A 64,963-nucleotide genomic window follows, 5' to 3' on the forward strand; every position below is an offset into this window, starting at 1 on the left:
GAGGACGTGGTGCAGCAGGTGTTCAGGCACCGAATGTACAACAGGCACCGAATGTGCAGCAGGCACCAGAGGTGCAACAGGCACCGAATATGCAGGCGTTCGACTTCACTACTTTCTTGGCTGGGATTGTCGAGATGCAGAACAACTAGGCTCTTTTGCAGAATCAGTGTACTGTACTGGGTCAGTTAGCGCAGCAACACCAACCTCAGGCTGGTGTTGTAGCTAGTATGGGTGGACTTGCCGGTGTCGGTCACATTCCGACAGACAGAGAATTGGTGATAACCTACACGAAGTTGAATCCGACTTCTTTTGATGGTACTGGGGATGCTCTTGACTTCTTGCCTTTTGCTTTCATTCCACAAATTTTCACCATTGCCTTTTGCTTTCATTCCACATTTCTCCATGAGTTATCCACTGGAATGGAATTCAATCATGCAAAATAGTGATGCCAAGTATGTCTAGTTGCTTCATTTTTTTTCCATCATGTCAGGTTTTGAGAAGACTGAGCTCAAGCTATACCAAGTATGTCTAGTTGCTTCATTTTTTTTCCATTTTTTATTCCTTGAAACACTTCAAAATGTTTTTTCAATAGCAATTCAGACAAGTTTTATTAGTTTAGTCTTGTGTGAGTTTATATCTATAGGAAATACATCCAATAATCTGCCTTGGATCCACTTCATTCAATTCAATCAACATATGGCTGAAACTTGGCGTTTCTGGCACGAAACTTCATTTTTAACATAAACCCCTTAAAATAACATTGTTTTGTTGTGTACTTATCCAAGAGTCCCGTATTCGTGTCCATAGTACCTGGATGGGGGACCGGGGTTATTCCATTCGCGACCCCTTCAATGGATCCGAATATAGGTGATCCAAATATTAGCGATATCATTTGAATTTGCTTCATGCAGCTTTTTAACCTATACATGGATATAAGCAACTCTGGTATATAGCTAGACATGCAAAGTCTGTTTTAATGTGAAATATCATTTAAGTTTAGTTGCTGATATAGTCACCACTTTTCATTTTCTGTTCTTTGTATTTTCTACTTTTCTCAATGTAAATTTGAGCAAATTTTCTCCTTGTGATACTTTGTATTTAATGCAGTATAGGGGAGGATCTGAGTTGTTGGTGGAAGCAGGAGACCAGCGACGCGTAATTTGCTTGCCACCAAAAATTCAAGGTAAGGTGGGAAGGCAAAGTTCGTCGATAGAAGCATTGTAATCACAATGCGGTAGAACAAATTTGATATGATTAGCCCTTGAAATAATTAGGCTCTATGTTCTCTGAATCATGACATAGCTATAGCTTTGGTTTAATTGCATAATTATTCATAAACTTTGGTGGGTTTTGCAACAATTTAAAACGCAAACTACCATTTTTTTTGCAATTTGGAACAACAATAAATGTTTTAGATAAAAAAATGCTAATATGGGCACTAGTGTACGCGTCCTTCATAAATTGTTTTGCAACTACCCCTTTAGTTTTTGTGTAGTGAAATCAAAGATATCACTGGATTTTATCTCTGTTAAAGGCAACTTTCTTTTCTTTTAGGCTCAATCTGCAGTGATTGTAGATATCAGATCTTCTATACAATGTTCTATGCAAAGATGAAATATACAGTAGAAAATACAAAGCAAAACTATCATTATCCTTCTGGTTTATTGTCCTCTACCGTTTTTCCATTTACATGGTTCCTTAGTTCTTTAAAAGTCTTCATGCTCTCTGCGTCAAAGCATCCGGCGAACTGGAAATAGGTTCAGGCCAACAGCCATATTATATACTCCCTCCGTCCAAATAGAGTTGTCCACTTTGCCTTTATCACACAGTTTAAGAAAAGCAGTTATTGTTTATGAGTTTTGTAAAATTTTCTTTACTTTTCTTGTCATACCTCTATTTAATATAGGGCTCACTTGCAATTTACTTTCAATTTATTCATCAGTGGATTTTAAATAGAGGTAATATGGACAAATTGAGTGTAAAAGTTAATTGCTTTTTGAAAGTGGACAAGAGTTTTGAGACAAAAAAAATTCTCAAAGTGAACAACTCTATTGGGACGGAGGTAGTACAATTTAAACTAAATCCATAAAGAGTCTCTTACATCTACTATGCCTACGAGTGGAACATGTTTTAATGTAGAAATGATTCAGTAAATGTACTTGATGAACTCGGAAGGCAAAATGCACGTCTTGTAGAAATAAAAACTCTCTATTTGGTTCCTTCTCAGGTCCACTCATTGCATCAAGTTCTTCCGCTACACAATTCATGTACTTCTTTGCTAATTATACAGATGAGAGCTTGATCTGCAAGAGAAAATTGGTTACATAAACAAGATCATAGCACTGAATATACGAAAAAGGTTGGTGTTTTTGTGAATATTTCACTATAACTAAATAGCACATGCGAATAACAAACCAGATACTTACATAACCAAGATCATAATGAAGAAAACAAATATTTCAACATCGACAGAAATAATCTGTAGTAGAAAGAAACATGAAAGGAACATTTTATTTCCATTTTGAAACATACCTTGCCAACAACTCCTGAATCTGATAACCAATTAACTGGAATTCCGAACTCTTTGTATCGTGAAATCGCCATGTCCCTTGTTCGTAAAAGGGCATATCAACTATTTTCCACCCTGTGAAAAGGTCAAAAAATACAATGAGACTGCCAAATCATGCAAATTAAACGGACCAAAGAGATCATGACACATGTTTTGTACTACCATACATAAATTAGGCTAACAAGTTTCCAGTCTCCCCATATTGACATATTGTCTTGTATGAAGGATACATATAAAAAAAGATACTTATTTTTCAAGCAATTTGTACATTTTTTTCAAAGCAGCATCACATGAGAGGTTGGGATCATCAACAAAAGAGGAGACCTGCTTCTCTAATTTCATCAGGTCGTGATATTCAAAAGCTGCCTCTCTCAATGCATCAGCTTTACTTTCAGGCCAATCAAAGTGCTTGAGAACTGCCCGTTCATCAACCTGTTAGTAAAGAACCAATATATGAGCAAAAGGTTAACATTACATTTTTGTTGACCTATTTTATACGGAAATAGAAACGCTCAAATGGAAAATGATAATATTGTAGTTTTGAAGTTTCAAAAGCGCTTTCAAAATTGGAAACAAAATGCTGAAACATAGGAGTCAATAAGTTTCCGTGTAACATAACTGCTGACAAATGATTTGTGCATTCTATACAGTAGGAGGCTAATGGCATACCAAGAATGATAAATCTTCATCTAGCCAATTTACAAAGGCTACCAAATCATCAATGCTGGCGAAGGAAGCTGATCGAACTTTCATTGCCAATGACTAGACAAAGTCTCCTTGAGTTTCTACATCAGCTTTCACCTGCAGGCAGTACACATGATTTTGTATCATTATTTTTTTTACATAAGTAGCTAGATAGGCTTATATTTGAGAAGTGTGTGGAAAAGATAAACGAAAATAAAGATGAAATTTTAACTCACAGCCAAGAGGAACGTTGATCTGTTCTCAATTTCCCCAATCATGTTGCTCCTAGCATCTGATGTATTAGGGGAACGTTGATCGGCTCGACTTGGCTTGGTTTGGTGTGGTTAGTTGGTTGGTTCGGTTCGGGCACTATTATAATTTTTTGATAATCTTTTATTCGCAACTTAAAACATGTCTAGATACAAAGAGTCTTTTCAGATTTGTAACTCCTTCATTAATAGCCACGTTTTTGCCAAATAAATTTCTCTTTTCAGTTTTGGTTTTTCCTTCACAATAAATTGAGGCATTGCTTTCTTCCTCAAAACACAGAAAAACATAATACATACTGAGTTTCTTTGAGCAATACAGAAAGAGTGTTAGAGAGCACAGTCCAATACTACTGTATTTTAGTTGTTTTATCCTGGAGGCGACTGTGGTTGACAGACTGCTTGTACCAAGAGAGGCAGAGCCGCGAAACGTCTTAAAGAAAGCGACCTACTCCGCAACTCTGCCAGTAACATCAAAGTTTGATATTTTATTATTCTGTAATTTTATCAAAGTGTTCTAACAATTTTAAGACGTGTTCAGTTATTTCCATGGATACTATTGATGTTGCTGGTTTGAACTCCACTGCTTTTGACGCTAGCAAACCCTTCCGTTTTGAGGGTTTACACTTCAAGCGTTGGAGGCAGAAAACTGAGTTTTTCCTAACTATGAAAAAGGTTGTTTCTGTTTTAACTATAAATATGCCTATTATTGATGAATCTGCTCTTGATGAGGCAACAGAAAAACAGAATGCTGATTTGCAACTATAGATGACCAATGATTATCTGTGCAAAAACATTATACTTAATGCACCCAATGATGACTTGTATTACTACTACAACAATGACAAAACTGTAAAGGAGATTGGGAAGGCACTGCATAAAAAAATATGACATTGAGGAGGCTGGAACAAAAAAATATGTTGTCAGTCGCTATCTCAAATATCAAATGACGGATGACAAATCTGTCGAGGCGCAGTCCCATGAGTTGCAGAAAATTGCTCATGAAATCATCTCCAAAGGTATGGTTCTTGATGAACAATTTCAAGTTGCTGTTTTAATTGATAAGTTACCTCCTTCGTGGAAGGATTTTAAGAACTCTGTCAGGCACAAAACTAAAGAATTTTTGCTAGAAAGTTTGATTACTCGCCTACGAATTGAGGAAGAGGCAAGGAAACAGGATCGGAGAGATGAGGTGCTTGTTGTTTCAAACAACACTAGAAAGTTCGGTTCGACGAATCTGAAGCCAAATGACAAAAAATTTAAGAATCAGCGCAACTCGAACACGAACCAAAATGTGAACCATAACAAAAATCAGAATGGCAATCCTCCAAGGAACCATATTGTGAGACAGCAACCACCTGTCGGAAATGATTTGCCACAGTTTCTGTGCTTTAGTTGTGGGAAACCCGAGCAAGTGTCGAACAGGCCAAATACTGCTCCGCAGGTTAACCTGACTGAATAGCCATTCACGGCTATGATGACTGAAATGATGGCTGAGATCAACCTTGTTGGTGGATCAAATGGGTGGTGGGTAGACACCGCCGCTAATCACCATGTTTGATATTATCGTGCTATGTTTAAAACATACACTGCTGTTGATTATAAGAAAGTGTTGCTGGGTGATACTCACACCACTACTGTTGGTGGTATTGGTTGTGTCGAACTGAAATTTACCTCAGGGAAGACATTAATCTTGAAGGAGGTGATGCATACTCCTATGATGAAGAAGAATCTGGTGTCTGGCTATCTTCTCAACAAGGCTGGGTTTTTCAAACTATTGGGGGAGATTTGTACACCGTTACTAGAAATGGTATTTTTGTGGGAAAGGGTTATGCTTGTGAGGGTATGTTTAAGTTGAATGTTTAAATTATCAATAAAGTTGCTGATTCTGTTTACTTGGTTTGTGATTTTAATATTTGGCATGCTAGACTCTGTCATGTGAATAAAAGAATAGTTAGCAATATGAGCACCCTAGGATTAATTTCTAAATTAAACCAAACTGAGTTTGGAAATGGTGAATTCTGTAGCCAAGAAAAAATAACTAAAACTTCACATAGATCAGTCGTTAGAGAATCTGAACCTTTAGATTTAATACATTCTGATATATGCGAACTTGATAGCACTTTGACCAAGAGTGGTAAACGTTATTTCATTACTTTTATTGATGATTGTTCTGATTTCACATATGTGTATTTGATGAAAAATAAAAGTGATGCATTTGACATGTTCAAGTTATTTGTTTCAAAAATTGAAAATAAATTAAATAAGAAAATCAAAAGATTTCGAAGTGACAGAGGTACAGAATATGAATCAAGCTTTTTTATAGAATTCTATAACTAGCATGGTATTGTACATGAAAGGACCGCACCATATTCACCTGAAATGAACGGTAAAGCCGAAAGAAAAAATAAAACACTTACCGAACCTGAGTGTCTATTTGATTGAATTCTGGTGCTGCACCTTATTGGTGGGGAGAGATTCTGTTGACTGTTTGCTATGTGCTCAACCGAGTTCCAAAGTCAAACAGTAAGATTTCTCCTTATGAGATAATAAAGAAAAGACAACCAAATTTTTCTTATTTGAGAACTTGGGGTTGTTTAGCCTATGTTCGGATTTCTGATCCGAAAAGAATTATATTAGCAAGTAGAGCCTATGAATGTGTATTCATTGGGTATGAAGTCAATAGTAAAGCCTATAGATTTTTTGACTTGACTGCACGAGTGATTATTGAATCCGTGGATGCAGATTTTTATGAACAGAAATTTCCTTTTAAATTGGGAAATAGTGGGGGCGAACATCCAATAATACTCATGTGGTAAGGAGTAGTAATATTATTGATGATACAAAACCAGAGATCAGAAGAAGTAAAAGAGCAAGAACTTTGAAAGATTATGGTTCTGATTTCCATGTCTACTCCTTAGAGGAGGATCCTGCTAATCTTCGGGAAATTAAGATAAATAAATTTTAGTAGGTCGATTTCGGAAAAGCTGACTCTGAGAAATTTAATATTATATTTCAGTTTTAAAGTTGGAATTAGTATTAAAAGGAAAAATGGCAAGAAAGGTCACAAAGTAAAGTTCAGGGACTAAAGTGGTAATTTGGCCAATTAAGTCTCAAGAATGAAAATCAAAAGTTTTGACGGAAAAATATAAATTTTCGAGTCGTATATGAATTAATTGAAGGATTAATTGACTTAGTTATGGACTAAATTGAACAAAAGAAAAGTTCAAAAGATAATTAGTAACAAATGAAGAAATTAGGGGGAAAAGTAACAATTTAGCCAAATCAAATATATTTAAGGAAATATGAATATGAAAGAATCAGAAGAAGGAGAAGAGAGGAGTCCAGAAACTTCCTTTTACATCGATCGATTTCGTTTCTTCGCCGTTTCTCCGTTCGACGTCCGATTTAAGCAATTTTCGCGTCGATTTCTTCGAAATTGAAATCTCTATAAATCTCAAGCTTTGTTTTAAGGTAAAGTTTCGATAATTATTATTAAATTTCCAAATTAAATGGCTGTTTTAGCGGGATAAACAAATTTGACTTTTTGGATCATTTTTAGCGTTTTAGTAAAAACCTAAATGACAGGTTTTGTGGAGGAGAAGGTCGTATTGGCGTATGGAGCGTCGAATCGCGGCGATGCGCCCGGAAACAACGTTTACGGGGCTGTACGTGGCATAGCCATGCTGTGCGAACGCACAACTAGGCTGTGAACCCGCTCAGCCATAGTGTGCGGACGCACAGCGCACTGTGCGAATGCACAGTGCCCGTGTGCGCCGGCACAGTGGGTCCGGGGGACCGAAGTGGACATTTAACAGATTTTGACCTAAAATCCGACAATTTTGAACATTAAACCTTAGAGATTAATTAAGGACCCAGACAATTTAAAAAGTAAGGTTTTAACTCGACGTTATACACGAATAACGATAACGAGAAATGTTAGGAAAGTTATATGATTCTCGAATACGAGGAGCGATATTCGATAAGTCGTAAGTACGACTAAGAATTATCAAATACACGGATTATATTAAGAATAAAACTAAAACCTAGAATTTAAAAGTATTAAACTTATAAACACGAAATTTACATCTAATTATTAAACGTTTTATCAGACGTACCAGTGAGCAGCGAAGTTAGTAGACGTGGACTAGTGCGGGCATATTATCATATTGATCTCATTATAGAGTGGATAGCGGTCACTGTGAGTTGCACTTTATTTTCGTGCATTATATATTAAAGTTATTTAATATTTATATTTTATATATATGTGTACTATTTATACGCATTGCATTATATAGGTGATTTATTGAAATGTTATATATTTCTATTGAATTTCTATGTACGAGAGACTAGTATGAGATCCGAAGAAACTAGCTACCTATTTGGTATCAATAGGCTGTGTGATCACCAGTATCGATACAGTCTAGTGTGTTTGAATATGAAAAATGATATGATTATGAATATGAATTTTGAAGTTGGATAAGAATTCGATTCGAGCGAGAACTCAGTTAAAGTAACCTGAGCCCCGTATCTAGTGGGTTGGACCCACACTTTGGGATTAAGAGATTGGTCGCGGCCAACGTGGTGAGTGTGAACACTCCCAGGTCGGACCATTTGGATTGATTTGATTTGAATATTCGTGAGTCATCTCATGTTTCAGGACTTTAGTTTCGAACGGATCAAATAATTGTTTATATGTATTTTTACATTAATGCTTATTTGAAATGCGGTGTTATGTTTTTATAATAATACCGTTTGTAAAATGCAAGCTCACTCAGTATTTTCCAAATACTGACCCCTCACTTTTCATGTCTTTCAGGTGCTTAGTGTCTGGACTTAGCTAGAAACCAACTTTTGGGATTTGGAAGTCAGCCTTTCATGTAAGACCATGAATTCCGCAGTGCTGCAATACTTGTCCTGTGTCGTCATAGTCGTAGCCTTGATAGTAGTACATTTTGGTTTATGTTTTACTTGCTGTCTATGTTTATATATTTTATAGGCTGCGTATGTTACGCTTTGATGACGGCACTAGATGCCAGTGATATGTTTGATAAACTAGTGTGTATAGAATCCCGTGAGGCCAGATGGTACGAGGTACAGTAACTAGAGCCCGCGTCGATATCAGAAATTGTAGTGTGAATACTTATATATATATATTTGCTTCTGTTGACGTGTATTTTGTTATATTATTTGCGAATTTTTTTTTGGTAAATTTAGGCTTGCTACGGGTTTTGGAGCTACCACTCCCATTCCCTAGCGCCGGTCTCGGCCCAATAATTTGGGTCGTGACAGTTGTGGTATCAGAGCAGTCGGTCCAGTTACCACTGCTAGTTTGTTTGAGATGTCTGTTCGAGTTTAGATACTCTGTCAATAAGTGAACCTAGGGACTACTGCAGCGATAGAGTCGAACCTTAGGTACATGCATTTTTTTGATATGTATATTGCTAGTATGTTATATAAAACGCGCGAATCAAGATTGTTAAGTGAATTAGTGTTTATTATTTGCGTATACGGACTGCTAGTCAACTAAGTGTTTAGTACATGCGTAAGAAGTTTAAAATGAAAGAATGCTTGCGACTTGCATGTTGATTGATTAAATGAATGCAACATTATATAAGATGATATTGGTATTCTGTGTGGAAATGGGCTCGGATGGTCGCTTATGTTTGAAACTGTTTCTTTTCAGCATGTCTGGGCAAAACGGAGCTCAGTCACATGTTGCAGAAGAACGGGAGGAAGCGGCTCCTATATTTCAAAATGGATTTCATTATGAAGTAGGCGGACCATCTGAAGTCCACCAGAATCGATTCCACACTGACACTAGGAGATCACCTGAGATCTATCAGAATGGTTTCATGTCAGCATCAGAAAGTAAAAGTTCTTCTAGGGTTAGAGGCAGAACACATTCACCAAAAATAGTATATATAGAGGAAAGTGAAGAGGATCCAGAGGAGGATCCAGAGGAAGAATCAGAAGAAGATCCTCAGGAAGAGGACTTCGAAAAAGAAGAGTTATCAGATGAGTCCGACGTTGAGGAGTACCGAAGTGAACATTTCTGGTCCAATGTGCGGAGATACCACAATTTGAGAGAGGATGCAGAGATAGCTAACAGTCAGGCACAAGTGGCTCTGAATCAGGTTAGGAGGCAAATTGCTCCTTTTCTAGAGGAATGCTACCAGTGGGACTGTATTCCTCCGATTTTCTGCGTATGGTCGAGGGAGTCCCAGATCTTAACGAAGATAACAGAAAAATTAACCGTAGATATGTTAGGGGTTTGGGACCCGAGTTTGCAGAGCTGTATGACTACGTAGGTGAACACTTTGGGACGCTCACTACGATGGCTCGTAGAATCGAGAGCGACCGCGAGTGGGATGGTAATCCGGTTCGACCCTACTATTTCAGGCGTGAGTTTTACCCAGACTATGTTAATCGATCCTCTTCTATTTGGACTAACCCTAGATTTGTGCATAGAGGCGGAGGCAACGCCGGTAGAAGAGTTAGGGGACGACATACCGGTATAGTTATTAGGGAACCTAGCGTGCCACATCAGGCTCCCCCAAGTATTAAATGATTAATATGCTTTGTGTATTTGTGTTTATATGTTGCATTATTGTGTATATATGTTGCATTGCATAATAAAATATAACGATTAGGATATGCCTATAGGATAGCACCTCGTGTAGTTAATACCTATAGGGAGAGATATCGACGAACACGCGCCTAATAAAATAGCATATAAACATAACATATGAAAACAATAACATAATGATTAACACATAATACATATATCGCGGACGTAATTCCTATATTACGTTCTAGAAGTCATGAAGGAAGAAGTGGACTACTAAAAAGGAAGTAGGTACCTATACTTGCGAATGATGGGATGCAAGTATAGTAAGAAGAGACGAATGTATAAATGATATGATACTAGTACAATGAAGAAGTGGAGATAGTGATCACATCCATAAGAAACTATGGATTGATATTAGTTATCAGAGACATGAAAAAGGAGTGGTATTAACAGAAGAATGCTCAGAAGGTATTAGAAAGTGATGGCAATATTAAGAAATCATAATGTACCCAACAGACAATTAAGAAAAGCCATTTAATTATCGCAGAGTGTACAATCTGGAGTAACTTACAGTCTTATGAAAAGTACCAAGATTTTTATGATTTTAAAAAGATGCAATTGTTCTCAGACATCGCATATGACATTGTATAATCATGTTAAGAATGCATAACATATGCTTTTCAAAATGTAGATCATGCATCATATCTTTGCAATGATAAATAAAATACGATTTTGAGAAACTCTTTGGTGATGAAAGGTGTCATCAGTCTGAGCTACAATTGTACTAATGATTTCAAACAATTTTTATGCAAAATGTTTGAATTGAAAAGTGAATTGAAGAGCTGGCCAGCCAAAGGATGTTTTGAAATCTTTTTGTTTTGTAAGTGAACTCAGATGTACAACTCTGTGACGAATAATAAAATATTCTTAATAATTAAGAATGAAAATTGTAAAATGAACCCCAGTAAAAGAGTTAAGCCCTATTAACTATTGTTCGTAGTATAGGCTAACGAAGCTAAGATAGGATGCGAATAAGAAGTCAACGCCGGGAAGCATAAGCGATCAAGAAATAATGCGCTAAGCAAGTTGGAAGATACGATATTCATTCTTATATCAAGAAAAGGGAAGTGGCGATCAAGGATCACATCAGAGGAAAGGAAGGTAACGAATACGAAACGACGGAGAAGATGATCTTATAAGATGTGGAGGTTCGAAATTTGGAGGAATCGGGAAATAACTGACATTGTGTGACGGATATCGAGTGGTGTTCTAAGTAGATCTAGTCTTATCACTATTTGTATCGGAAGTTATAAATTGCATAAACAGAAAGGAGAAGAGTTAAATTGAAGAACCCCAATATAAAGATAAAAATAATGCATCAGTAAGTATGAAAATGACGAGAAGCATGAAGGGAAGTTTAATAGGACACATACATACCATAGAAACTTCGTAAAATGATTAGAGAAGTGAAAGGTTTAAAGGCACATTGGAGGGGTCATCGAAATAGATACAGTAACAACAGAACAATCATGAACATATGAAAGATATAATAGATACAACAAGTAAAAGAAAGTACTAGGGAAGTATGAAGTGTATAGGATGATAAAATTGAAATTATTTCCTGATTTTCGAATTGATAATGATGAGTATAACCTTTACGTTACGAGTAGTCTGAGACACTTCAAGAAGAAAATAAAAGACAAAGTAAGAATGAGTTAAGGAACGGTTATAACCAGCATAAAGTCGATACTTGACTAAGGTGAAAGTAAACATTAGCAAGAAGGATGAGGAGTTTTAAACAGAAGATTTCAATTGTTCACGCAACAAAGAGAATTTATAAAGAGGAATGTGGTAAAAGCTTATGAAATTGTCGGTTTTAGAACAACTTAAGTATAAAAGTAAATAAGTCATTAAAGATCTATTGGATTAGCTAAAGGTTAAAGATAAAAGAATAAAGTCAAGCGAATGCTAACAAGCAAGAAGGATTTAAAAGAAAGTCAAAGGTTAAAGAGGTATATGAAACTCTTATGAAATCAACGAAGATGAAAAATTTGAACAAAATGGAAAGACAGCTTTGGCTGATTCGTCAATAGAAGATTCGAGATGATCTTTAAGGACCAACCAAAGAAAAGTAAAGAAGATAAGAATATGAATAGTGATCGTGATGGATGAATTACAATCTGAAAAGGATTAATTGTTAAAGAAACGAATTGTCAGATGATGAAAGAGAAAAGTAAGAAATGAAGAAACTGTTTAAGAAAGGAGAATCACGACAAGGTACAACAACAAAGATCATAACTGCAGATTTATAATTATAAAAGCGAATACTTATAGTGATAGGAGTACAGTAAGTGTGTCGTTAAGGAGGCGGACAACAATATAATGACTACTAAGGATGAAACATTAGATCGAGATAACATTAATCAACGAGTAATGATAGTCAAAAAGAGGAAGTTCAGACTAGACAACGATGACACAAGAACTACAAATTAGAAGGCATACTTAAAGTTACGCTTTATTGAAAAAGCAAAGGACTGAACAAGAATAAAGATGAAAAGATTCTACAAATAGAAGATATGATAGACCAACGATGAGTATAACGTCTCATTCACAAGTAAATAGTCAGAAAAAAAAGTTAACAGGCGAAGTAAAAAGAGAAACTACGACTGATGCGTAGTAATGGACGTCAAGAAAAGCATAAGAACAAATTTTAAGGTTTCAAAAAGATATATGAAAATTCGAGGACGAATTTTTATAAGGGGGAAAGAATGTAATACCCCAAAAGATTTAATTGTCTAATTGGACCACGTGTCCAGTTTTGAGTTGCTAGAGTGGCGATAACGGAAAGATTTTTGAGAAATTAAGATAAATAAATTTTAGTAGGTCGGTTTCGGAAAAGCTGAATGTGAGAAATTTAATATTATATTTCAGTTTTAAAGTTGGAATTGGTATTAAAAGGAAAAATTTCAAGAAAAGTCACAAAGTAAAGTTCAGGAACTAAAGTGGTAATTTGGCCAATTAAGTCTCAAGAATGAAAATCATAAGTTTTGACGGAAAAATATAAATTCTCGGGTCGTATATGAATTAATTGAAGGATTAATTGACTCAGCTATGGACTAAATTGAACAAAAGAAAAGTTTAAAGGATAATTGGTAACAAATGAATAAATTAGGGGTTAAAGTAACAATTTAGCCTAGTCATATATATTTAAGGATATATGAATATGAAAGAATCAGAAGAAGGAGAAGCGAGGAGTCCAGAAACTTCATTTTACATCGATCGATTTCGTTTTTTCGCCGTTTCTCCGTTTGACGTCCGATTCATGCGATTTTCGCGTCGATTTCTTCAAAATTGAAAGCTCTATCAATCTCAAGCTTCGTTTTAAGGTATAGCTTAGAATTATTATTAGATTTCGAAATCAAATGGCTGTATTAGCGGGATAAACAAATTTGACGTTTTTGGATCGTTTTTAACGTTTTAGTAAAATACTAAATGACGGGTTTTGTGGAGGAGAAGGTCGTATTGGCGTATAGGGCGTTGGATAGCGGCGAGGCGCCCGGAAACAATGTTTCCGGGGCTGTACGTTGCACAGCCAGGTTGTGCGCCCGCACATCCATAGTGTGCGGACGCACAGCGCACTGCGCGGACGCACAGTGCCTGTGTGCGCCAACACAGTGGGTCGGGGGGGACTGAAGTGGACTTTTAACCCATTTTGACCTAAAATCCGACAATTTCGAACATTAAACCCTAGAGATTAATTAAGGACCCCGACAATTTAAAAAGTAAGGTTTTAACTCGAGTTATACACGAATAACGATAGCGAGAAATGTTATGAAAGTTATATGATTCTCGAATACGAGGAGCGATATTCAATAAGTCGTAAGTACGACTAAGGATTATCAAATACACGGATAGTATTAAGAATAAAACTAAAACCTAGAATTTAAAAGTATTAAACTTATAAACACGAAATTTACTTCTAATTATTAAACTTTTTATCAGACCTACCAGTGAGTAGAGAAGTTAGTAGACGTGGACTCTAGCGCGAGCATATTATCATATTGATCTCATTATAGAGTGGATAGCGGTCACTGTGAGTTGCACTTTATTTTCGTGTATTATATATTAAAGTTATTGAATATATATATATATATATATATATATATATATATGTGTGTGTGTGTGTGTGTGTGTGTGTACTATTTATACGCATCGCATTATATATGTGATTTATTGAAATGTTATATATTTCTATTGAATTTCTATGTACGAGAGACTAGTATGAGATCCGAAGAAACTAGCTACCTATTGGGTGTCAATAGGCTGTGTGATCACCAGTATCGAGTCGGTCTAGTGTGTTTGCATATGAAAAATGATATGATTATGAATATGAATTTCGAAGTTGGATAAGAATTCGATACGAGTGAGAACTCGGTTAATGTAACATAAGCCCCGTATCTAGTGGGTTGGACCCACACTTTGGGATTAAGAGATTGGTCGCGGCCAACGTGGTTGAGTGTGAACACTCCCGAGTCAGACCATTTGGATTGACTTGATTTGAATATTTGTGAGTCGTGTCATGTTTCAGGACTTTAGTTTCGAACGGATCAAATACTTGTTTATATGTATTTTTAGATTAATGCTTATTTGAAATGCGATGTTATGTTTTTATAATAATAAAGTTAGTAAAATGCAAGCTCACTCAGTATTTTCCCAAATACTGACCTCTCACTTTTGATGTCTTTCTAGTGCTTAGTGTCTGGACTTAGCTAGAAGCCAACTTTTGGGATTTGGAAGTCAGCCTTTCATGTATAGACCTTGACTTCCGCAGTGCTGCAGTAGTGGTCCTATGTCGTTAGAGTCGTAGCCTTGACAGTAGTACATTTTGGTTTATGTTTTACTTGTTGTCTATGTTTATATCTTTTTGTAGGCTGCGTATGTTACGCTTTGGTCACGGCACTAGATGTCGGCGATATGTTTGATACACTAGTGTGTATAGAATCCCGTGAGGCCAGTTTGTACGAGGTACAATATTTAGAGCCCACGTGGATATCAGAAAGTGTAGTGTGAATATATATATATATATATATATATATATATATATATATATATATACATGTTTGCTTCTGTTGACGTGTATTTTGTTATATTATTTGCGAAAAGGTTCTTGGTAAATTTAGGCTTGCTACAGGTTTTGGAACTACCACTCCCATTCCCTAGCGCCAGTCTCGGCTCAATAATTTGGGTCGTGACAATAGTGTACGATAGTGTGAAAGGGATGCTAGTAGACCTAGTATTGAGCATTGGAATGCTATTGAAAGGGTAATGAGAAACCTGAAAAGAACAATTAACCTTGGGTTACATTATCAGAAGCACCCAGCTGTCCTCGAAGGATATAGTGATGCAGATTAGAATACATTGTCTAATGATTCCAAAGCCACCAGTGGCTATATTTTTAGTATAGCTGGTGGAGCTGTTTCTTAGAAATCAAAGAAACAAATGATTCTAGCACAATCCACCATGGAGTCAGAAAGGATAGCACTAGCTGCTGCTAGTGAAGAATCTGGATGGCTAAGAAGCCTGCTAGCTGAGATTCTTTTATCGGAAAGACCGATACAAGCTGTGTTGATCCATTGCGATAGTACTGCGGCTATTCCAAAAATTGAGAACCGTTACTATAACGGTAAAAAACGACAACCACGTCGTAAGCACAGCACTGTTAGAGAATACATCTCAGCAGGGGTTGTAAGAGTGGATCACGTACGCACTGATGAAAATTTAGCAGATCCTTTGACAAAAGGATTAGCTAGAGAGGAAGTCCATAAATTCTCAAAAGGAATGGCACTATTGCCTATAGAATGAGTCATTCATAAGGGAAACCCGACCTAATTGACTGGAGATCCCAACTACAGGTCTACTCTTGATAGCTTCACCTGTGTGAATGTGGAAGTAAGGCCGCTTTCTATGAAATTTTAGGCAAAATTTCTAGAGCATTCACTAAACCGGGATAGACGTGCAAGGCCTTAAAAGCACGGGCTTTTGAAAACACTCTTTGAAAAGGTTGTGAATGGTTTGATGTCCGAGATAGAGTTCAAGACTACGAGTCACTGTTGTTGAATCAGAATCTTTACCACTACACGAAAGTTCAAATCAAAAGATACCTTTGTTTATGTGCAATCTTATATAGAATTGCCCGAGAAACATTTTTTTTAATTTTCAAGTGGGGGATTGTTGTATTTAAGTAAAAATTGGAAAAATAATGAAAGTGCATTTTTCCTACATTGCTTGGGAGAGAACCAACTAATATGTTTATAAGGGCAAGGTTTGCCATTTGGTTTGAAACATTTTTTTTAAATTTTCAAGTGGGGGATTTTTGTATTTAAGTGAAACTGCAAAAATAATGAAAGTGCATTTTTCCCACATTGCTTGAGAGAGAACCAACTAATATGTTTATAAGGGCAAGGTTTGCCATTTGGTTTTGGGCCCCAAGTACCCAGTTTTGTGAACGGGTAAGGAGTTAAATCCTTCCCCATTAACCACGCGTGCACGCCGTCTGTCCGGCTCGCCTTGGTTTGGTTTGGTTGGTTGGTTCGGCTCGGGCACTATTATAATTTTTTTGATAATCTTTTATTTGCAACTTAAAACATGTCCAGTTACAAAGAGACTTTTCAGATTTATAACAATTGTAACTCCTTCATTAATAGCCACGTTTTTGCCAAATAAATTTCCCTTTTCAGTTTTGGTTTTTCCTTCACTATAAATTAAAGCATTGCTTTCTTCCTCAAAACACAGAAAAACATAATACATACTGGGTTTCTTTGAGCAATATAGAAAGAGTGTTAGAGTGTGTGGTACAGTTCAGTACTACCGAATTTTGGCTGTTTTATCCTAGAGGCGACCGTGGTTGACAGATTGCTTGGACCAAGAGAGGCAGAGCCGGCAAACGTCTTAAAGAAAGCGACCTAGTCCGCGACTCTGCCATTAATATCAGAGTTTGATATTTTATTATTCTGTAATTTTATTAAATTGTTCTAACAATGACTGATAAAATTCAACTAGTTCAGGAGCTCGGTGAACTTTGTCTCCGCTCCCTGCTCCTCTTGGAAATCTTCCAGATGGAGGTGGTGGAAGGGGCGGTGCACCAGGTGGTCGAGACAGTGCAGGGATACCTAGTGGAGGAGGTGGTAGAGGTGGCCCTCCACTTGAAGGAGTCGTCTTTGTGTTAGCTGGAGTAGCAGCAGATGGATTAGGAGGCGGACGAGGCACTCTGGGAGGCCTCTTCGTGAGCAAATTTCATCTTGTTTAATAAGATTCAGCATCCTTATCATCATTAGATTGGTCATTTGAATCACCAGAAGGAGCAACTGGTTTTTCTTTTATGTGAGCTAGTTGTGATGGCAAACGTATTGGTCGCACTTTTCCCCCTGGATATGGAATCAAACTTCAAATGTTTTCCAAACCTTACTGCTCTTGCTTTGTCTGCCTTTTCCTTGATATGTTTCTCCCTCTCTACGGCCAATTTATGTCGGTCTTTATAGGCAGCATATTTTTCATCATGAACTCCTTCAACCTACTTGGACATTAAATGGAAAGATGAAGCAACATAATTTAGAGAGTCGCTAGGTGAAATTTGTGTTCTAATAGGTCGAAGATTTGAAGGAGTTTCAGGAGAGTCAGGAATATCTTGCTCACGCTTCTCAAATGTAGTGATGGTAACAGTATCACTAGCATTCATCAACATCAAGGACTCCAATGGACCCCTTGATCGAAGGCTCACACTTTTCCTGCCCGGAGAGTCTCCATAAAAAGATCTAGATGGGGATGAAATAGCACTTGAATCATCTTTGCTTCTGCCCCATTTCTTGGGCTTTCGGATCAAACCTGTTTTCTTACTGACACTTCTGTATCTGCTAGTTGAGCTATCAATAGAAACATTGCCGAAGTCCTCTCTTCTAGGAGAAGATGGGCGAGAAAAGTTTCTTTAAAGGTATCTCCTTGTCCACGTTCCGATACTGCATATTCTAGCATTAGGTTTTTAGCCTTCTCTTGGGACCTGGGACTTAGACTTTTTCTCAGATCACGTGCTGTAGTTTTTCCTGGAGGCGCTTGGTAGTTCAGGAGTTCAAACCTCAAGCATGCATTCATCCAACGAAGGTACACTAGATCCTCAACTTCATTAAACCTGTTCATTTGAAGTCCTTCCACCTGCTTTTGTAAGTCTTCATTTGCATGACTTAAATTATTGACATCCTCTCTAGCATTGGCGACCCTGTCACTCTACAGTTTTAAAAGACGAGATATGGTAAAAAAAATTGACCAATGAAATAGTCAAGAACAAACAAAAGATAATTATGCGGGGATGTCCCCAATAAAGCTAGTGAATATTCCAATATATTCTGAAATTACATCGTAGAAACAAGGGTTTGCTACATTTCCATGAAGAGTCTATCATCCTAAATGTCAGTACAAAATACCCATGAAACCAGCTTGAAAAGCTACAAAGCTCTACTAGTAGGTGTAAACAGGATATATCACCCTATAATAGTTCAAACATATCAAGGATGTTTAGCAGCCTTTAAAGCCCGACAATAATTATCTATCTACTGAGATCACACTTGAAATGATCGTGTTTTGATTTACTTATCAGCTGAAAGGACATAATAGTATAAGAAATAGAAAACAAACATATTGAAACCCCAGCAAATATGGAGGCTACCATTAGAAAAAAGGTGGACGTATAAATGTATATGCGAAAGACAAGTGGCACTTACCTCTGTCATATTATAAAGGGCAGTCAGTCACTTTAGCTTGAGCAGCATCCAGTTTAACAATCAATCTCTCTTTTCATGCTGAAGCTCTTTATTCTTCCTCCTAAGTTCTACAACTTCAACCTCTAAATTTTTCACAGAATTTAGTTTCTTCTCAAGCTTTGTGTCCTTCTTGATGGCTTCTTTCTCTTTTGCTTGAAGACCAGAAACTTGTTGTTTATTGGCCCTTTGTCTGATTGGCATCAAGCTGAATTTGCCTCTGCAACTCCTTTAACTTGTACCTTGCTACATCTAGTTCCTTCTTGGCAGATTCTCCATTTGCAACCTCTTCTTGCAGTTTCTTCCTGTCAGCCTGCAAGGAATTAATTGTGATGTTCAACATGTTAATCTCAACTGTCTTGATCTTGAGCTGCCTTTGTATTTCAACAAAATCTGATTCTTGCTCCTTCAAACCATAGTACTCAAGCAATTCAACTTCAAGTTTGACTTCTCTTTCCTCTAATTCCCTTACTAAGTTACATAAATGTTCAAGCTCACTCGCATTGTTTGCCATCTCAGTTTCATATATCTTATCTTTACTAGCTTTATCACCAATATCACCAGGTAATGGGTATTCAATCTCCCCAGAAAGAAGATCCTCAAACTCTGTAAAAATATCTTCATCTTCCGTGCTAACTGCAGAACCATGAACCCGGTCAAACACGCTGCTTATCAGTTTGACCTCTTCTTCATCTTCATCTTCTTCTTCTAGTTGTTCCTTCCTCTCCAATGTTATTGGCATTCATTTTAGAAATAATCGATGGACATAATATCTAATTTATCTAGAAATACATATGGCTTAGTGAATGAGTAGAAATCCAGCTTGCAACTTATTTGTGTGTGTACTTACATCTTTCTCTTCGAGAATATCATTATAATTTGTAATCTGCTCTTTGTCTACTCCCTTGACTGGATGTTCATAAAGGCTTGCTTCATCATTTTCTAAAATGCAATATTTCTAAGCCAAAAATAAACATAAAAGATAAGAACACAAAACAAATATGAATGAATCAGATATACGATAGGCCAATTACATAATCATTCATATTCAGAATAAGAAAATATAATTTCTTAATCTTGATGATAGGTTACAGGATAATTCAACCATGTCAACCATACCATCTGGTCGGGCATCGGGGTAGTTCAACCAACATGCCTCATATCATCTTAATTCCAATAATTAGTCGATCATTCGGAGTCCCGGGATAGTTCAACCATGGCGACTTGCAAGATACAAGCCGCAGGATAGTTCAACCATGCTGACCTCGTACCGCATTCACAAATAATATGAATACTCTTCATAACTATCGAGACTAATTCTATGACTTACCCGAACACTGGTGATCACACAGCCTATTGACGCCCAATAGGTAGCTCATTGCGCATAGATCATATACTAGTTTTCACACAGCCTATTAACGCCCAATTGGTAGCTCCTTACCCCCGAATCATATATTAGTTTTCACAACTCAAAAGATCGATAATTCGATATATAAAACTCATATATATAACGGCAAATAATATATCATGCGATGCATTAGATATTTATGCATATAATATTGCAAATAACTATAGCGTAATAGTACATAAGAGTATTCTATACTCACTACTTGCTATCCATAGCCTTCGATAATTTAGAAAACGACGCCATGTTCTTTACATTCTGGATCCCGTTGGTCGTCATCTTGTCGCATCTATGCAAATTCGACAATAGTACGAATTAATAGAATTCTAGCTATATTAATTAATTCTAAAACTAGGTTTCTAGCCAATTTTGGCTATCGAAACCGCTTAATTAAAATAGCCCGAACTCAAAACAAATTGGATATTTCCATAATCTGCAATTTCCTCTACGACTTTCCTTTAGACTCGAACTTCATTCGACATCTCTAAGGTCTCCAAAATATTGCTCAAAGTTATCTTCTTAAAACGTCCTATTTATTTCATATTTTTCGACCAATTTTGAGCTATTAAAATTATTTCTTATAATGGTCAAAACTCTAAATAAAAATGACATTCCTAAAGATTGGAGTGTCCGAAATTGCATCCAAATTCAGCCCCTTGGCTGGTTGGGGGACTGCATTGTGCAGCCCCCTATCTCTGCTCTCCAAGCAGAATGCTTTTGCTTGCCGAGCAGAAGCTTGTTCTGTTCTCCAAGCAGAGTAATTCTGCTTTCCGAGCAGAGTTAATTTCTGCTTGTTGAGCAGATTTGATTCTGCTCTTTTCGAGCAGAACCGAGCTTCTCAAGCTCCCCGATTCCCATCCTAACGTACTCACAATAATTCACACTTCAAACCGAATCCAAAACTTATCTAAAACATCAAAACGACGTGGTTTCGATACGTTCATAACATAACAGCCCCAAACCCTATGTATTCAGCAAATCAAACATCATTCTTACCTCAATTTGAAGCTTGTAATAGATAGAGGATAAAATTCTTGATCCAACGAATGAAATTGTTAAATGTTTGAGCTTAATAACTAAAAGGGTGAAACGAATGAAATTCTTAAATGTTTGGCTTAAATAAATAAAAGGGTGAAACGAATGAAATTGTTTCATAACGTTTTAAATGTTTGGATTTGTTTCGTAACGTTTTAAACTTTTGGGTTAAATTGCTAAAAAGGTAAAACGTTAGGATTTGATTCATAACGTTTTAAATGTTTGGCTTAAATCGTTAAAACAGTGAAACATTAGGATTTCTTTTGTAAAGTTTTAAACGTTTTGCTTAAATAGATAAAAAGGTGAAACGTGTGGATTTTTTTTATAACGTTTAAAATATTTGGATTTGTTACGCACCATTTTAAACAATTGGATTTGTTTCATAACGTTTTAAACGTTTGGCTAAAATCGCTAAAAATGTGAAACGTCAGGATTTGTTTTGTAACATTTTAAACGTTTGGCTTAATTCGCTAAATTGGTGGAAGGTTAGGAATTATTTCATAACGTATTAAACGTTGGATTTGTTTCGCATCGTTTTAAAAGTTTGGCTTAAATAGCTAAAAAGGTGAAACGTTTTAAACGTTTGCATTTTTTTCGTAACGTATTAAATATTTTACTTAAATCGCTAAAAAGATAAAATAAGGATTTGTTTTGTAACGTTTTAAACATTTGGCTTAAATCGCTAAAAAGGTGAGACTTTAGGATTTGTTTTGTAACGTTTTAAATGTTTAGCTTCAATAGCTAAAAAGGTGAAACGTATGGATTTCTTTTGTGACATTTTAAACGTTTGGATTTGTTTCGTAATGTTTTAAACGTTTGGCTTAAATAGCTAAACAGGTGAAACATTTGCATTTGTTTCATAATGTTTTAAACGTATGGCTTAAATTGCTAAAAAGGTGAAATATTTTGATTTGTTTCGTAAAGTTTTAAACGATTCGATTTCTTTCGTAACGTTTTAAACGCTTAGCTTAAATCGTTAAGAAGATGAAATGTTTGGATTTTTTTCGTAACATTTTAAACGTTTGAATTTGTTTCGAAATATTCTAAATGATTGGCTTAAATTGTTAAAAAGTGGAAACGTTAGGATTTGTTTCGCAACCTTTTAAATGTTTTGCTTAAATCGTTAAAAAAGGGGAAACGTTGGGATTTGTTTCGTAACATTTTAAACGTTTGGATTTTTTGTAACGTTTCAAATTTTTGGCTTAATTAGCTAATAAGATGAAACGTTAAGATTAGTTTCGTAACGTTTTAAACGTTTCGATTAGTTTCGTAACGTTTTACTTAAATCGCTAAAAAGATGAAACATTAGGATTTGTTTTGAAACATTTTAAATGTTTGGTTTAAATTACTAAAAATATGAGACTTTAGGATTTGTTTCATAACGTTTTAAACGTTTGGATTTGTTTCGTAATTTTTTAAAACTTTTGGCTTAAATCACTCAAAAGGTGAAACATTAGGATTTGTTTCGTAATGTTTTTAACGTTTGCCTTAAATCGCTAAAAAGGTGAAACATTAGGATTTGTTTCGTAACGTTTTAAACTTTTTGTTTAAATAGCTAAAAAAGGTGAAACATTTGGATTTGTTTCATAACATTTTAAACGTTTGTCTTAAATTGCTAAAAAGGAGAAACATTTTGTTTTGTAACGTTTTAAACGTTGGAATTTGTTTCGTAACGTTTTAAACGTTTGGCTTAAATAGCTAAAAAGATGAAATGTTTTAATTTGTTTTCGTAATGTTTTAAACGTTTGGCTTAAATTGCTAAAAAGGTGAAACGTTTGAATTTGTTTCGTAACGTTTTAAACGTTTGGATTTGTTTTGCAACGATTTAAATGTTTGGCTTAAATTGTCAAAAAAATGAAACGTTGTAATTTGTTTCGTAACATTTTAAATGTTTGGCTGAAATCGCTAAAAAGGTGAAACGCTACTATTTGTTTCATAACGTTTTAAACATTTGAATTTATTTCTTAATATTTTAAATGTTTGGCATAAATAGCTAAAAAGGTGAAACGTTAGGATTTGTTTCGTAACGTTTCAAACGTTTTACCTAAATAGCCAAAAAAGTGAAATGTTAGGATTTGTTTCATAACGTTTTAAACGAATGGCTTAAATCGTTAAATGGTGAGACTTTAGGATTTGTTTCGTAACATTTTAAACATTTGGCTTAAATAGCTAAAAAGATGAAACGGTAGGATCTGTCTCGTAAAGTTTTAAACGTTTGGCTTAAAGAGCTAAAAAGGTGAAACATTTGGATTTGTTTCGTGATGTTTTAAACGTTTGTCTTAAGCCGCTAGAAAGGTGAAACATTTGTATTTGTTTCGTAACGTTTTTAACGTTTGGCTTAAATAGCTAAAAAGTCGATTAGGATTTGTTTTGTAAGGTTTTAAACATTTGGATTTGTTTCGTAACGTTATAAACGTTAGGCTCAAACAAATAAAAAGGTGAAACGTTAGGATTTTTTTCGTAACATTTTAAACGTTTTTATTTGTTTCGTAATGTTTTAAACGTTCGGCTTAAACAACTAAAAAGGTGAAACGTTTGAATTTTGTTTCGTAACGTTTTAAATGTTTGACTTAAATCGCTAAAAAGGTGGAAAATTTAGATTTGTTTTGTAACGTTTTAAACGTTTGGATTTGTTTCGTAACGTTTTAAAAGTTTGGCTTAAATCGCTAAAAAGGTGAAACGTTAGGATTTGTTTCGTAACGTTTTAAACATTTGGCTTAAATAGCTAAAAAGGTGAAACGTTAGGATTTTATTTTGTAACGTTTTAAACGTTTGGCTTAAATAGAAAAAAGGTGAAACGTTTGAATTTGTTTCGTAACGTTTTAAACGTTTTGGATTTGTTTCGTAAAATTTTAAATGTTTGGATTTGTTTCATAACGTTTAAAATGTTTGGCTGAAATTGCTAAAAATGTGAAACGTTGGAATTTGTCTCGTAACTTTTTAAATGTTTGGCTTAAATCGCTAAAAAGGTGGAACGTTGGGATTTTTTTCGTAACGTTTTAAACGTTTGGATTTTTTTCGTAACGTTATAAACGTTTGGCTTAAATAGCTAAAATGGTGAAACGTTTGGATTTTGTTTCGGAACGTTTCAAACGTTTGGATTTCTTTCGTAACGTTTTACTTAAACCACTAAAAAGATAAAATTTTGGGATTTGTTTCGTAACGTTTTAAACGTTCGCCTTAAATAGCTAAGAAGGTGATATTTTAGGATTTGTTTCTGAACGTTTTAAACTTTTGGCTTAAATAGCTAAAAAGTTGAAACGTTGGGATTTGTTTTGTAACGTTTTAAAAGTTTAGATTTGTTTCGTAAAGCTTTAAACGTTTGGCTTAAATAGCTAAAAAGGTGAAATATTTGGATTTATTTCGTAATGTTTTAAAAATTTGGCTTAAATCGCTAAAAAGGTGAAACATTTGAATTTGTTTCATAACGTTTTGAACTTTTGGATTTGTTTTGTAACATTTTAAACATTTGGCTTAAATTACTAAAAAGGTAATATGACTTGTTTCGTAATGTTTTAAACGTTTGGCTTAAATCGCTAAAAAGATGAAACATTAGGATTTGTTTTGTAATGTTTTAAATGTTTGGATTTGTTTCTTAACGTTTTAAATGTTTGGATTAAATAAACTAAAAGGGTGAAACTTAAGGATTTGTTTTGTAACGTTTAAAACGTTTGGATTTGTTTCGAAACGTTTTAAACGATTTTCTTAAATCGCTAAAAAGGTAAAACGTTAGGATTTGTTTCGTAACGTTTTAAACGTTTGGCTTATATCGCTTTAAAGGTGAAACGTTTTGATTTGTTTCGTAACGTTTTAAACGTTTGGCTTAAATCGCTAAAAAGGTAAAATGTTTGGATTTGTTTCTTAACGTTTTAAACGTTTGGATTTGCTTTATAACATTTTAAACATTTGGATTAAATCGCTAAAAAGGTGAAACGTTAGGATTTGTTTCTGTCACGATCCAAATAATTGAGATGAGACCAGCGCTAGGGATTGGAAGTGGTAGCTCCAAAACCCGTACCAAGCCTAAAACAATAAAAACGTTTTTGCAAAATATAGCACATGCGGAAGCAAACATATAACATATATACAAATATTTACACTAGTCTTTCTGATAACCACGTGGGCACTAGTTTCCGTACCACATACGAACTGGTCTCACGGTACTATATACCTATTAGTGTATCCACACATATCACTGACATTTAGTGCCTTGAACAAAATGTGAAACGTTACGATTTGCTTCATAACGTTTTAAACATTTGAATTTATTTCATAACATTTTAAATGTTTGGTTTAAATAGCTAAAAAGGTGAAATATTAGGATTTGTTTCGTAATGTTTTAAACTTTCGGATTTGTTTCGTAACGTTTTAAACGTTTTACCTAAATAGCCAAAAAAGTGAAATGTTAGGATTTGTTTCATAACGTTTTAAACGAATGGCTTAAATCGTTAAAAGGTGAGACCTTAGGATTTGTTTGGTAACATTTTAAACATTTGGCTTAAATAGCTAAAAAGATGAAACGGTGGAATTTGTCTTGTAAAGTTTTAAACGTTTGGCTTAAATAGATAAAAAGGGTGAAACATTTGGATTTGTTTCGTGACGTTTTTAACGTTTGTTTTGAACCGCTAAATAGGTGAAACATTTGTATTTGTTTCGTAACATTTTTAACGTTTGGTTTAAATAGCTAAAGAGTGGAAACGTTAGGATTTGTTTTGTAACGTTTTAAACGCTTGGAATTGTTTCGTAACGTTATAAAAGTTTGGCTTAATCAAATAAAAAGGTGAAACGTTAGGATTTGTTTCGTAACATTTTAAATGTTTGGCTTAAATCAATAAAAAGGTGAAACGTTTGAAATTTGTTTGGTAACGTTTTAAATATTTGGCTTAAATCGCTAAAAAGATGGAACGCTTAGATTTGTTTTGTAACGTTTTAAACGTTTGGATTTGTTTTGTAACGTTTTAAAAGTTTGGCTTAAATCGCTAAAAAGGTGAAACGTTTGAATTTGTTTCGAAATATTCTAAATGATTGGCTTAAATTGTTAAAAAGTGGAAACGTTAGGATTTGTTTCGCAACCTTTTAAATGTTTTGCTTAAATCGTTAAAAAAGGGGAAATGTTGGGATTTGTTTCGTAACATTTTAAACGTTTGGATTTTTTGTAACGTTTCAAATTTTTGGCTTAATTAGCTAATAAGATGAAACGTTAAGATTAGTTTCGTAACGTTTTAAACGTTTCGATTAGTTTCGTAACGTTTTACTTAAATCGCTAAAAAGATGAAACATTAGGATTTGTTTTGAAACATTTTAAATGTTTGGTTTAAATTACTAAAAAAATGAGACTTTAGGATTTGTTTCATAACGTTTTAAACGTTTGGATTTGTTTCGTAATTTTTTAAAACTTTTGGCTTAAATCACTCAAAAGGTGAAACATTAGGATTTGTTTCGTAATGTTTTTAACGTTTGCCTTAAATCGCTAAAAAGGTGAAACATTAGGATTTGTTTCGTAACGTTTTAAACTTTTTGTTTAAATAGCTAAAAAAGGTGAAACATTTGGATTTGTTTCATAACATTTTAAACGTTTGTCTTAAATTGCTAAAAAGGAGAAACATTTTGTTTTGTAACGTTTTAAACGTTGGAATTTGTTTCGTAACGTTTTAAACGTTTGGCTTAAATAGCTAAAAAGATGAAATGTTTTAATTTGTTTTCGTAATGTTTTAAACGTTTGGCTTAAATTGCTAAAAAGGTGAAACGTTTGAATTTGTTTCGTAACGTTTTAAACGTTTGGATTTGTTTTGCAACGATTTAAATGTTTGGCTTAAATTGTCAAAAAAATGAAACGTTGTAATTTGTTTCGTAACATTTTAAATGTTTGGCTGAAATCGCTAAAAAGGTGAAACGCTACTATTTGTTTCATAACGTTTTAAACATTTGAATTTATTTCTTAATATTTTAAATGTTTGGCATAAATAGCTAAAAAGGTGAAACGTTAGGATTTGTTTCGTAACGTTTTAAACGTTTTACCTAAATAGCCAAAAAAGTGAAATGTTAGGATTTGTTTCATAACGTTTTAAACGAATGGCTTAAATCGTTAAATGGTGAGACTTTAGGATTTGTTTCGTAACATTTTAAACATTTGGCTTAAATAGCTAAAAAGATGAAACGGTAGGATCTGTCTCGTAAAGTTTTAAACGTTTGGCTTAAAGAGCTAAAAAGGTGAAACATTTGGATTTGTTTCGTGATGTTTTAAACGTTTGTCTTAAGCCGCTAGAAAGGTGAAACATTTGTATTTGTTTCGTAACGTTTTTAACGTTTGGCTTAAATAGCTAAAAAGTCGATTAGGATTTGTTTTGTAAGGTTTTAAACATTTGGATTTGTTTCGTAACGTTATAAACGTTAGGCTCAAACAAATAAAAAGGTGAAACGTTAGGATTTTTTTCGTAACATTTTAAACGTTTTTATTTGTTTCGTAATGTTTTAAACGTTCGGCTTAAACAACTAAAAAGGTGAAACGTTTGAATTTTGTTTCGTAACGTTTTAAATGTTTGACTTAAATCGCTAAAAAGGTGGAAAATTTAGATTTGTTTTGTAACGTTTTAAACGTTTGGATTTGTTTCGTAACGTTTTAAAAGTTTGGCTTAAATCGCTAAAAAGGTGAAACGTTAGGATTTGTTTCGTAACGTTTTAAACATTTGGCTTAAATAGCTAAAAAGGTGAAACGTTAGGATTTTATTTTGTAACGTTTTAAACGTTTGGCTTAAATAGAAAAAAGGTGAAACGTTTGAATTTGTTTCGTAACGTTTTAAACGTTTTGGATTTGTTTCGTAAAATTTTAAATGTTTGGATTTGTTTCATAACGTTTAAAATGTTTGGCTGAAATTGCTAAAAATGTGAAACGTTGGAATTTGTCTCGTAACTTTTTAAATGTTTGGCTTAAATCGCTAAAAAGGTGGAACGTTGGGATTTTTTTCGTAACGTTTTAAACGTTTGGATTTTTTTCGTAACGTTATAAACGTTTGGCTTAAATAGCTAAAATGGTGAAACGTTTGGATTTTGTTTCGGAACGTTTCAAACGTTTGGATTTCTTTCGTAACGTTTTACTTAAACCACTAAAAAGATAAAATTTTGGGATTTGTTTCGTAACGTTTTAAACGTTCGCCTTAAATAGCTAAGAAGGTGATATTTTAGGATTTGTTTCTGAACGTTTTAAACTTTTGGCTTAAATAGCTAAAAAGTTGAAACGTTGGGATTTGTTTTGTAACGTTTTAAAAGTTTAGATTTGTTTCGTAAAGCTTTAAACGTTTGGCTTAAATAGCTAAAAAGGTGAAATATTTGGATTTATTTCGTAATGTTTTAAAAATTTGGCTTAAATCGCTAAAAAGGTGAAACATTTGAATTTGTTTCATAACGTTTTGAACTTTTGGATTTGTTTTGTAACATTTTAAACATTTGGCTTAAATTACTAAAAAGGTAATATGACTTGTTTCGTAATGTTTTAAACGTTTGGCTTAAATCGCTAAAAAGATGAAACATTAGGATTTGTTTTGTAATGTTTTAAATGTTTGGATTTGTTTCTTAACGTTTTAAATGTTTGGATTAAATAAACTAAAAGGGTGAAACTTAAGGATTTGTTTTGTAACGTTTAAAACGTTTGGATTTGTTTCGAAACGTTTTAAACGATTTTCTTAAATCGCTAAAAAGGTAAAACGTTAGGATTTGTTTCGTAACGTTTTAAACGTTTGGCTTATATCGCTTTAAAGGTGAAACGTTTTGATTTGTTTCGTAACGTTTTAAACGTTTGGCTTAAATCGCTAAAAAGGTAAAATGTTTGGATTTGTTTCTTAACGTTTTAAACGTTTGGATTTGCTTTATAACATTTTAAACATTTGGATTAAATCGCTAAAAAGGTGAAACGTTAGGATTTGTTTCTGTCACGATCCAAATAATTGAGATGAGACCAGCGCTAGGGATTGGAAGTGGTAGCTCCAAAACCCGTACCAAGCCTAAAACAATAAAAACGTTTTTGCAAAATATAGCACATGCGGAAGCAAACATATAACATATATACAAATATTTACACTAGTCTTTCTGATAACCACGTGGGCACTAGTTTCCGTACCACATACGAACTGGTCTCACGGTACTATATACCTATTAGTGTATCCACACATATCACTGACATTTAGTGCCTTGAACAAAATGTGAAACGTTACGATTTGCTTCATAACGTTTTAAACATTTGAATTTATTTCATAACATTTTAAATGTTTGGTTTAAATAGCTAAAAAGGTGAAATATTAGGATTTGTTTCGTAATGTTTTAAACTTTCGGATTTGTTTCGTAACGTTTTAAACGTTTTACCTAAATAGCCAAAAAAGTGAAATGTTAGGATTTGTTTCATAACGTTTTAAACGAATGGCTTAAATCGTTAAAAGGTGAGACCTTAGGATTTGTTTGGTAACATTTTAAACATTTGGCTTAAATAGCTAAAAAGATGAAACGGTGGAATTTGTCTTGTAAAGTTTTAAACGTTTGGCTTAAATAGATAAAAAGGGTGAAACATTTGGATTTGTTTCGTGACGTTTTTAACGTTTGTTTTGAACCGCTAAATAGGTGAAACATTTGTATTTGTTTCGTAACATTTTTAACGTTTGGTTTAAATAGCTAAAGAGTGGAAACGTTAGGATTTGTTTTGTAACGTTTTAAACGCTTGGAATTGTTTCGTAACGTTATAAAAGTTTGGCTTAATCAAATAAAAAGGTGAAACGTTAGGATTTGTTTCGTAACATTTTAAATGTTTGGCTTAAATCAATAAAAAGGTGAAACGTTTGAAATTTGTTTGGTAACGTTTTAAATATTTGGCTTAAATCGCTAAAAAGATGGAACGCTTAGATTTGTTTTGTAACGTTTTAAACGTTTGGATTTGTTTTGTAACGTTTTAAAAGTTTGGCTTAAATCGCTAAAAAGGTGAAACGTTCGAATTTGTTTCGTAATGTTTTAAACATTTGGCTTAAATAGCTAAAAAGGTGAAACGTTAGGATTTGTTTTGTAACGTTTTAAACGTTTGGCTTAAATAGAAAAAAGGTGAAACGTTTGGAATTGTTTCGTAACGTTTTCAACGTTTTGATTTTGTTTTGTAAAATTTTAAATGTTTGGATTTGTTTTATAACGTTTAAAATTTTGGCTAAAATCGCTAAAAATGTGAAATGTCCGGATTTGTTTTATAACATTTTAAACGTTTGGCTTCATTCGCCAAATAGGTGGAAGGTTAGGAATTGTTTCATAACGTATTAAACGTTGGATTTGTTTCGTATCGTTTTAAACGTTTGGCTTAAATAGCTAAAAAGGTGAAACATTAGGATTTGTTTTATAACGTTTTAAACGTTTGCATTTGTTTCGTAACGTATTAAACATTTTACTTAAATCGCTAAAAAGGTAAAATAAGAATTTGTTCTGTAACGTTTTAAACATCTGGCTTAAATCGCTAAAAAGGTGAGACTTTAGGATTTGTTTTGTAACATTTTAAATGTTTAGCTGGAATAGCTGAAAAGGTGAAACATATGGATTTCTTTTATGACTTTTTAAACGTTTGGATTTGTTTTGTAATGTTTTAAACATTTAGCTTAAATATCTAAAAAGGTGAAATGTTTGGATTTGTTTCGTAATGTTTTAAACGTATGGCTTAAATTGCTAAAAAGGTGAAATGTTTTGATTTGTTTCGGAAAGTTTTAAACGTATTGATTTGTTTTGTAACGTTTTAAACGCTTGGCTTAAATCGTTAAGAAGATGAAATGTTTTGATTTTTTTCGGAACGTATAAACATTTGAATTTGTTTCGAAATATTTTAAATGTTTGGCTTAAATTGTTAAAAAGGTGAAACGTTAGGATTTGTTTCGCAATGTTTTAAACGTTTGGCTTAAATCGTTAAAAAGGGAAAACGTTGGGATTTGTTTCGTAACATTTTAAACGTTTGGATTTTTGTAACGTTTTAAATGTTTAGCTTAAATAGCTAATAAGATGAAACTTTAAGATTAGTTTTGTAATGTTTTAAACGTTTGGATTAGTTTCGTAACGTTTTAAACGTTTTACTTAAATCGCTAAAAAGGTGAAACGTTAGGATTTGTTTTGAAACATTTACGTTTGGTTTACATCGCTAAAAATATGAGACTTCAGGATTTGTTTTGCAACATTTGGATTTGTTTCGTAATGTTTTAAACTTTTGGCTTAAATCACTAAAAAGGTGAAACGTTAGGATTTGTTTCGTAATGTTTTTAACGTTTTCCTTAAATCGCTAAAAAGGTGAAACATTAGGATTTGTTTCGTAACGTTTTAAACTTTTTATTTAAATAGCTAAAAAGGTGAAACGTTTGGATTTGTTTCTTAACGTTTTAAACGTTTGGCTTAAATCGCTTAAAAGATGAGACTTTAGGATTTGTTTCATATCGTTTTAACGTTTGGCTTAAATTGCTAAAAAGGAGAAATATTTTGTTTTGTAACGTTTTAAACGTTTGAATTTGTTTTGCAACATTTTAAACGTTTGGCTTAAATAGCTAAAAAGGTGAAATGTTTTGATTTGTTTTCGTAATGTTTTAAACGTTTGGCTTAAATCGCTAAAAAGGCGAAACGTTTGAATTTGTTTCGTAACGTTTTATACGTTTGGATTTGTTTCGAAACGATTTAAATGTTTGGCTTAAATTGTCAAAAAGATGAAACGTTAGGATTTGTTTCGTAACTTTTTAAATGTTTGGCTGAAATCGCTAAAAAGGTGAAACGTTACGATTTGTTTCATAACTTTTTAAACATTTGAATTTATTTCATAACGTTTTTAATGTTTGGCTTAAATAGCTAAAAAGGTGAAGCGTTAGGATTTGTTTCGTAAAGTATTAAACGTTTGGATTTGTTTCGTAACGTTTTAAACGTTTTACCTAAATAGCCAAAAAAGTGAAATGTTAGGATTTGTTTCATAACGTTTCAAACGAATGGCTTAAATCGTTAAAAGGTGAAACTTTATCATTTGTTTCGTAACATTTTAAACATTTGGCTTAAATAGCTAAAAAGATGAAACGGTAGGATTTGTCTCATAAAGTTTTAAACGTTTGGCTTAAAGAGCTAAAAAGGTGAAATATTTGGATTTGTTTCGTGACGTTTTAAACGTTTGTCTTAAACCGCTAAAAAGGTGAAACATTTGTATTTGTTTTGTAACGTTTTTAACGTTTGGCTTAAATAGCTAAAAAGTGGAAAATTAGGATTTGTTTTGTAACGTTTTAAACGTTTGGATCTGTTTCGTAACGTTTTAAAAGTTTGGCTTAAATTGCTAAAAAGGTGAAACATTAGGATTTGTTTCATAATTTTTTAAACATTTGGCTTAAATAGCTAAAAAGGTGAAACGTTAGGATTTGTTTTGTAACGTTTTAAACGTTTGGTTTAAATAGAAAAAAGGTGAAACGTTTGGATTTGTTTCGTAACGTTTTAAACGTTTTGGATTTGTTTCGTAAAATTTTAAATGTTTGGATTTGTTTCATAAAAGTTTAAAATGTTTGGCTGAAATCGCTAAAAATGTGAAACGTTGGAATTTGTCTCATAACTTTTTAAACGTTTGTCTTAAATCGCTAAAAAGGTGGAACGTTGGGATTTTTTTCGTAACGTTTTAAACGTTTGGATTTTTTTTCGTAACGTTATAAACGTTTGGCTTATGTCACGACCCGAATTCCACCCTAATCCAAGTCACGACCGGCGCTAGGGAATGGGAATGGTTGTTCCGAAACCCGTAGCAAGCCTAGAACCTCTAGAAATTTTTCGCAAATATTATTAAAAGATCGCACCTCGCGTACGATCCGTTTTCAGAAAATACCGTTAAAACTTTTCTCTTTTAACCAAACACATTTCTGAAAACACACATATAGGCGAAATCTGGTTTTAGAAGTACTGGTTGGATAACCTCATTATCTCAACCCTCGCTTCCTTCTGAAAACCTGGCGTGGTGATTATTGGAAACCAGGGACTTATCTTTCGCTTGCCTTAACACATAGGCATCCCTGTTCCAGACCACACGCCACCGCTAATATGTTTAATAAAATAATGCGGACACCTTTGCATCTCGCAACGGTGGTATTAAACATATTAAAATGCACAGCGGACCAGTTACACATAGCCGGCGAATATAAAACATACTGTTTTTGACCCTCACAAAAACACACGAGGCCGACTCGGTAACTAGATACAATATGCCACTAAGCAGCCACCCAATAGGTACACACCTGCACTAGATCCTATCAGAGTGTCTAAACAGAGGACTAGTGCCACGGCTGCTGGCACATCACACCTATACTATTGCAGCATACTAAGAGTACAAAATCCTATGTACATTACCAAAGAAGAGCTTTCCTGAAGAAGGGATGTGGAAGCTCGACTGACCTCAAAGTTCGTTTCCTGAAAATGGGATAACAACAACGGGGTCAGAAATATAAATATTTCTGAGTGAGTAAACAGTTTACAGATAAATACCAAAATCGCATTATATATATAAAACAGTTATATATAAAATATGACCAATTACGTCGATCCATATGAAACCCTAGTCCACAATTGTCCTAACAGACACACTTATCTTACGAGCTGATAGACAACAGAATAAAGACCGTGACCCGAGTCACTGCCGTCCACTTCTGTATCTCTGGTACCTGGACCGTAATCATGAAACTGCCATCGTGGTTTTACCCGCGACCGTAACTGTATTACTGTCGTCTCAGGGTTTACCCGTGAAGTCAGGGCATCTACTTTCCCAATGACTTACACGACAGACATACCTCTATACCTCGGCAGAAGTATATCTAAAAATCGGTGTTGGTGATCACGCAACCCTATTGCTGCCCAATAGGTAGCTCGTTTCAATGGACCTTTCTTGGCTACGTTATACTACTGCGATTTATGGATTTAAAACAGTTGAATAATGATATTCAAAAGTAAACACGTAAACTCACAGTACTGCTAAGTTACTACTTAGCACCGCCGTATGTGTGACAGACTCCCCTGAGTCCTGGTCTGACTGCTGGACAGCTAGTCGAATCAAACATACAAAATACACAAACCAAGCATCAATATTTATTTTTGGTATAAACATCTAGGTCCTTAAACCTAGGCCCATACAAATCATACAATTCACATAACACATAACACTTATGGTCTCTTTATTTTTAAAAACCATATAAACCGTTTTCACCTCGAGAAAACGTTTAGACTTCATTCTAAAAGTCATTTTAGGTATAACAATACCTAATTAAAATCATTTACTAGCATCGACTTGATTGCCAAAGCCATTCACAGTCGACTACTAATTATTTAGCAACATCGTTTGCTAAATCTTTTAAACCGGTTAAACGTCGACTTTAACTCTTTTAAAGTCCTTTTTAAACATTTAACTTTACTTTTAAAATCTCATTTTAAAAGTCTTTGACTTAGGTTTAAAAATATTTATTTAAAATATTTTAGTTTCGGTCAGACAACACATCGAGTTACTAGGCGAAAACATTTCAAAATCGCCCCTCGAAAGTCCGCCGAAAAAGTCTGAAAAAGTCCCTACGCACACGTCCCGCTAAGTCACTGTGCGTCCGCACGTGACTGGCTGTGCGTTCGCACAGCCAGCTGTGCGTTCGCACAGTTGACTAGCTGTGCGTTCGCACAGCTAGTGCTGTGCGTTCGCACAGCCTCTGCTGTGCGGGCGCACAGCAGGCCAGCCCCGGGGAAAATCGATCCCCGGGCCATTCCGACGTGCTATTGAATTTCAAAACGCTGCAAAAACGCTATTTTAACGTCCTAGTTCACATATACACAATCCAATCACAATTTGAACGTATATTTTAATCGTTCGATACGGTAACCGTTTATAAACGAATATATATTCGAAATATATCGAAATATATTAAAATAAACGTTTAATACGGGTTTAGTACCTCGATTACTTGAGTAATCGTCAAAGAAACGGAGTTAGAATCGAGAAACGGACGGATCGGCCGAAACCCTAATTACCGTCGCACACTCGGAGAGCTTCTGCTCTTTCATTTGCTTTTGCAAATGAATAAATGAATTCTGTATTCATTTCATGTGAGTGAAATGATATATATAGAAACGGCTAAAGTGAAATTTAGTACTAGCTCAATCATGCACTTTAAATCAACTTCTAAACTAGTCGTCCGTAACCCGAACGGAAACGACTCTCAATTTTCGTGAGAATTTATCCAAAAATCTAATAAAATATAATGAGAATAAAAATATAATTTTTATTCTCATCCGACTTATATTTTATTTTTAATAAATCCCAGAAGATTTATTATGTCCAAATATGTCCCGCTTGATTAAACTTTCTACGTCCAAATTTCATGAAACTTTGACGATAGCTTCGTCAAATTATTTCGCGAATAATAACACTAAAATTATTCGCTCGGGACTTATAAATCTTTTTATTTTAATTTGGACTAACGAATAATATTTAATTAGTTTATAATCAAAAACTAATTGAAGTAAAAATTCAGGGATCAAAATTGCCCTTTTTCATTACTTGGTTAGCACTTCATCACCGCCTCACCATAATTCTTCTTATCTATCTTATTATTCTTTTTCCTTTAACATTTATTTATTTATATATATATATATATATATATATATATATAAACTTATATTTGTTAATTACACGTCGAAACTTCCGAATTTCGACATTTTAATTTTGGGGTTTTATCCGAAATATTAAACTCTTCACTTAGAGTGGTATATTGATATATTAATTATCAATATATTTTTATCTTACGACTTCAGTCGCATTTTCTTTTCTATTAATCCCGTTCATATCATTTTATTAAAATTTAAATCCTCGATTTAAATTTTAAACTCCTATTATTACAATATAATTTTAGGGATACTTATAAATTTAATTTACGCTTAAATTTAATTTACGTATTCCCGGCTAATAAAAGCTTTACACGTGGCTTATAAATTACGGGGTATTACATTCTCTCCCCCTTATATAAATTCGTCCTCGAATTTACATATACTTTTTTCTTTTACTTATATAGCCAACAATACTTTTTATATTTCTTGTTCTATACTTTTCACAGCATAAACATTACTGCCATCGTCTGTGGCATAACTGCTGCCATCTATGGCACAGTTGATGTCGTCTATGGCATAGTTGCACATCATAAAAATTACTGCCGTCTATGGCATAGTTGCACAGCATAAAAATTACTGCCGTCTATGGCATAGTTGCACAGCTGTGCACTATTGTCAACTTACTACCTTTTGTCTATCAAGTTTTCCATCTCTACTCCATTTGTCTTTATAGACCGTATACTTTTCTCTATTAGTATACGAACACTGGTTATCTAAACTTTGCAGTTTTTCTCTAACTACAGCTTATAACTCTCCATCACTTTACATCTCATCTCACCGTACTTTCACTTATAGATTCTCAACCTATAACCTTGACTTCTGTTATCAGAAATCTTGGTACTCATTAACCTCAAGCTACGCCCTTATGTTACTTCTCTTCGAGCCTACTTCGGCTACCCGGATCGCTTATCCCGAAGCGTCCGTTTACCAATTAAATTTGGTGCTTCTATAGTCGGTAATATTTTCTACAACTTCCGTTTAGACTTCGAGTTAAGATTCTTTCTCGAAGGTATCGGAAATTGATCTCAAAGTTGGCTCTTTGAGCTAATTTTAAAAGACTACGAAACTGCCGTCATGGCTGTTATTGAAGCCAATGAACCAAGCATTTAAACCAGTCTTTTTCCAAATATTATTTCATATTCTTATTTTTTGACATCCAATATACAAATTTCATGAAGAGTCGAACTTAATCCGACCTCTTTTCGGTTTCCGAAATCGTCCTTGAAGTTGGCTACTAGCCAAGCTTGTATTTTTTTTATACATCTTATTACTTTTCTTTTTCGTTGTACTTCTTTACAGACAGTACAAACTTTGAATTCACTTATGGGATATCAACTTATTACTAAGTCTTATGATATCACCTTTGAATTCACTTTCTTTTTTTTATTCCTTAAACTTTCTAGTTCGCTGTTTATTATTGGTTGTACATTTTAATGTACCTTTTTATTCTTAAGATTTTTAACCTTATTATAAATTTTTCATATCTTTTACTCATTTTAGGATACTATTGGTTAAGCATTCTAATTTCTAACCTTACCCTCTTCATCTGTTTGAACTCTTGTTCTATAAACAGACTACTCATCCTTCACATCATCACACTTCTATATCTTGTATAGAATATCCGTTATCTCTATTATGATTCTATATCTTGTATAGAATGTCTTCTAACTCTTTATCAATCTATAGTAACTTCCTGTTACAGATTGAATTACTTGGTTCCTCTCACACTAATGATGTGGTCATGTAGGTGTAGGTGTAGGTTATAACTTAATTATCTCATCATACAACACCGTCCAACATACTTCATCGTCACCGCAAAACTATACTCCTGTTTACTAGTTTTCGGTATTTGCAAGGTTAATTAGATTTCTTAACCTCTTTTCCACATACACCTAGCTTCCTTGTTCACAGCTAACATTTATCATAACTGTACTATAGCTGTTACTATCGTGTTTAATTAACTGACTATCAACTTAAGCTCCGTTTTCAAAATATTTCATTTTGAAAACAAAATGTTTATTAAACATTTTTCCACTTTTAATAGGCCATACTTTACACATTTCTGGCCCGACATTCAATGCACATGTACACTACATGTATATTCCGTTACCAGACAGCCTAGACCTCATAGTCATAAGGCTCGGTTCTTGGAATTTTCATCTTTTTAAACTACTGTCTCATCACAGTTTTCAAATTCATTTACATACATATATGGAGCTTATGTTGATAATTCCAAGTTAATTAAAGTTTACACTTCTCATCATTGTCACTTGCACTTTTGGCTTACCGCCAAAATTTCATGCAAGTTCCACGACAATATCTTCATCATCGAGCATTGTTTACCTCTCCGTTCGACGATCGCAACGGTTAAAACTTAGATAACCGTCATGGGATTATCATATCCCAATATCAAACCGATCTAACGGTTCGATCGCAAGTTATTAGGGTTTTGCTACACCCTGCTAGTTTACAGAAAACATTTGAAACTCACTCGTCCAATTCACTATCTCCATCTCATTTACACCTTGATAACATCTTTATTTTATGTTGGTTCAAGGTTTGATATACTTTTTAAGTATATTATTTATTCGTTTTATGATTTAATAATCATTTTCATTAATGAATATTTGTTAACACGACTCGACAATTCCATCAGTCGTTAACATATTCATTAATCCTCTTTACTCATATCAGAACTAGTAGTGTACCTACTTGGTTCTGAGAATACTCATATTTCCTTTATCATCTTTCTTTTAGATGTTCCGTTGTTGTTTATAGTTTAAGTGCTGAGGTTTACTCCTCTCAGACTTATGAATTATGGTTTATCTAACCACTCGTATTGATTTAAGAGATATGTCCATTACTGACATCTGCTCTGTCTGTAAGACTAATCTCCAATCCGATTAATTAAACACGTGTGTATGACTTTGTTCACTTATAGCTACTTGAAGTCAAACAAACCGAGTCGTGTTCAATTAGATCCTACTCTCTTATCTTAATCGTGACAATCTTCTATTGTCTACCCTCGAACTTTTATTTACCATAAAAGTTCATCACTAGACTTGTATCAGTCTATTCCTGAGTAAGAATATAGATTCTCACTCACTCTACTCTTCCTGTACTTTCATTAATCTCTAATGTCTCGGAATGAAACATTAGAATCTAGGTCTTTATTATTTATTCTTATAATAAAAACCATTATTCTTTATCCTCTTTTTTTTTTCCATCTACCTTGTTACTATCACAGAGTTTTCGTTTGAGAAAATACAGTTTTGTCTCGCGTACACTGACGCTTAACAAATACAAATCAATTTGTTTTGCTTGCAAGCCTTTCTTTAAATCTCACTTTTAAAACAAATTGTGAATTCTCAAATTCACGGTTCAAAACCTTTTTCATACAATTGTGCTTCAGGGTGATGACATCTCTCATCCCCAAGGAGTTGCTATTTTAATTCACTTTTCATTGATATACTGATATATCAATATATATGATGCATGCCCTAATCAAAATCATTTTATGTAATATATATCATATATATATAATTCAGGTATGCTTCTTCTATAGTGATTTTCGCAACATGCACCTTTAATGCATCTGAGCACAATTATACGTTCAACTGTTAAACAAAACTTTAACAAATTTCTTTTCAAACTACTTCTCTGTGTCATTTCAAGGTTTCCTAATCCTCACATTAGGATTTATCATTCTTTATTTATTATTTACCTCTTATGTTATTATTCATTGTCAGGATGTTTATTAACATATATTGTTCATTTGTATGTGTATTCTTGTTTAAGGATATTCTCTATCTGTACTTTATGTTTTCTAGTTTTAGTATCTCATACTAAAACACATAAATGTACTTACTTAAACGTAAGACACATATCTAAATGTTACCTGAGGATGATTGTCGAGGCGGTAGTGCCTCTTGAATCATCGGACCTTTTTCCTCATCCGTATCGGCGTATAAGTTTTCCTTTACCTTCCTCATGAACATTCTCACATAGCGTCTCACTCTATTCAAACTTTGTTCCTCTTTCTCCTCATTAGCATACACATTCTCCCCCCTTTGACATGGGGAATGACTCATCCTTTGTTGAACTATCCTTAGATAGTTTATCTTTTCTAAATCCTCCCCCAGCCTAAACCTTATATAGGCTGATATAACAGTAGATTCAGACACTGAATCAATACTGTCGTCAATAACATCTATGTTTCCCATTATTCTTTCCAGATCCTCTAATTCAATAGCATCATCGTCTGTATCCATCTTATCAACTGAAGTAAAATCTTCAGCCTCTAATGGATTATCAGGCACGACTTACGGCTGAGCTCGACTAGGCCCAGACATGCTGAAACACATGTGGCCATAACGCAAGTAGCCGATATAACAGTTATAGAAAAACACATTTTCATATAACAGATAACACCTTATAAACACATATAAAATAAAACACATAGCAATCACACATATAGTTCAGAGAAAATCTAACTATTTTCTCGAACAAACGATTCTTCTGGAATCTTCGCCTCGTTCTGTATTCAAACAGAATCAATTTCCTTGAATACTGGTCAATTGATCTGACCATTGCGTACTACTCTAATAGAGCGTCTCGAACACAGGAACATCTCACATGTTCCCTTGTTAGTATCGTGTTTCAAACACAAGAACATCTCATATGTTCCTGATCAAACATCACATATACTCTACAGACGTATACGAGTTGCTACTTATAGCTGAATGTTTTCAACAACTGAAAACTGATCAAGACATGACTAGAATCCTATGTTGCTGCAATAGTCTACTAGGAATCCCCATAATTTCTAACACAACTTACTTAACAGTATCAGCAACAGTACTTCGGATAGTCGAGTACTCAAAATGTTGCTCTGATACCACCTTTGTCACGACCCGAATTCCACCCTAATCCAAGTCACGACCGGCGCTAGGGAATGGGAATGGTTGTTCCGAAACCCGTAGCAAGCCTAGAACCTCTAGAAATTTTTCGCAAATATTATTAAAAGATCGCACCTCGCGTACGATCCGTTTTCAGAAAATACCGTTAAAACTTTTCTCTTTTAACCAAACACATTTCTGAAAACACACATATAGGCGAAATCTGGTTTTAGAAGTACTGGTTGGATAACCTCGTTATCTCAACCCTCGCTTCCTTCTGAAAACCTGGCGTGGTGATTATTGGAAACCAGGGACTTATCTTTCGCTTGCCTTAACACATAGGCATCCCTGTTCCAGACCACACGCCACCGTTAATATGTTTAATAAAATAATGCGGACACCTTTGCATCTCGCAACGGTGGTATTAAACATATTAAAATACACAGCGGACCAGTTACACATAGCCGGCGAATATAAAACATACTGTTTTTGACCCTCACAAAAACACACGAGGCCGACTCGGTAACTAGATACAATATGCCACTAAGCAGCCACCCAATAGGTACACACCTGCACTAGATCCTATCAGAGTGTCTAAACAGAGGACTAGTGCCACGGCTGCTGGCACATCACACCTATACTATTGCAGCATACTAAGAGTACAAAATCCTATGTACATTACCAAAGAAGAGCTTTCCTGAAGAAGGGATGTGGAAGCTCGACTGACCTCAAAGTTCGTTTCCTGAAAATGGGATAACAACAACGGGGTCAGAAATATAAATATTTCTGAGTGAGTAAACAGTTTACAGATAAATACCAAAATCGCATTATATATATAAAACAGTTATATATAAAATATGACCAATTACGTCGATCCATATGAAACCCTAGTCCACAATTGTCCTAACAGACACACTTATCTTACGAGCTGATAGACAACAGAATAAAGACCGTGACCCGAGTCACTGCCGTCCACTTCTGTATCTCTGGTACCTGGACCGTAATCATGAAACTGCCATCGTGGTTTTACCCGCGACCGTAACTGTATTACTGTCGTCTCAGGGTTTACCCGTGAAGTCAGGGCATCTACTTTCCCAATGACTTACACGACAGACATACCTCTATACCTCGGCAGAAGTATATCTAAAAATCGGTGTTGGTGATCACGCAACCCTATTGCTGCCCAATAGGTAGCTCGTTTCAATGGACCTTTCTTGGCTACGTTATACTACTGCGATTTATGGATTTAAAACAGTTGAATAATGATATTCAAAAGTAAACACGTAAACTCACAGTACTGCTAAGTTACTACTTAGCACCGCCGTATGTGTGACAGACTCCCCTGAGTCCTGGTCTGACTGCTGGACAGCTAGTCGAATCAAACATACAAAATACACAAACCAAGCATCAATATTTATTTTTGGTATAAACATCTAGGTCCTTAAACCTAGGCCCATACAAATCATACAATTCACATAACACATAACACTTATGGTCTCTTTATTTTTAAAAACCATATAAACCGTTTTCACCTCGAGAAAACGTTTAGACTTCATTCTAAAAGTCATTTTAGGTATATTTTAATCGTTCGATACGGTAACCGTTTATAAACGAATATATATTCGAAATATATCGAAATATATTAAAATAAACGTTTAATACGGGTTTAGTACCTCGATTACTTGAGTAATCGTCAAAGAAACGGAGTTAGAATCGAGAAACGGACGGATCGGCCGAAACCCTAATTACCGTCGCACACTCGGAGAGCTTCTGCTCTTTCATTTGCTTTTGCAAATGAATAAATGAATTCTGTATTCATTTCATGTGAGTGAAATGATATATATAGAAACGGCTAAAGTGCAATTTAGTACTAGCTCAATCATGCACTTTAAATCAACTTCTAAACTAGTCGTCCGTAACCCGAACGGAAACGACTCTCAATTTTCGTGAGAATTTATCCAAAAATCTAATAAAATATAATGAGAATAAAAATATAATTTTTATTCTCATCCGACTTATATTTTATTTTTAATAAATCCCAGAAGATTTATTATGTCCAAATAAGTCCCGCTTGATTAAACTTTCTACGTCCAAATTTCATGAAACTTTGACGATAGCTTCGTCAAATTATTTCGCGAATAATAACACTAAAATTATTCGCTCGGGACTTATAACTCTTTTTATTTTAATTTGGACTAACGAATAATATTTAATTAGTTTATAATCAAAAACTAATTGAAGTAAAAATTCAGGGATCAAAATTGCCCTTTTTCATTACTTGGTTAGCACTTCATCACCGCCTCACCATAATTCTTCTTATCTATCTTATTATTCTTTTTCCTTTAACATTTATTTATTTATATATATATATATATATATATATATATATAAACTTATATTTGTTAATTACACGTCGAAACTTCCGAATTTCGACATTTTAATTTTGGGGTTTTATCCGAAATATTAAACTCTTCACTTAGAGTGGTATATTGATATATTAATTATCAATATATTTTTATCTTACGACTTCAGTCGCATTTTCTTTTCTATTAATCCCGTTCATATCATTTTATTAAAATTTAAATCCTCGATTTAAATTTTAAACTCCTATTATTACAATATAATTTTAGGGATACTTATAAATTTAATTTACGCTTAAATTTAATTTACGTATTCCCGGCTAATAAAAGCTTTACACGTGGCTTATAAATTACGGGGTATTACATTCTCTCCCCCTTATATAAATTCGTCCTCGAATTTACATATACTTTTTTCTTTTACTTATATAGCCAACAATACTTTTTATATTTCTTGTTCTATACTTTTCACAGCATAAACATTACTGCCATCGTCTGTGGCATAACTGCTGCCATCTATGGCACAGTTGATGTCGTCTATGGCATAGTTGCACATCATAAAAATTACTGCCGTCTATGGCATAGTTGCACAGCATAAAAATTACTGCCGTCTATGGCATAGTTGCACAGCTGTGCACTATTGTCAACTTACTACCTTTTGTCTATCAAGTTTTCCATCTCTACTCCATTTGTCTTTATAGACCGTATACTTTTCTCTATTAGTATACGAACACTGGTTATCTAAACTTTGCAGTTTTTCTCTAACTACAGCTTATAACTCTCCATCACTTTACATCTCATCTCACCGTACTTTCACTTATAGATTCTCAACCTATAACCTTGACTTCTGTTATCAGAAATCTTGGTACTCATTAACCTCAAGCTACGCCCTTATGTTACTTCTCTTCGAGCCTACTTCGGCTACCCGGATCGCTTATCCCGAAGCGTCCGTTTACCAATTAAATTTGGTGCTTCTATAGTCGGTAATATTTTCTACAACTTCCGTTTAGACTTCGAGTTAAGATTCTTTCTCGAAGGTATCGGAAATTGATCTCAAAGTTGGCTCTTTGAGCTAATTTTAAAAGACTACGAAACTGCCGTCATGGCTGTTATTGAAGCCAATGAACCAAGCATTTAAACCAGTCTTTTTCCAAATATTATTTCATATTCTTATTTTTTGACATCCAATATACAAATTTCATGAAGAGTCGAACTTAATCCGACCTCTTTTCGGTTTCCGAAATCGTCCTTGAAGTTGGCTACTAGCCAAGCTTGTATTTTTTTTATACATCTTATTACTTTTCTTTTTCGTTGTACTTCTTTACAGACAGTACAAACTTTGAATTCACTTATGGGATATCAACTTATTACTAAGTCTTATGATATCACCTTTGAATTCACTTTCTTTTTTTTTATTCCTTAAACTTTCTAGTTCGCTGTTTATTATTGGTTGTACATTTTAATGTACCTTTTTATTCTTAAGATTTTTAACCTTATTATAAATTTTTCATATCTTTTACTCATTTTAGGATACTATTGGTTAAGCATTCTAATTTCTAACCTTACCCTCTTCATCTGTTTGAACTCTTGTTCTATAAACAGACTACTCATCCTTCACATCATCACACTTCTATATCTTGTATAGAATATCCGTTATCTCTATTATGATTCTATATCTTGTATAGAATGTCTTCTAACTCTTTATCAATCTATAGTAACTTCCTGTTACAGATTGAATTACTTGGTTCCTCTCACACTAATGATGTGGTCATGTAGGTGTAGGTGTAGGTTATAACTTAATTATCTCATCATACAACACCGTCCAACATACTTCATCGTCACCGCAAAACTATACTCCTGTTTACTAGTTTTCGGTATTTGCAAGGTTAATTAGATTTCTTAACCTCTTTTCCACATACACCTAGCTTCCTTGTTCACAGCTAACATTTATCATAACTGTACTATAGCTGTTACTATCGTGTTTAATTAACTGACTATCAACTTAAGCTCCGTTTTCAAAATATTTCATTTTGAAAACAAAATGTTTATTAAACATTTTTCCACTTTTAATAGGCCATACTTTACACATTTCTGGCCCGACATTCAATGCACATGTACACTACATGTATATTCCGTTACCAGACAGCCTAGACCTCATAGTCATAAGGCTCGGTTCTTGGAATTTTCATCTTTTTAAACTACTGTCTCATCACAGTTTTCAAATTCATTTACATACATATATGGAGCTTATGTTGATAATTCCAAGTTAATTAAAGTTTACACTTCTCATCATTGTCACTTGCACTTTTGGCTTACCGCCAAAATTTCATGCAAGTTCCACGACAATATCTTCATCATCGAGCATTGTTTACCTCTCCGTTCGACGATCGCAACGGTTAAAACTTAGATAACCGTCATGGGATTATCATATCCCAATATCAAACCGATCTAACGGTTCGATCGCAAGTTATTAGGGTTTTGCTACACCCTGCTAGTTTACAGAAAACATTTGAAACTCACTCGTCCAATTCACTATCTCCATCTCATTTACACCTTGATAACATCTTTATTTTATGTTGGTTCAAGGTTTGATATACTTTTTAAGTATATTATTTATTCGTTTTATGATTTAATAATCATTTTCATTAATGAATATTTGTTAACACGACTCGACAATTCCATCAGTCGTTAACATATTCATTAATCCTCTTTACTCATATCAGAACTAGTAGTGTACCTACTTGGTTCTGAGAATACTCATATTTCCTTTATCATCTTTCTTTTAGATGTTCCGTTGTTGTTTATAGTTTAAGTGCTGAGGTTTACTCCTCTCAGACTTATGAATTATGGTTTATCTAACCACTCGTATTGATTTAAGAGATATGTCCATTACTGACATCTGCTCTGTCTGTAAGACTAATCTCCAATCCGATTAATTAAACACGTGTGTATGACTTTGTTCACTTATAGCTACTTGAAGTCAAACAAACCGAGTCGTGTTCAATTAGATCCTACTCTCTTATCTTAATCGTGACAATCTTCTATTGTCTACCCTCGAACTTTTATTTACCATAAAAGTTCATCACTAGACTTGTATCAGTCTATTCCTGAGTAAGAATATAGATTCTCACTCACTCTACTCTTCCTGTACTTTCATTAATCTCTAATGTCTCGGAATGAAACATTAGAATCTAGGTCTTTATTATTTATTCTTATAATAAAAACCATTATTCTTTATCCTCTTTTTTTTTTCCATCTACCTTGTTACTATCACAGAGTTTTCGTTTGAGAAAATACAGTTTTGTCTCGCGTACACTGACGCTTAACAAATACAAATCAATTTGTTTTGCTTGCAAGCCTTTCTTTAAATCTCACTTTTAAAACAAATTGTGAATTCTCAAATTCACGGTTCAAAACCTTTTTCATACAATTGTGCTTCAGGGTGATGACATCTCTCATCCCCAAGGAGTTGCTATTTTAATTCACTTTTCATTGATATACTGATATATATCAATATATATGATGCATGCCCTAATCAAAATCATTTTATGTAATATATATCATATATATATAATTCAGGTATGCTTCTTCTATAGTGATTTTCGCAACATGCACCTTTAATGCATCTGAGCACAATTATACGTTCAACTGTTAAACAAAACTTTAACAAATTTCTTTTCAAACTACTTCTCTGTGTCATTTCAAGGTTTCCTAATCCTCATATTAGGATTTATCATTCTTTATTTATCATTTACCTTTTATGTTATTATTCATCGTCAGGATGTTTATTAACATATATTGTTCATTTGTATGTGTATTCTTGTTTAAGGATATTCTCTATCTGTACTTTAGGTTTTCTAGTTTTAGTATCTCATACTAAAACACATAAATGTACTTACTTAAACGTAAGACACATATCTAAATGTTACCTGAGGATGATTGTCGAGGCGGTAGTGCCTCTTGAATCATCGGACCTTTTTCCTCATCCGTATCGGCGTATAAGTTTTCCTTTACCTTCCTCATGAACATTCTCACATAGCGTCTCACTCTATTCAAACTTTGTTCCTCTTTCTCCTCATTAGCATACACATTCTCCCCCCTTTGACATGGGGAATGACTCATCCTTTGTTGAACTATCCTTAGATAGTTTATCTTTTCTAAATCCTCCCCCAGCCTAAACCTTATATAGGCTGATATAACAGTAGATTCAGACACTGAATCAATACTGTCGTCAATAACATCTATGTTTCCCATTATTCTTTCCAGATCCTCTAATTCAATAGCATCATCGTCTGTATCCATCTTATCAACTGAAGTAAAATCTTCAGCCTCTAATGGATTATCAGGCACGACTTACGGCTGAGCTCGACTAGGCCCAGACATGCTGAAACACATGTGGCCATAACGCAAGTAGCCGATATAACAGTTATAGAAAAACACATTTTCATATAACAGATAACACCTTATAAACACATATAAAATAAAACACATAGCAATCACACATATAGTTCAGAGAAAATCTAACTATTTTCTCGAACAAACGATTCTTCTGGAATCTTCGCCTCGTTCTGTATTCAAACAGAATCAATTTCCTTGAATACTGGTCAATTGATCTGACCATTGCGTACTACTCTAATAGAGCGTCTCGAACACAGGAACATCTCACATGTTCCCTTGTTAGTATCGTGTTTCAAACACAAGAACATCTCATATGTTCCTGATCAAACATCACATATACTCTACAGACGTATACGAGTTGCTACTTATAGCTGAATGTTTTCAACAACTGAAAACTGATCAAGACATGACTAGAATCCTATGTTGCTGCAATAGTCTACTAGGAATCCCCATAATTTCTAACACAACTTACTTAACAGTATCAGCAACAGTACTTCGGATAGTCGAGTACTCAAAATGTTGCTCTGATACCACCTTTGTCACGACCCGAATTCCACCCTAATCCAAGTCACGACCGGCGCTAGGGAATGGGAATGGTTGTTCCGAAACCCGTAGCAAGCCTAGAACCTCTAGAAATTTTTCGCAAATATTATTAAAAGATCGCACCTCGCGTACGATCCGTTTTCAGAAAATACCGTTAAAACTTTTCTCTTTTAACCAAACACATTTCTGAAAACACACATATAGGCGAAATCTGGTTTTAGAAGTACTGGTTGGATAACCTCGTTATCTCAACCCTCGCTTCCTTCTGAAAACCTGGCGTGGTGATTATTGGAAACCAGGGACTTATCTTTCGCTTGCCTTAACACATAGGCATCCCTGTTCCAGACCACACGCCACCGTTATTATGTTTAATAAAATAATGCAGACACCTTTGCATCTCGCAACGGTGGTATTAAACATATTAAAATACACAGCGGACCAGTTACACATAGCCGGCGAATATAAAACATACTGTTTTTGACCCTCACAAAAACACACGAGGCCGACTCGGTAACTAGATACAATATGCCACTAAGCAGCCACCCAATAGGTACACACCTGCACTAGATCCTATCAGAGTGTCTAAACAGAGGACTAGTGCCACGGCTGCTGGCACATCACACCTATACTATTGCAGCATACTAAGAGTACAAAATCCTATGTACATTACCAAAGAAGAGCTTTCCTGAAGAAGGGATGTGGAAGCTCGACTGACCTCAAAGTTCGTTTCCTGAAAATGGGATAACAACAACGGGGTCAGAAATATAAATATTTCTGAGTGAGTAAACAGTTTACAGATAAATACCAAAATCGCATTATATATATAAAACAGTTATATATAAAATATGACCAATTACGTCGATCCATATGAAACCCTAGTCCACAATTGTCCTAACAGACACACTTATCTTACGAGCTGATAGACAACAGAATAAAGACCGTGACCCGAGTCACTGCCGTCCACTTCTGTATCTCTGGTACCTGGACCGTAATCATGAAACTGCCATCGTGGTTTTACCCGCGACCGTAACTGTATTACTGTCGTCTCAGGGTTTACCCGTGAAGTCAGGGCATCTACTTTCCCAATGACTTACACGACAGACATACCTCTATACCTCGGCAGAAGTATATCTAAAAATCGGTGTTGGTGATCACGCAACCCTATTGCTGCCCAATAGGTAGCTCGTTTCAATGGACCTTTCTTGGCTACGTTATACTACTGCGATTTATGGATTTAAAACAGTTGAATAATGATATTCAAAAGTAAACACGTAAACTCACAGTACTGCTAAGTTACTACTTAGCACCGCCGTATGTGTGACAGACTCCCCTGAGTCCTGGTCTGACTGCTGGACAGCTAGTCGAATCAAACATACAAAATACACAAACCAAGCATCAATATTTATTTTTGGTATAAACATCTAGGTCCTTAAACCTAGGCCCATACAAATCATACAATTCACATAACACATAACACTTATGGTCTCTTTATTTTTAAAAACCATATAAACCGTTTTCACCTCGAGAAAACGTTTAGACTTCATTCTAAAAGTCATTTTAGGTATAACAATACCTAATTAAAATCATTTACTAGCATCGACTTGATTGCCAAAGCCATTCACAGTCGACTACTAATTATTTAGCAACATCGTTTGCTAAATCTTTTAAACCGGTTAAACGTCGACTTTAACTCTTTTAAAGTCCTTTTTAAACATTTAACTTTACTTTTAAAATCTCATTTTAAAAGTCTTTGACTTAGGTTTAAAAATATTTATTTAAAATATTTTAGTTTCGGTCAGACAACACATCGAGTTACTAGGCGAAAACATTTCAGAATCGCCCCTCGAAAGTCCGCCGAAAAAGTCTGAAAAAGTCCCTACGCACACGTCCCGCTAAGTCACTGTGCGTCCGCACGTGACTGGCTGTGCGTTCGCACAGTTGACTAGCTGTGCGTTCGCACAGCTAGTGCTGTGCGTTCGCACAGCCTCTGCTGTGCGGGCGCACAGCAGGCCAGCCCCGGGGAAAATCGATCCCCGGGCCATTCCGACGTGCTATTGAATTTCAAAACGCTGCAAAAACGCTATTTTAACGTCCTAGTTCACATATACACAATCCAATCACAATTTGAACGTATATTTTAATCGTTCGATACGGTAACCGTTTATAAACGAATATATATTCGAAATATATCGAAATATATTAAAATAAACGTTTAATACGGGTTTAGTACCTCGATTACTTGAGTAATCGTCAAAGAAACGGAGTTAGAATCGAGAAACGGACGGATCGGCCGAAACCCTAATTACCGTCGCACACTCGGAGAGCTTCTGCTCTTTCATTTGCTTTTGCAAATGAATAAATGAATTCTGTATTCATTTCATGTGAGTGAAATGATATATATAGAAACGGCTAAAGTGCAATTTAGTACTAGCTCAATCATGCACTTTAAATCAACTTCTAAACTAGTCGTCCGTAACCCGAACGGAAACGACTCTCAATTTTCGTGAGAATTTATCCAAAAATCTAATAAAATATAATGAGAATAAAAATATAATTTTTATTCTCATCCGACTTATATTTTATTTTTAATAAATCCCAGAAGATTTATTATGTCCAAATAAGTCCCGCTTGATTAAACTTTCTACGTCCAAATTTCATGAAACTTTGACGATAGCTTCGTCAAATTATTTCGCGAATAATAACACCAAAATTATTCGCTCGGGACTTATAAATCTTTTTATTTTAATTTGGACTAACGAATAATATTTAATTAGTTTATAATCAAAAACTAATTGAAGTAAAAATTCAGGGATCAAAATTGCCCTTTTTCATTACTTGGTTAGCACTTCATCACCGCCTCACCATAATTCTTCTTATCTATCTTATTATTCTTTTTCCTTTAACATTTATTTATTTATATATATATATATATATATATATATAAACTTATATTTGTTAATTACACGTCGAAACTTCCGAATTTCGACATTTTAATTTTGGGGTTTTATCCGAAATATTAAACTCTTCACTTAGAGTGGTATATTGATATATTAATTATCAATATATTTTTATCTTACGACTTCAGTCGCATTTTCTTTTCTATTAATCCCGTTCATATCATTTTATTAAAATTTAAATCCTCGATTTAAATTTTAAACTCCTATTATTACAATATAATTTTAGGGATACTTATAAATTTAATTTACGCTTAAATTTAATTTACGTATTCCCGGCTAATAAAAGCTTTACACGTGGCTTATAAATTACGGGGTATTACAGCTTAAATAGCTAAAATGGGGAAACGTTTGGAATTTGTTTCGGAACGTTTTAAACGTTTGGCTTAAATAGCAAAAATGGTGAAACGTTTGGATTTGTTTTAAATGTTTGGATTTCTTTCGTAACATTTTACTTAAATCACTAAAAAGGTAAAATGTTGGGACTTGTTTCGTAGCGTTTTAAACGTTCGCCTTAAATAGTTAAGAAGGTGAGATTTTAGGATTTGTTTCTGAATGTTTTAACTTTTGGCTTAAATAGCTAAAAACGTGAAACGTTAGGATTTGTTTTCTAACGTTTTTTTTGGTAAATTTGTTTTCTAACGTTTTAAACGTTTGGATTTGTTTCGTAATGTTTTAAACGTTTGGCTTAAATAGCTAAAAAGGTGAAACATTTGGATTTGTTTCTTAATGTTTTAAAAGTTTGCCTTAAATCGCTAAAAAGGTGAAACATTTGAATTTGTTTCGTAACATTTTGAACTTTTGGATTTATTTTGTTACGTTTTAAACATTTGGCTTAAATCGCTAAAAAGGTTAAACGTTAGGATTTATTTCGTAACGTTTTAAACGTTTGGCTTAAATCGCTAAAAAGATGTAACACTAGGATTTGTTCTGTAACGTTTTAATTGTTTGGATTTGTTTCTTAACGTTTTAATTTTTTGGATTTGTTTCTTAACGTTTTAAATGTTTGGATTAAATAACTAAAAGGGTGAAACGTAAGGATTTGTTTTGTAACGTTTAAAACATTTGGATTTGTTTCGAAACGTTTTAAACGATTTTCTTAAATCGCTAAAAAGGTGAAACGTTAGGATTTGTTTCGTAACATTTTAAACGTTTGGCTTATATCGCTTTAAAGGTCAAGTTTTGATTTGTTTCGTAACGTTTTAAACGTTTGGCTTAAATCGCTAAAAGGTAAAACGTTTGAATTTGTTTCTTAACGTTGTATACGTTTGGATTTACTTTGTAACGTTTTAAGGGTTTGGCTTAAATCGCTAAAAAGGTGAAACGGTAGGATTTGTTTCTGTCACGATCCAAATTATTGAGATGAGACCGGCGCTAGGGAATGGGAGTGGTAGCTCCAAAACCCGTAGCAAGCCTAAAACCATAGAAACATTTTCGCAAAATATAACACATGCAAAAGCAAACATATAACATATATACAAACATTTACACTAGTCGTTCTGATAGCCACATGGGCACTAGTTTCCATACCACGTACGAACTGGCCTCACGGTACTATATACATATTAGTGTATCCACACATATCATTGACATTTGGTTCCATGAACAAAATATACAAACGTAGCCTACAAAATTTTATAAACAGGGACAACAAATATAACAATAAACCACATGCACTGCTGTCAAGGCTACTACTCTGTCGACTCGGGACCACTACTGCAGCTCTATAAAAGTCAGGAACTATACATGCTACTGAGGACTTCCAGATCCAAAAAGGATGAACTGTAGGAAAGTCCAAACACTAAGCACCTGAAATGTTTAAAAACAACGGGTCAGACTATGCCAGGTGAAATTACAAATTACTAACGGTATTATAAAAATAACATCGCATTTAAAACAAATCATTTATATACTATACAATATAAGCCAAGTATTTGATCCGATCGAAATCCTAATCTTATAAATAATCTTAAACCGTACAATTCCTAGTATTCAAAATGAATACCATCTTTTAATCTGGATGGGGTTACGGGGTATTTCAACCATGTCAACAATCATCTGCTCGGGCATCGGGATAGTTCAACCATTATGCATCATGCCATCTCAAATCCAACTATAGAGCGGAGTCCCGAGATAATTCAACCAAGGCGACTCACTAGATACTGGTCGCGGGATAATTCAACCAAGGTGACATCGTATCAAATCACAATAAGTTAGTCTAGTGCTACTTGCTAAGACTTACCGACACTGGTGATCACACAGCCTATTGAAACCCAATAGGTAGTTGTTCCCTCAGATCGCACACCAGATTCTTATATTTAAAATAATAAAACATAGGATATACAATACAATTCAATGTTGGTAAAGCAGGACGTGAGGGTCCGAATCGTATATTTCAATTCAAAATTGGAATTCCAATAATTCGGATCCAAAAATTGATCATATCAATAACAAATGGATCGTCGTATCATCTAGTAATTAAAGCACGCATCTAGAAACCGTAAGAAAAATACCTATGTCGATTCTCGAATGATTCTTGTAGTCCCGATAGTACGACGACCTCAAGCTCGTCCACACGAGTATGCGTCCGATTGAATCCTCGCCTTGAAGTAATCTGCAAGAGTTCCTCTTGCCGAGCAACCCTAAGCTCAAACTCTCGCCTCGATTACGTCTTTGCTGGGATGTATGAAAAACTTTCTCCAAGCTTTTCTGTGATTGATGACTACTTGAACTCCTTCAAATATGCTCTCTTAAGTGTGGTGTGTATAGAATGAGCAAAGGCAACCTCTATTTATAGGGTAGAGCTTTGCTTAAGAATGAAACACCTCACATGTTAGGTGTCACACACCAAGCAAAGGTGTTGCCACCATTCGACACCTCACATGCTAGGTATCACAAACCAAGCATAGGTGTTGCCACCATCTGACACATCAGATGCTAGGTGTCACACATCAAGCATTGGTGTTGCCACCTTCTGACACGTCGGATGCTAGGTGTCACACATAGAGACATACATGACATCATCACGTGACATCATCGTATGACATCATCGTGACATCATCGCATGACATCATCGTGACATCATCACATGACATCATCGTGACATCATCACATGACATCATCGTGACATCATCACATGACATCATCGTGACATCATCCTAACTTGGATAAAATATAATTAGGTGCCTACTAATTTATAACTCTTACAAATTAGTCCCTAATTTATACTTGTTTTTTTATCTTAGATTAATTTCCGAGATATGCTAGTATCTATATGAAATCGATCTCTCGTAAACTCAATCGGTTGCACACCCTATTGTGTGTGACTAATTAGGTTCAAATCTATATGGCAACGAGAGTCATAAGAAACGCCTTTCTTATATTAAATAATTAAATCCCATTAATTATTAATTCTCGTAGATCATGAGTGACGTCTAGCAACATATCACGACCCCCAAATAGATATGAATGTTTCGATGCATTCTTTATGACCAATGTTCATAATTACCGTACACTCAAAATTCCCTTCATCTAAGATTATGATCTCGACTAGCGTCACGGTTAAGTCAAACACTGTTTGTCTTTATCATATGACCTCATCTCAGTTCTTATTCTTGATAAATATGACTTCCACTAGAAACAACTTTCTAAGTAAGTCATATACACCTGCGCAGGTTTTATCATACATCAAGAACAATTTGAGATAGCATAGAATCTTTTCTCTGTTCATCCGGAGTGATAAATCCTCTCTTAGTTAAACCCCTATCTCCATATACAACTAACTAGAGCCAACACATCCCGCGATCCTAGCTCATGAAAGATCTAGGGATAAGGAGTATCAAACTCTAATCACCTATATACAAGATAGTGTCACCGCAAGTCAAAGGACATTTGTACAATTATGAACTAGATGACATTAAATTGACTTTGATGAAATACCATGTATAAGTCATCTAGCGTCACTTGTTCGACCCACTCAACATCTTGAGTGTCCACATGTTTATCCTGATCCCCATCAAGTAGTATGAGACTCACTACTTCCTATAATTAATAAGTCCTTACTAATCAGGAGAATAAACAGAGGTGACAATCTTCCCAGGATAATACGATGCCCTTATTCGTAGGACCCCATCGATCGTGAACTGTTATTTAGATCACTTGTACAATAGAATATGTAACTCATATTCTTAACACCTTAAGAATAGATTCTATCACAATGTGATAAGGACAATACGTAGTAAATGAACACTTAGTTGATGAGACACTTAGTTCAATCAGAACATATATATCTTTGCCATTGGGATTAGTTCTACAAATATACATGATCAAATGGCCCTAGGGCACATACTACTAACATTCAAATCACATAATATGCGATATATGCGATAATACAATTTATAGTATATAAATTAACTTTACGAATAATACACGAAAGTAAAATGTAACTCACTTGACCCGCTATCCAATCTACAATGTACTCGATATGCTGGTAAAACTTGTCTAATCCCAATACGCCTACCTCATAGCTTGCCGATACGTTTGATTCATAATCCAATCAAAAGCACGTTTGGTATGTAAAGGTGAACCTCGTAAACCTAAAACCCTAGGTTATAGATTTAGGTTTTTTCAATTTCACTTTTAAAACGGTTCGTAAACGTGTTAAGTATTAACCAATATTTTATACGCGTTTAATACCCTTCGAGGTATTCTATTAATCGATTAAACTTCATTCAAAACATCTATTGAAACCCTAATCCGAATTGTTAAGTTCGATAATCGTTTCTTACGTTTTCGGAGACCACATAGTGCTTTCGGGTTGGGGTAGGTCGTGTCGGACCGCGACATAAAAAGCGGGGGTCGTTGGTGGCTAGGCACATCGTGCCTAGCCTCTCTCACGTTGTGGGAGAGGGTCTCACGACGTGAGAGCTAGTCTCGCATCGCGAGACGTGTCTCACGTCGTGAGACAATGCCTCACGACGCGAGGCACTCGTTTCCAGCCCCTCCTGCGTCGTTTTTCACCTAAAAACCATCCAAATCAATCCCGACATTCTTAAACACGTAAATACCTCAAAACTCAACTTCGAAACACTCAAAAACAATGATCTTAACGTGTTTTACGTAAGTCTGATCCAAACTGTAACAGCCCAACATCAAACATCCATTATTCATCAATTTTGGTGATTACAACGTTGAACTTACCTTATTTCAAAGCTTAGGATTGATAGAGGCTTGCATTTCGGAGAGATCGACACCAACAACGCGCGATTCGGACGAGAAACAGGGAAACCGTATTGATCGCAAAACCTTCGTCGAAACCCTCTCCTGTAAGTTTCTTTCCTTGTCTGATCTTAATGATTCATTTCCTTTTCTTTATATATGATGGAAAAAAGCTTCTTTTGTTCCCTCACTTTTTAAACATAAACCATTTCTCTTTCAAATTTATCTTTTTAACCAAACGGTAAATTATTCACTTTAACTCAATTACGTACGTATTATTTATATCTAATTAAATAATACTAACTTATGATCACTAATTTCCGTCGATAACATTTAAATTGCAATTCCCGAGATTTAACTTATTAATGACAAATTTGGGACTTAAACTTTATTTTGATAACTTTTCCTTCCGTTCCTCTTAGTCCCAAATTTTATCCCTTGAACGAATTATAATGTCAAACTTTCCATATTCGAATTATTAAAGCTGACCTACTCGGGTCTTATCAATCTAATCACTTTGATATTCTTTATCCTATTAGCTCGGGTCATCGGAAAAAGAATAATCAAATTTACCAATTCCGGCAGCGGGAAACGTACGGGATATTATATTCTTCCCCCCTTATAAAAGCTCGTCCTCGAATTTTCATATACTAATTATTCTCTTACAATTTCATTCTTAATCACATGCTATCGTCATTCTATTTCTTATACTAGTTAACTTCAATGCTTAACGAATCTCTTTCTGATATCATTTTTGACTTAATGATTTGATATCAAATTGCACTTTTGACATGGCAATCGTTGCTGCTTTGTAGATCTATAATCCTTATAGCATTTCAATTTCGATACAGCCATCACCTGAATGTTCATTTTACCCTTGTTACACGGTTGAGACTTTGCATTTGTCATCATTGGCTGACTTACTAGATTCGTTAATCGATTCTAAATATCCTTCCAATAGTTACAATTACACTAGGGCATCCATTGTTAGTGTAATCGCGATCGTAGCGTCTATATCTTAAATAAAAAGCTAGTTGCTATCCTCACATGGATAGTTGATCATCTTTATTCTTAACGACCTAAGGTCGTCTTTCTGACTATTTGTCTTCTGTCATGGTCCTTTCTCTTTTGTGTTGTTGTTTTCCACACCTGATTCTTATCGCTCTCGGTTGTATCTTAATCGTCGTTACATGTTCACTTCGTCCTTTTAGTTACATCTAAGTAACATGCTTGTATAGCAATCGACTTTCCATAGAACGTTTGTCACGACCCAAAATATTGAGCCGCAACCGGCGCTAGGGAACGGGAGTGGTAGCTCCAGAACCCGTAGCAAGCCTTAAATCACTATTAATTTTTCGCAATAATTAACAAATAATATTTAATCACGGAAGCAATCACATTTATAACATATATATATATATATATATATATATAAACATTTACACTAACTGTTCTGTTAACCTCGCGGGCTATAGTTACCGTACCCCGTACGAACTGGCCTCGCGGTACTATATACATCAGTTAGTGTCTCAGATCATGTCATCGGCATCTGGGGCCGTGAACCACATATAATACACGTAGCCTACAAAAATATAAACAAGACAGCAAATAATATGTACAATCAAAATGTATTGCTGTCTAGGCTATGACTCTGTCTACGCGGGACCACTACTGCAGCACTACGGAAGTCAAAGAACTATACATACGTGGCTGACTTCCGGATCCCAAAACTAGCTTCTAGCTAAGTCCACACTCTAAGTACCTGAAAGACATCAAAGGTGAGGGGTCAGTATTTGGGAAAATACTGAGTGAGTTCACAGTTTACTAACGGTATTATTATAAAAACATAGCATCGCATTTCAAATCAATATCAATATAAAAATACATATGAACAAGTACTCGATCCTTTCGAAACTAAAATCCTGAAACAGAACATAATTCTCTATTGTTCAAATCATATTGATTCCAATAGTCCGACCCGGGAATGCTCAAACTCTACCACGTCAGTCAGGACATATCTCTTAATCCCAAAATGGTGGGTCCAACCCACTGGTAGGTCCAACCTACTAGATACGGGGCTCAGGTTACACTGTAACCGAGTTCACTCTCGTATCGCATCCATATCATAGCTGTCATAATCAAATCATGCATGCATCTCAAATCATATCTCATAGTCAGACACGTTAGACTGACTCAATTACTGGTGATCACACAGCCTATTGACACCCAATAGGTAGCTAGTTTCGTTGGATCGTATACTAGGTTCTCGTACATAAAACTTAATCAAAACATGTAGCATATCAACAATTCATATATATATAGTGCGATGCATATAAACAGTATATATATATAATATGATATCAAAATAATATTAATCGATAATACACGAAAGTAAAGTGCAACTCACAGTGACCGCTATCAACTCTATTATGAAGTCGATGCGGTGGTATGCTCGTACTAATCCACTTCTGCTGACCCCACTGCTCGCTGACGTGTCTAATAAAACGTCTAATAGTTAGACGTAGATTTCATGTTTATATGTATAATATTTTTAAGTTCTAAGTTTAAGTTGATTAGATTCCACTTCTAGTTTGCTTGAAAACTCGATGATCCTTAGTCGTACTTACGACTTATCGAGTATTATTCCTCGTACTCGGGAATTATATAACTTTCTTAACTGAATTCTTACTTATCACATTAACATTCATTTCTATAATTTTTTATATCCATTTCAAGACATTTAACTGAGTTTCATACCCAAATTAAGCTATCAGATGCCATTTTTCGCTCACAGAAGTCCCCGGAGATCGGCGTCGAAGTGGGGCACGTTGTGCCAGCTTGGCACATCGTGCCCTTCATTTTTCATGAAGGGCACGACGTGCCCTTCACTGGTGCACGTCGTGCACCCCTGTGGTGCACGTCATGCACCCTTATGGCGCACGTCGCGCACCAGCACGACGTGCTGAAGTGCAGCACGTCAAGCACCGACGTGTGCGCGTTTTTTCCAGCGCTTCCGGACCATTTCCGGGGCTCTAAAACTCCCTAAACTCACACCAATACATACCCACTTCATTTAACAACTTATCCTATCATTTTACAACCCAAAAACGTCAAAAACAACTCGATTCCTAACCGTACGATTCGAACGAAATTTTCTATACAAAACAGCCCTCTATCCTTCGAATTTAACATCAAATATTGAAATATTACCTTGAAATAGAGGTTAGGATTGATAGAGCTTTCAATTCCGAATATTTTGTCGCGAAAATCGTCCGAAACGGACGCCGAACGGCGAAACCGTGAAAGAACGATGGTGATGATCGTGATAGAGATGAAATGTCTGGATCCTTCTTCCTCCTTCTGATTTCTTCATTTCAAATGAAATCCTTATATGTCATGGATAAAGGAACACTTTAATCCTTGTTTTCTTTATTTGTTACAATTTAACCTTTAAACTTTTCTTTTGTACGATTTAGTCCATAGCTAAGTCAATTAACTCTTTAATCATAACTTATACATATTATTTATATCCGATAAACAATACGAATCCCAATATTAATATTTTCCCGTCAAAACTTATAAATGTCCATTTTTGAGACGTAGTGGCTAAATTACCACTTTAGTCCCTGAACTTCATTTTGGGGCTTTTCTTGACATTTTTCCTTTTAATTCCAATTCCAACTTATAACTGAAGTATAATATTAAATTCCGCATAATTACTTTCCTAAAACTACCCTTCTTAAAATTTATTTATCTTTAAATTCTTGGAAAACTTTCCAATATCGCCACTCTGACGACTCTAAACTGGACACGTGGCCCAATTAGATTATTAAAATCTTTTGGGGTATTACAACGTGGTACATGTCCATTTACTTGTTTCTTATGATAAGCACACACGTTGTAACTTTATCACGTCAGAAATCTACTTCGTTCGTATCTGAATCCTTCTCGATTATTGCTTCATAATATACAATCGCCATTGCCTTAGCGTTGTGCTAGAAAACATTCTTATTTAGTCCATCTTTATGTCCTTTCGTAGTTGTTCCTTATACATTTTTACACTATGCCATATTTCTTTCAAGATACTCAGGTTATCGAATCCGTCGTTGGTTAACTTTTTCACGTCTTCTTAAATGGTTTTCGATGTCTTTTTCGTCATTTCTTAATAATCCCTTACGAGACATCTTTGTAGCGTATCATGTCTGATATTCCTCTGAAACATTCTTTAAATTCCTTTAGCTATTAATCAAAATCATAAATCGATTAATTTAGAGCATTTCACGTAAATAGCTTAATATTTTAAGTTATTTTGAACTTATCCAAAATTACTCTTTCGATCTACCTTGACCTATAAAACTGTCGTTGTCTAGTAGCTCGTTTGCTAAACAATTTGACAATATTCTAATCTCCGACTTCATTTTTAATTTTTGTGAAATCCTCGATTCCAAAATTATCCTCGATCATGCCGAAGTTACGCATTGAAATCGCTTCTTCATGTAATTCCGAGACTACTCTTGCAGGTTTTATATCCGCTGTTTAAGTCAATTAAACAAGCATTTAGAAATGTTGTAATCTGAATTAAATTCAGTATTTTCGTAGTTTACCGTCACGTGTACAATTTTCATGAAGACCAAATTTCATTTCGATATTTCCTTAATACTCGAAATAGTCCTTAAAGTTGCTAAAAGCTACACTTTTACCCTTTTGTTAACTTGCAGTTTCCGCTCATCTTAAGTTAAAGCTTCACTTATTCCGACTTCTTTATATCTTAATTAAATTATCCAAATCTAATTTACACTACTACATCTATCCAAATTCATTACTTTCGATTAAAATAATCGGGTCTTATGGTTCTACTCAAAACCAAAATATAGCTTTATAACTATTTATAAACTTTGTCTTGACACCGCATCTTTGACTTCATCTTACTCCGTATCTTCCTTTGAAATTCGTATTTATTGTCCCACTATCTTATCTTAAAGTGTAATCCTTAAGAGTCGAGTTATCGTGTTTGTCTGAACCAAACAACACATAACGATTATCTTACATTCAACCGACGTTATCAATCTTAATGTTTCTTATATTTCTCACACCTGATCATGTTCCCGCTTATCCTTTCTTCTTTTATTCCTTTATTCCGTGGTTATTCAATCATTACTTCATGTTTCGCTAAATGAATCTCATGAAGTTGAGTGCGTATTAGACACTAAATTTTCTTGTACATCGTCCTTCTTCACTTTTCTAATCTATTCACGTTACTCATAACGATACCTTTATTCATTCCTTAATTGACCTTGCTCTTAGGTTTAATTTACCTCTTTTATTGCAATCATTGCAATTATGCCATATCCGAGGCAATCATGGAGAACTTAACATTATTTTCCTTAGTGTCACCTATTTAATTATAAATTACTTGCTTTTCCTCCGATATCTCTTTTCGTTAGCATTCCATTCTGTCCATTTCTCCTTGCTACTACATAAGAAGAAAAGTCTATCTTACTCTTCTCAATCCTTAGGTTACCTTATTTCTTGCCACATATCCATTTTCCCTATTCTAGTATTCTTCTAACACCTTGACTATCGATGTTAATCCTAGACCTTATCACTCCCTTCTCTCAGTATATTCGCCAATCGTTTACACAACGTTGGATCTTTCTCTTATAGTTCCTTTTTCATTTCACTTCTTCATATCCTTATTATTTGTCACTATCTTCATACATCTATCGGCTGAACTTTCACAGTTCTTAGCCAAAGCATAACTTTCGTCCTTCTTCTTTTACCCTTTCGGGTTATACGCCTTGTTATTTCTCATCTTCTGTTCACACTCATAGTGCCAGCGACGTCTTATTTCCTTCTAAGCAATCCTTAAGCATCTTATTATTAACATGGCTCAATCTTTTATATTGGGGTTTGTTTTACGATTTACTATCTTATCGATGATCTTTTATTATTGTTAAAGAGTTTTACATCCGAGATTTACTTACAAAACTAATACAATTTCAAAATTCTTTTGGTTCGCCAGCTTTTCAATTCAAATATTTCTTTTAGATCGTTTGAAATCATAAGTACCATTGTAGCTCAGAGTGATGATACCTCTCATCACCAAAGAGTTGCTTATTAAATTCAAGTTCCTTCTATGTTTTCACAAATATGATGCTTGATCTATAGTTTGAAAATCATCTTTTATATGCATTACTATCGTGATTATGTCATGCTATATGCGATGTATGAGCACAATTATACGGTTAAAATCATAAGGTTTTCACCCTTTTTTGTAAAGCCGTAACTCCCTCCAGACTACACACTCTGTGACTAGATAGGCTTTTCATTATTAGTTATTGGGGTATATGATGATTTCAATATTATGTTTAGTTTATTAGTTAACACTTACTTAAGTGTTTCACGACTAAAACCGTCCTTGTTCAATATTCTCAATCCACTTCCTCTATGTCAACTTGTATATACGGCCCTTAGGGACACGTATCCCTTACATACAACAATGTTCCTTCGATAATCATGCTATCCTTCTCGATAACTAAAACATAATATAGGAATTATGTTTCACGATGAATTTGTTATGAGTTTTATATTCTTCCACTATTCTAGTAATTTATGTATAAACGTTCCACTTATTAAGCGCATGATCTTCAAAATCCATCTCTATCGGCATTAGCTACACGAGGCTCCATTCTATCGATACGTTCTATCGTTCAAATCCTAATTATGTAATGCACATATAAACGCAAAGCAATAGAAACATATAAACATATAATCACATAAAACACATTAATCGCATAATATCTGGGGGTGCCTGATGTGGAACGCTAGGTTCCCTAATCACTATGCTAGAGGCTCGTCCCCTAACTCTCCTCCATGCATTCGCCCTACCTCTATTAATAAACGCAAGATTATTCCAAGTAGCACGAGGACGATCTCTAACTACCGGATAAAACTCACGTCTGAAAAAGAAAGGGCGAATAGGATTATCACCCCACTCACGCTCACTCTCAATCCTGCGAGCCCTAGCAGTAAGCAATCTGTAATGCTCCTCGACGTGATCAAATAGTCCACCAAACTCGGGTCCTAAATTCCTGACATACTTACGGTTGGTCTCCTCGTTGTCCCTATTCAGCTCAGGCATCTCCTCGATCATTTGTAAAAACTCGAATAGGAACGCATCTGTATCCTAACCAGAGTCAGAAGAGCCTTTGCCTGATCATTCCTTACAACTGTGTCCTCCCTGAAAGCATGATACCTTTGTACATTAGCCCAGAACTACTCACTTATGTATTCCTCAACGTCAGACTCATCTGCTAACTCTTCCTCTACGGGGTCCTCTTCTGGTGGATCTTCCTATAGGTCTTCCTCTGGATCCTCCTCTGGGTCTTCCTCAGAATCTTTGTCACTGTCTGACATAAATCCGTTCTGATAGATCTCAGGTAAACCCTTAGTGTTAGTGTGAAATCCGTTCTGATGGACCTCTGATGGCCCGCCTACTTCATAATGAAACCCATTATGGAAGATAGGAGGCGCTTCCTCATCTTCCGGTACAACATGTGGCTGAGCTCCATTTTGCCCAGACATGATGAAATAGAAACAATCTTAAGTGTGAGATACAGTCTAAATCCAATTTCATAATAGTTGATAACTTAACTTATGATATACACTAAATACGTAAAGCTCAAATCAACTATCTAAGCATATCATAAGAACTTAGACATATCTCATTATTGTCCATTCTGAAAAGCGAGAACAATTCAAACAATTAAGGTTCGACTCGATGGCTGCAGTAGTTCCTAGGTTACAATATGACAGAGTATCTGAAGTCAAACAAACATATTCACAAACTGGCAGTGGTATCCTGGACCAACTGCACTCAAAAAAAAAATACTAGCAGTGGTAACTGGACCTATTACTCTGATACCAACTTTGTCACAACCCAAATTATTGATCCGAGACCGGCGCTAGGGAATGGGAGTGGTAGCTCCAAAACCCGTAGGAAGCCTAAAACCATAAAAACCTTTTCGCAAAATATAACACATACGGAAGCAAAAATATAACATATATACAAATATTTACACTAGTCGTTCTGATAACCACGTGAGCACTAGTTTTCATACCACGTACGAACTGGCCTCACGATACTATATACATACTAGTGTATTTACACATATCACCAGTATCTGGTGTCGTGAACAAAACACACAAACGTACCCTATAAAATTATTTAAATAGGGACAACAAATATAACAATAAACCACATGCACTGCTGTCAAGTCTGCTCCTCTGTCGACTCGGGACCACTACTGCAGCTCTACGGAAATAAGGAACTATATGTAATATCCCAAAATATTTCATTATCTAATTGGGCCACGTGTCCCGCTTTGAGTCGCCGGAGTGGCGATATCAGAAAGATATCCGAGAAATTAAAATAAGTAAATTTAGTAGGTCGGTTTCGAAAAGATTATTACGAGGAGTTTAATATTATATTTCAATTCTTTAGTTGGAATTGCAATTAAAAGGAAAAATGTCCAGAAATGTCATAAAATAAAATCCAGGGACTAAATTGGTAATTTAGCCACTACGTCTCAAAAATTGAAAATT

The 64,963-nt window shown here is 34.7% G+C and overlaps 1 pseudogene; it reads right to left on the minus strand.

Moving 5' to 3' along the window:
- Positions 1-1,582: 1,582 nt before the first annotated feature.
- LOC126678262 (protein CHUP1, chloroplastic-like) lies at positions 1,583-19,639 on the minus strand (annotated as a pseudogene).
- Positions 19,640-64,963: the final 45,324 nt, after the last annotated feature.

The sequence above is a fragment of the Mercurialis annua genome, linkage group LG4, assembly GCF_937616625.2.
Source record: "Mercurialis annua linkage group LG4, ddMerAnnu1.2, whole genome shotgun sequence".
NCBI lineage: Eukaryota > Viridiplantae > Streptophyta > Magnoliopsida > Malpighiales > Euphorbiaceae > Mercurialis > Mercurialis annua.